This window comes from Prunus avium, chromosome 8 (genome assembly GCF_965620075.1).
Source record: "Prunus avium chromosome 8, drPruAviu1.hap1.1, whole genome shotgun sequence".
Taxonomy (NCBI): Eukaryota; Viridiplantae; Streptophyta; class Magnoliopsida; order Rosales; family Rosaceae; genus Prunus; species Prunus avium.
In genome coordinates, this window is record NC_142291.1 from 27,102,330 (window position 1) to 27,163,277 (window position 60,948).

Genomic DNA, 60,948 nt, shown 5'->3' on the forward strand with positions numbered 1-60,948 from the left:
TTACTTTTTGCTTGATCAAGGATATCCAGACTCGGGAGATCATTGGACGTGGTACTAAAAGAGTGGGATTATACTATGTTGATGACGTTGTGTCGGGTCAGGTTCATCAAGTTCGTGGAAACTCGTAGTAATTATGAGTAATATTATTATAAAAGTAAACTAGTATTAATTATGAGTACATTTAAGTAATTATGATTAAATTTAATATATTATAATTGCATTTAATTTATTATCACTGGCCCATTTGATAGGTCCATATAAGCTCGGCCCATTGGCTCGTTAATGAGCCCGAAAATTTTAGGCCCTTGAGTAGGATATTAGCTTAGCATATTTAACATAGGGCAAGCTGGGCCTTGCTCATTCAACCCTTATGGCCGAAAAAGCAAGTGATTGGGTAGGGTCTGGGCTAATGCCTTTTAGGTCATATCTAGCCCGACCTGACCCATTTTACATGCCTACCTACAACATCAATAGAAAAATATTATCCGCACAGGAACTTGAAAAATATTACAACATAAAAACTTGTAAAATAAAAGGATTTGAATATTATTTTGTACTTACGTGACAGATTTCTATACTAATCATATGGGCCTTTTATGGCTTTTCCATAAACCAAACTTGTAATATATTCTTCTAATTAAGAACCTACTCAAACTTTTTCTTTGCAACTCCAATCCTCCTCGTGAGCTAAAGAACCAATTAGCATGTAACCCACATGCATTATGGCCAAAGAAACTGCCCCATCTACTTGTCCATCCATAAAGCCCAACATGTTTTATAGTTGGGAAATTGTTAATCAAGCAAAGCCCACTATCACATGTGTAAGTGCCACTTTCATTGTACTGAGACCCCAACAAGAGTTGAGTCCAATTTTCCTGTTACCAAATTCCCTGTGCCCTCCTGTTGTTTCTTTAATTTTGTGACAAATGGCACACCACTTAATAGCATTTTAACTCTGTTAACTCTCTTTAGCCCATTTGTTTTTATTAAAATAATTAAAAACTATTAAAATACACGTTTGACACAAACACGATATTGCATCTTCATCTTTTGCTACCTATTATCATACTCAACCCCTTCATAATTTTTTTTCTCCTTTTTGGCAGCTAGTTTTCATGGAAATTTGCAATATGCAAGTTCTATTACAATCATCTTTTTCATTTTCTTTTCTAGAAGAAAAAAAAAAAAAAACCAAATGAGTTTGATTCACATGAATTGCATAATGGGTATATGATTGTCGCAAATTATTTGTTTAAGTGTTTCTCATATGATAGCTCCAAAATCAGAAGTCAAAAAAGGGGAGAAAAATTATGGAGTAGAACCTGGCTTACCTAACGAACCAGCATCCAACGAGCAAAAAAATTATCGAACCAAATGCAGGTGCTGAGTTTTGCAGGGCGAAGATGATGCAAGGGTTGAGTATGATGATACGAAGGGTAGAAGATGAAGAGGAGAGAGAACATGTTTGCGTCAAACGTGTATTTTAATTAATTTTTAAAAATAAAAATAAATGGGCTGAAGAGTTAACAGTGATGTTAAATGATGTACCACGTGTCACAATACCAAAGAGGAAATAGGGGGGCACAGGGAATTTGGTAATAGGAAAATTGGACTCACAAGAGCTTGTATGAGCAGTTACTGATTGAGATGTATTTGATCTAAGCAATGAAAGCACGAACATGTTGAACGTAGTAACCTCCAGGTCCAGCCAGTAGAAATGACAACATGAGAACTGATGCAAGTATTGAGTAGTAGAACAAGCAATGTGTGGAAAAAGTGTCCTGCTCTAGGCTTGACTCCTGCCATGCCATCCAATATGTTATGATGACAAATAGGTTGGAAGGTCAAGTTCCATGGGAGATCAACAACAATCCTTGAAATGAAATAGGAGGAGAGCTTGTATGTGCCTGAAGAGCTTTCCTTTTCTAGCATCTTGCGCTTTTCTAGTCCTGCCATCCATTATGCTTGTGGGTTACAGGTTAATTGGTTGTTTGGCTATCATTAGGATTGGAGTTACAAATAAAAAGTATGTGTAGGTTCTTAATTAGAAGAATATATTACAAGTTTGGTTTATGGGAAAGCCATAGATGTCCCATACGATTAGTATAGAAATTTGCTACGTACGTACAAACTCATATTATAATCCTCTGATTTTACAAGTTTTTAAGTTGTTATATTTTTCAAGTTATTGTGCGGATACTATTTTTCTTTTGGTGTTGTAGGTAGGCATGTGAAATGGGTCGGGTCAAGCTACCTCGGCCCTAAGAGGGATTAGCCCATACCTTACCCATTATCGGGCTTTTTCAGCCCTAATGATTGAATGATCAGAGTCTCGCTCGTCCTATTTTAAAGAGTGAGATTATATTATATATGTTGATGATGTTGTGCCGGGTCGGGTTCATCAGGTTTGTAGAAGCTGGTAGTAATTATAAGTAATATTATGATAAAAGTAAACTAGTATTAATTATGATTAAATTTAATATATTATAATCACAATTAATTTATTATCACTAGCCCATTTGATAGGTCGATATAGGCCCGGCTCATTGGCTCGCTCATGAATCTGAAAATTTTATGCCCTTGAGTAAGGTATTAGCTTACCATATTTAAAATATGACAGACTCGACCCTGCCCCTTTAACCCTTAGGGCTGAAAAAGCCCGTGATTGGGTAGGGTTTGGGCTAATCTTTTTTATGGCCAAACTGGCCCGACTCGACCCATTTTACATGCCTACCTTGTCACGTCCCGGACCCGGGGTAGGTGGAAACCCCGCGTCCTGTGCGTGAGAAAAAAAAAAAATATATATATATATATATATAAAAGAAGAAGCTGAAACATAAAATAAACTTTTCTTATAAAATATAGATCCCAAAATCTTACAACTTTACATGAAATAAATAAAGCTCTATAGCTCTCATCTAATTCATCCTCAACTGGTTTAGTCCTTGTCTTGCCCACTAATTCATCTGAAAAATTAAATAGGGTGAGGGGTAAGCAACCACCGCTCAGTGAGTAGATTACGTAATATGCCAATCAAGCAATGCTGTTTTACACACTCTAGAAAATATCATGAAAAGATACACCAATCTAGATCATATCACATCATCCCTTCATATATTGGTTATCCTTCATAGCATGTAACCAACCACGTGATCCCTATTGGCCTTATTGCCCTATGTCCCCGTGTGGTACATCTATCCCTCGGATACTCCAATATTGAAGTTCTCATGTTCCATGAATAATACATACTTCATATTCCAATCAATATATATATAGTGTGAAAGATTGCACTAAATTAGATATGCTTGACTTGAAATAGAGAGATATTTGTAAATTAAACAAATCCACGATAATTCATGGTTTTCATATTTTATCACAAAATAAGAACTTTTAAAATACATTACATAAACCACTCACCTTGATAATGAGAGCCCTTAAAATAAATTGGCAAGACAACCCATCTACCTATCTTCATATACTGTCACTCAAACCAAGCTCCAAGAGTTTCATCGCCACTCTCACTCCTTCTTTCTCTCTTACTTTCTCTCTCATTTCTCATGCAAGCTATGCATGTCTTTCTCTAGATGTAGTAAACCATTTGTAAATGTAGACTCCTATTTATATAGAGTAGAAGTAGGCAACAAGAAATCCCTCATTGGTTAATATTCTTGGCGGCAACAATATAGGATAACAATAACTTGATGTTATCTCCAATCTTTGCCACCTAGCAAGAATGGTGGCACCATCTCTAGCTACAATACTCTTGATCCAACACCTCATGCTAATACCAAAAATATCTTTTAAGCCATAACTCCTAAGTTTTCAATAAAATACAATATATATAAATTAAATGGAAAAAAGTTACATCTTCAAACTATATAATTTTATAAATACGGGGTTTCACATACCTATAACACCAATAGAAAAATACTACCCGCACAAGAACTTGAAAAATATTACAACATGAAGACTTGTAAAATTAAGGGCTGGTCTAATATAGGCCCCTACAATTTCAATTTCCTAGATATCAACCCATTAATTTTGAAATCTATGTATAAAATCCAAATTCAAACTAAAATATATAATAGGTCATAGTACTCCTACATATTTACATTGTTTGCCACCATACTTCAAATAAGTCAACCTGACAGTTTTCAAGCATGTCATTAAGTTCCTCATTTCTAATTAATACTTCCTCAGCATATCAATGACTCAGGTCTTTTTTTGGGCATTCCCTCTAATCCCTAAGGGCTCGTTTGGTACGACGGACTGACATGGACTGGATTAAATTTTGGGACTGTCTTGGATTGGCTTGGTCTGGCCTAAGTTGGATAACATTTGTACTGCGTTTGGTGTAAGTTTGATGGGACTAGGACTAATTTTTTTATTATTTAAAGGTAAGTTTTTGTTTTTGTTTTTTTTGTGAAAAATATGATTTTTATTTTTATTTTTTTGGGGGAATGTGAATTTTATTATTATTTTCATATAAAACTTTTCTTTTTTCTGAGTCTCTTTCTTTTTCTTTCTCCTGCGCACCGCCCTGCTACTGTGTGCTCTTCCTTCCTAGCATAGTGGTCGTCGTCGTCTCATTCTCCTCTTATTCTCAGTCTTTTTTTATCTGTGCCTTTTTTTGCTCGAAAATTTTCTCTCCTTTTCCTATTTTACGATATTATCTTCTTCTCCTCTTCTCCCTCTGCTCAAGAGGCCGTCGCCGTCTCCTGCAACCCCAAGCTATGAAGTCCTCGTTGTTTGCCATTGGTGCGTATCGAAATCATATGGCTGCAATTGTGGATTTTCTTATTATCTGAGTTTTGAATGGAAGTCAAACGTATGGTGCTCATCGAAACTGACTAGAACCGTGTGGCTGTGATGGTGGATTGGGGTTGCTACGTATGGCTGTGACGGTGGGGGTTTGGATCGGTTGCAAGGGGCGGACCCAATTAATGCAAACTATGGGCAGCTGCCCACACTTACCCAAAAACTTCACCCATATAATCCCATTTAAATTCATTATTTTTAATTATTTTTAGGTCCTTCTCAAGTAAAGCCCCCACATAGCCCATTGAATTTTTTTTAAGCCCCCAGATGAACGAAAGTCTGGATCCGCCACTTGCAAGTGCTTAGGTGATCGGTGGTTGGCTAGCGCTTGGGTGGTTGCAGGCGCTTTGGTTTTTGCAAGCGATTGGGTCGGGACTGTCTAGTCCGCCCTTTCTAATATATATATATAAAACAAGTAAATTATTATCAATAGAATATAATGTACCTACAAATTTACTTATTTATCTTGTATATATCCAATACGGGTAGATAAATTATTTTCATAATATACCTATAAATGTGTTGGCTTTAATATACCTGTAATATACCCATAATAGGTAAATTAAAAGTTATATGATTGCATAATAGGAAATTATTAGGTAAATTATATCCAAAATGTGTTTACAAAAGTTGGGTATATTATTTGAATAATAAGCAAATTCATACTAGGTATTTTTCGTAAAATAAGTAATTAGTAAGTTATTTTTTCAACATAAAATTGTATGTATGTTATTATATTTATAAAAATACAATATAATAGATAATTAATCACGTATACTTCATAAGTAAATAAAAAATATTTTTTTTATTAAATAAACCGATTAGGTATGTATGTGCCTGAAGATCTTTTCTTTTCTAGTATCTTGCGCTTTTCTAGTCCTGCCATAACGCTTTGTAGGTTACATGCTAATTGGTTGTTTGGCTCTCACGAGGATTGGAGTTACAACGAAAAAGTATGTGTAAGTTCTTAATTAGAAGAATATATTACAAGTTCGGTTTATGGGAAAGCGATAGATGGCCCTATCAATTGGTAATAAATTAAAGAGATATTTAGTCATATACCTATTCTTAACACTAAAACTATAAATAAATCATATACCATTTAATTTCTATAAACAAACCCAAAAAATACCCAAAAAATGACAGCTGGCCCTATTTAATTTAATTTCGATTATTAAATTACTTTGATGCCCTATTGAGTGTTTTGAGCCTTTTTTATGAGGTTTTAGGGTTGTGTTTGTTTTAAGAAATCAATGACAATTTTGTAATTTAAAAGAAGTTAAAAACCTTTTTGTTAGAGCAGTTCCAGCCATCAGCCTAGCCCAAGGCTGGGGGGAGAAAACCAAAAAAAGCAGTTTCCAGCGGTGAGCCCAAGCCCGGGCAAGGTGCGGGTCCCAGCAAGTCGGGCTGGACCGAAGGCCAGTTCAGCCCGAGGTCCAACTCGCGGTTTGGATGACGTCATGCGCGACGTCAGCGCTACAGTACGCGCGCGCTACAGTGCTGCGCGCTACAGTGCCACTAAAGTCCACGTGTCGTGCTCTGAGCTCTCCGATCAAATTTTTTTCTCCAATCCAACGGCAGCCAATTTTTGTGCAATAAAAAAAATGAAAAAAAATCGAATTTTTTAAAAAAAAAATACTGATTTTTTTTCTATAAATACCAAAATTTTATCCGATTGAGATATGAATTTTATAATAAATATTGACATGTACGAACCCAAAAATCTTATCCGAAAATATTATCCAAATTAATTATTGAGGTAAAAAAATTTGTGAAAAAAACAAAAAAATAAATAGTAATTGCCCTTAGCCATGGCAACGGGTGGAAACACAAAATATACTATTTGCAAGGGCAACCACTATTCACATGAATAGTGGCTGCCCTAGCCCCCCCCTTGCCATGGCAAGGGGCAAATGGGTGGAGTTGCTCTTATGTTTTAAAAATTCATTTCATATATGATTTTTGTTATAATTTGGGCGCCTATATTGGATATAATTGTGAATTTTCCTAAATTAAATGCAACTATAATGAGTTAAATGTAATCGTAATTAATTAAATGTACTCATAAGTTATAATAGAATTGTCTGATATTGCTCTTCCAAGAACAAAGGCATTTTGAGTGTCACTAATCACCATTAGCACTACTTGTTTAAATCGCTTGGCAATGACCAATTTTGTACACCACATTACACAAGCTTATCTGGCGGAGTTGAGTCTTGTCTTTAGGGTCCTTCACTTTAGGAATTAAAGCCACGTGCATGTGATTAAGCAGTCGCAACCGAACAACATAATTTAAGAAATGTAACACTCTCGCCACCACGTCTTCACCAACCACATCCCATAATTTTTTTATTTTTTATTTTTTTTATTTTTATAAAACAAAGGGGACATGGCATCTGGCCTTGACACCTTTGAAGGATGCATTTGAAACAAAGCAGCCTGTATCTCTTCTGCATTAAACTCTCTGAGCAACAACTAGTTCATGTCATCAATGACTTGCCCACTAACTAGATCACCAAAATCATAGAATTCTATAGTGAGCCCTATTTCTTAACTGTTGGATCAAATTTAGTTAGATGTTTGATCGAACGGTTAAGAGATAAGGCCTCATCAAAGGGTCTTAGGCCTTCACTACAAAATGACACCAAATCCGACAAATCAGCCCCAATGGACGTAAAAAGTTCTTGGTAATACGTGACAACCGTATCTTGAATTTCATGCTGAGAACAAAACAACAATATTAGAGCATCTCCAACCGATATGTCAAAAGTGCCACGTAGCCTTGACAAAAAAAAAAGACATTTAACGGCTAGAAATGATATCTCATATCACTCCAACCGAATTGTCAAAACTGATGTGGAATGAAGGCTGGAGGTTCAGCTGTTATTTTTGACATCCCAAAAGCAAGATGTCAAATAAATCTTTTATTATTTTTTAAAGACAACTGGCTGTTACTTTCATTTATTATTTTTTTTCTTCTTTATCTTGAATGATTTGAATGTTGAAATAATTATTTATTTGACATATCGAGTGGAGTGTAAAACTGTGTAAATGTCAAATTGCCACATCAGCCATCAAATTTAAATTTGATGTTTGGTATTTGACATCTCCCTTGGAGATGCTCTTAGTGCCCGTTTGGCATTGCTTATTTGAGGTGATAAGTGATTTTTAAAATTTTTTGGGAAGTCCAGCCCGTTTGGTAAACTGTGAGAAAATCACTTATTGTTAAAAATAACTGTTAGAGAAAGCTATAAGGGAAAGCAGCTAATGAGGTGCTTTCATTTTCTGATTATGCAGGAATCAATTTTGAAGAGGCGTTGGGTTTAATGATTATACCACAATCATTTTCTGATTATGAGGAAATCAATACCAACAACACTTTTAACAAAAAGTTTACCAAATGCCAAACTGCTTTCCTTCACAGCTGATTTCTCTCAAAGCAAATCTGATAGCGATTATTTTCACAGCACAGCAATGCCAAACTATTTGTGAGTAATCATGGATCAAATTTGAAATTCCCATTAGTATGGCACATTGTAATGTTGTAAATTGATTCATTGTAATAAAACACGTGGCAAGAGACTGCGATCCTTTCATTTAACGGGCCTCAAACCCATCCAAGCCCAGTCTTATAAACGAAGAAGAAAACCATCCAAAAGCCGAGCCAGGATTTCTGGCGGGAAAATCATAACCTCTTGGCGCCAAAACCTAACCCAACAGACAAAGCAAACACTCTCTGCTGCCCAAACCCTCCAAACCCCAACTCTCTCTCTAGCCATGGCTTCTGATTCTACGCCGGTCGACGTCAACAACGGTAAGTTTCCTTCTCTCTTGAGAATCGCTTGTTTTCATGTATTTGTAAATCTCAATTTCATTTCATTTTTTCACAGGACCTTCATCTCCCGATGACTCCTTCTCGAGTCCAATCGGCAACACACTCTCCTCCTCCCCTGCCGGCGCTTCCCGGCAGAGACGGCGGCGCCGATCCACTACGCCGTCTTCGGAATTCGCAACTCCAAGGGCCAACCGGTCCCGGTTCTCCGGCTCGGAAACAACCCCAACCCCATCGCGCACCCGCCGCGCCAATGGCCAAAACGGTGCCGCTCCAACCCCCTCCTCCACTGACGGTGACGTCCCGCCGTCTTCGGAAGGCGGCGACGGCTATGACATGGACGAGGACCGGCCCACGTTCGTTTGGGGCACGAACATCAGCGTGAACGACGTTAAGGTGGCGATCGTTAGGTTCCTGAAGAATTTTCGGGACGAGTCGCAGTGGAATACGGAGAGTGAGTACCTTACGGAAGGGAAGTACATTGAGGCCATCAAGAGAGTTATTGAAATGGAAGAAGGTTCGTTGGATGTTGATGCACGCAATGTGTTTGATTATGATTCGGACTTGTATGCGAAGATGGTCAGATACCCACTTGAGGTTCTTGCAATTTTCGATATTGTTTTGATGGAAATGCTGCCCGTCATAAACCCCTTGTTCGAAAAGCACATTCAAACTCGGATTTATAATCTGAAAACATCCACATCAATGAGAAATCTCAACCCATCTGGTTAGTTTTCTTTATCTTCTCGTATTTCAATCCAATTTTCCTTCTTTTGGTTTTGGGCTTTTTGTTTGTTGTTGATCAATGTAATGTGTATTTGGATATGCGGACTGATTTGAGTAAATGTATTACTAGACATTGAGAGGATGGTTTCATTGAAGGGAATGATTATTCGCTCTAGTTCAATAATACCCGAGATAAGGGAAGCAATATTTAGATGCCTTGTGTGTGGCTACTACTCTGACCCTCTTCCGGTAGAGAAAGGTAATCTCTTTGGGATCACATGTTTATTTGTTTCATGTTGATGTGGATGGATTCCTCTCTTATATGTTGAGTTTTGAGTGCTATCAGGGCGCATAACTGAGCCTACAATATGCTTGAAGGAAGAGTGTCAAGCCAGGAATTCTATGACACTTGTTCACAACAGATGCAGGTAATTCGTGGCATTAATTTGGAATTTTCAAGGTCGTAGCGTGGATTTATGTGTGAAATTATGTGTTGGTTTGGCTGTTAGACCATCATTTGGTCTTTTGTTTAATGGTTTCTAGAAGTATATTTGCACATAGAGAGAAAGAAGAGTTTTTTTAATCCTTCTTTAATATGCTTGTCCTATGCAATTTCACCTTTTCCATCTCTGCAGATCTCCTTTCTTTTTGCAATTTTGCTTAAACCACTGATGCATTTGAGATGCATATAAAATTTTACTTTTAACGGATCATGGACACCTGTGTATTTCTGAGCTTTTGAATGCTAATATTGAAAGATTGACACTAAAGTTAAATAAAACTTGCAGCGTCTGTAATTGTTTTTAAACTGAAGCAAAGTTCAAAAGATCTCATGGTTGTGGCTGAAGTGGCAAACATTCAAATCTAAACCCTTTGTCCTAAACGTCAATAGGTTCAGACTTCTGATCAAGACAGTTTATGAAATGGCACAATCTATTCTATGAAATACAACTGAAAGGCGAGATACTGAGTAACAAAACTTGTGAAATAAACTGATTCGGTTAACAACTGATTTGACAATGTGACTTTTACAGTTTGAAAATAGAGTTTTACGATGAATTACATCTAATGGGTACTACTTTTGAATCAGATTTACTGATAAACAGATCGTGAGGCTTCAGGAGACTCCTGATGAGATCCCTGAAGGAGGAACACCGCATACGGTGAGCTTGTTGATGCATGACAAACTGGTTGATGCTGGAAAACCCGGTGATAGAATTGAGGTAGGTCCATGTTGTAACCAGTTGCGTGACCCTAAGAAAGAAACAGATATTTTTTGTTATCTTTAATGTGTTCCTTTCCAATAGGTTACTGGGATATACAGGGCTATGACCGTTAGAGTTGGACCAACTCAGAGAACTGTAAAATCATTGTTCAAGGCATGTTTCTATATTTTTTGCTGGGAAATTTTAAGCTCCTTTTTCAATCTAGTGGCCTGGGTATAACAATCCTTTTCTTTGATTGCAGACATACATTGATTGTCTGCATATAAAAAAATCTGACAAGTCAAGAATGCTGGCTGAGGATCAAAATCCGGTGGAAGTTGACAATTCGGTGGCTGGACACTTAGATGAAATTGTTTTTGATGAAAAAAAGGTACATCAATTTATACTATCTTATTCATTTGCGGTTGCATCAGGCTTTGCTTGTATTGTCTGTATTGATCATATTGTTGCTGGAATTGCAGGTGGAACAATTGAAAGAGCTGGCAAAACAGCCTGATATATATGATCGATTAACCAGGTCTTTAGCACCAAACATCTGGGAGTTAGATGATGTCAAAAAAGGCCTTCTTTGCCAGGTGCTTTAAATATTTAACTTTTTGATTCCTTGAGTATTTTGTTGATTAACTAAGCAAATTAGTTTTTCTTTAATTATTTGCTGAACCGATTCTCATTGTTAATTGCCCTAAATGCAGATTTTTGGTGGGAATGCTTTGAAGTTGCCATCTGGTGCTCGCTTCCGTGGTGATATTAACATTCTTCTTGTTGGTGATCCTGGAACCAGCAAGTCCCAGCTGCTCCAGTACATACACAAGCTAGCTCCCCGTGGAATATACACTAGTGGAAGAGGGAGTTCAGCTGTTGGCTTGACTGCTTATGTTGCGAAAGATCCTGAAACAGGGGAAACAGTATGTTTTTGTTTAAAAAAAATTATTTTTCGAATATTTCGTACAAATATATGAAGTTGAGTGGAAATATGTTATGATTCTTCAGGTTTTAGAGAGTGGAGCATTAGTTTTGAGTGATAGAGGCATTTGTTGCATTGACGAATTTGACAAAATGTCTGACAGTGCGAGGAGCATGTTACATGAGGTTGGTTATTTCGTCACTTATTATATTTATGTGGGAGATTTGTGCATTTTTTTTCTTTCAAATGCTTATAAAATGATCTCATTTTATAAATTTGGAAATTTTATCTTCTGCATCTTGTTGAGTGGTATGTGAAAATCCAGAATATATGCTTTAATGTTTGACAATTTTAAGATCCAAGATTAAATGTTTTAAAGTTTGACAGTTTAATTTCCATTTTTGTTTCTGTTTTTGTGAAACCATTAATTTATTTTTCGCATATAAGAGATGTCCACTGGAACAGTATGTCAGTATGCTAGGTGTATTAAGTATACTACTTGGTAAATTTTCAGAAAATGCATTCTGGTATTCCTTTATGTGCAACTATTTAGCCATTGATTCTTTCTTTCTAAATACACTTATATTCCCCCATTCCCCCAGGTGATGGAACAGCAAACTGTCTCGATAGCAAAGGCAGGAATCATTGCTTCTCTTAATGCTAGGACTTCAGTCTTGGCTTGTGCAAATCCAAGTGGTTCACGCTATAATCCTCGCTTATCAGTAATTGACAATATACACCTCCCTCCTACCTTATTATCTAGGTAAGAAGATACCTATGCCATGCCACGAGCATATCAAAAGGGCCTAAACTATGATTTAACTATGGCTTTGCATATGTTTGTCTTATTTAATGACTTATTGGTGTAAAGAATGTCAAACTCGTCATCTTGCATAGTTTGTAAAAGTTCTTTATTCTTGAATGTTGTCATCGAAGCCCAATAGCACCTGAAAATTATGAAGCTGTTGACAACATCACTAGAGTTCTTTAACGATTTTGAGCTGCTCTCAGGCCGTTATATTTTTCTCAGGTTCGATCTGATCTACTTACTCCTTGACAAGGCTGATGAGCATACAGACAGGCGCCTTGCAAAGCATATTGTTGCATTACACTTTGAGAATCCTGAGGTCTGATCAATATGTGATTTCACTTATTGAAAAGACTAATTTTTAGCATATCCCTTGTTCATCTTTAAAATTCCATGTCTCCACTTGCAGACAATACAGCAGGATGTCTTAGACCTTGCTACGTTGACTGCATATGTGGGATATGCGCGAAAGCATATTCATCCACAATTATCTGATGAAGCTGCTGAAGAGTTGACTAGAGGTTATGTTGAATTAAGGAGGAGAGGAAATTTTCCAGGCAGTAGCAAAAAGGTAGCAGTTATACAAATTTTCCTACATGGTTCTCGTCATGTGTGCTCGTTTAGCAGAATAAATAAAAGAATGTTACCATCCTTTGTAACATTATAGTCACATGATATAATCCTTTTTCCCATCAATTGATGATTCCTTTTGTGGTTTTAATGTGATTTCTTTTCTTTCTTTCCTTTTTTTTTTTGCTTGCTTTATTTGCAAAATACATTGAATGTGGCCATTTTGAGGTGTTTTTTGATCTTAAAGATCTATTACCACATTCCTCAATTCTGTCATCAATCATGTTCGTTTAATTGATTACTTAACAGGTGATAACAGCAACACCCAGGCAGATTGAGAGTTTGATACGACTTAGTGAAGCTCTAGCTCGAATTCGTTTCTCAGAATGGGTTAGCAAAGATTGCATTGTGTCTTAACCATTTACAATTTGATTCATCAGGACTAAAATAAATAAAATTATGACTTGATGTATGCCAGGTTGAAAAGCATGATGTTGTGGAGGCATTCCGGCTTCTGGAAGTTGCAATGCAGCAATCAGCAACTGATCACTCCACCGGTATAGCATTTCAGAACTTGTGTCTGTTTTTTCTTCATTCTACTTTCCACAAAGACAAACAGTTTAACATCGTTTTTGACTCATACTTAGGAACAATCGACATGGATCTTATCACTACTGGAATTTCTGCAAGTGAAAGAATGAGACGGGAAAGTCTGGTATCAGCAGCCCGCAACATAATTATGGAAAAGTTGCAACTTGGGGGACCCTCAATGCGCTTGTTAGAGGTGTGCTTATTTACAAGATGTGCAAACTATAAATTTAATTCTGTCTAAAACTAACATCTTCATTTGTTTAATTTGCCCTCCAGTTGCTGGAGGAGCTGAAGGCGCAGAGCTCAGGCAATGAAGTCCATCTCAATGATGTTAGTCTCTCTCTCTCTCTCTCTCTCCCTCTCTCTGAATTTTCATGCTGATGGTTATGCTTTTATTGGTGTTTCAGCTGAGGACTGCAATCACAACACTTGCAAGTGAGGGATTTGTGGCTTTTGTTCATGGCGACAGTGTCAAAAGAATATGATAGGGAGAGGACAGCAAGAACAAATGAATTGGTTGACACTTGACATTGGTTTATCAATTGCCAAACTAAGTGGGACCTCAAAGCAACTCAAGATAGACTCACTGCTATATATCACCCTTCCATAGATGTTTTTGCAGCCGATTGTTGTGCCTGTAAATTATTTTGTAGTCTTTTCCATTGGTTGGTATGCCACCAATTACTTGAACCAGCTACCTATGGATATAACTAGTCCTTTTTAGTTTACAAGAAGTTGTTGATTGTTACAGAATTTTTATGCTTTATTTGGATAGCAATTAGAAAATTAAGGAAAATCAGAGATCAAAAGGGCAAGAATTTTATTTTTATACATGCGATAGTCCAAAGGGAATCGAACGAAAAAATAGAACAATTTTTGCAGGGTAGTTTGCATTTTAGATAAGTTCGTTAAGGCATGCTGATTCATAACCAAATACAACTAATGAACTAAATCCAGATGCAAGTATACAACTAGAATGTTGTTTTTATGATTTTTACTCATTGTCCCTGTTGCACAGAGAAAGAGGGCCAATATGCCATGCCTTCCTCCCCAAGACCTTTGTGTGATAGTTTGCATAAACAGGTTCGAGCTCATAGAAACTATTGACAACAATCCCAGATTCCTGAGCACGTTTCATTAATTGTGTCAAGTCATTATCAATATTCTCCTTCAGAAAATAAGGCACTTGGGCTCCTGTCATCTTGATCTCCCCTGGAAGATTGGGCATGACAAAGGGTTCTGAATCAGATGACATGTTCTTGAAAGGCTCATATCGCTTCACACAATCTGATGCAGCCAAAGCAAAGAAGCTAGTCCCATGAAAAACCAGCCTTGGAATGCCAAATTTTGCAGCAGCATCAGTTACCCAAGGGAAAAACATGTCAGCCACAAGGCAAGATGGTTGGTCTGCAAGTAGCAGCCATTCGAGCGGTTCTTGGAGCAAGCCCAATGCCTTGGAGAAATTATTGTCTTATTCTGGTGTTGGGAGTGAGTCCAGACTCTCACACCCTTCTGGCAGCCCAGCCTCTTACGGAGTTGGTCTCAGTGATTGTTGCATATGTGAATAGTTGCTATGATCCTTTGCTTCCTTCCAAAACTTACCAAGACTACCAGTTTCAAATATCAAGGCCAGTGCTTCACAAGCTGCTACACGGACTAACTTATCATCGTGCTCTTATCGGTTTGAGAAGTAGTAAACGGCTCTGTATCAGTTTGATTATTTTGAGTTAACATTTTACCCATTCCAAGAGTTGTGGCTGAGTCTCCATCCCTCCATGCTTGTAAGAAGAAACAGCCAAGAATATATCGCAGCAAAACCTCTGCCGAATGCGCCTTTGTGTTGACCTAACAGTTAAAAAAAACAACTTTAGCTCTTTATTCTAAAATTTGATACCATTTGTAACAATTTATAACCTAAATACTTGAGAAACTAAATAGGGACTGGTGAAGTGAAGTTAAAAAAGAAATTGTTAAGCTAGAGTTAAGCTAAAGGTGCACATACATCATTGACAGATTCAGGATGAATGAACTTCCAAATAATTTGCATGGCACTTTCGGTCTCCTCTCCAAGTTAGTTGAAGCAACAAAACCCACAATAGCCATACAATTCAACATCTGCATGAAAACATTTTTAGTCTGAGATTCATACATCTTGGAGAAGTCCTATTAATAAAAATTAGGTGCATATCAAGCATACTAAACTACCTTTTAATATCGCGGTTCCAGATTTAAGAGCCTTGGAACGCGCAGGAAGCAACTCTGTGTATACATCAGAGAGTTTATCTTGACAACAAATGATTATGGCCAGCAAACCTAAAATCATGATTAAATGAGACCCATAAGTATTACAAGACAAATGTGAAAACCACATAAATTTGCCACTTGACAGAGCTAGACAAACCTACCTATAAAATGGAGTGATAGCTGCTTCTCTTTAGAAAATTGTAAGAAAATTGCACCTTTTTCTTAGCCTACTCTACAATGTATTCAATGATCAAAACATCTATGTTTTAGGTCATCTTTGTAAGAAAAAAAAATCTATATTCGAAATTGGTTGGTCATCTAAGATGTGCACAAAAAATGCAGGTCATCCTTTAAGGGTTATGCTTGCAAGAGAATCATCCATATCAGAAGTTGTTTGGTCTTCTCAAATGTGCAAAATAAAATGCAGTTCACTAAATAAATATAAAACTAATATGTAGATAATCAGATGACTCAACAATTTTCTATTTATCTAATTGTTTGCATGGTAAATTGAACTAGTCTGATCATGAGATTACAATCAAACCCAAGAGTAGAATAATAGCTCTTTCTAGGTTCTGACAACCTTGATTTGAAACATTTTTGGTTTGAAATAATACAAGAATTGGTGCTCTTGTTAAGAAATCTATGACAGAAAAAAGAACATTCCTGTGACAGAAATTGCTCATTTCCTCAGGACACACATATTTCTACTTGCCACTTAACCCTTGAACAGATTGTAATTTAAAGAGACACAGACTAGTCAGCCTATCTTATTGAATAATTTCTAATCTGAACCAAAAAAAAAACTCACCCATCTTGATTTCAGCTCTGGTTTCGAATACGCCAAGAATATGCTGCTCTGTCCATGTCTCTGGCTTTGAACCAGTCCCCTGCAATAAAATTTTCAGCAGCTGTAGGGAGTTCAAGCATTGCCCTTGGTATGGAGACAGAGTACAAAATTGCTTCTAGCTGTTTCTCCAAGTGCAGTGCAGGCATTCACATGAAGAGTATCAATTCTGATGCTTCAATAATTCTGTAGGTCTTTCCATTTTGAACTAAAATGACATTAATAAAATAAATTCAATAATAAGTTCAAATTACAGTTCCGATAGTTAACAAATATAACAAGTTTTGTGGAGGCTAAAGTGCAGATTTGAGTTAATTACAGTCATTATGTCACCGCTTTAAGGGAAAAGTATGACACTAATATCCTGTTGTTGTGAAATTTTTTTAGGGCAAACAAAGGTGACTTGCTAACAGCAGTGGTAGGGTTCACTCAGAAACTGTCAACAAAGAGAAACACCTTGACTGTTGGAGGATCATATGTTGATAATCAAAAAGTAGTGAAAGCTAGACTTGACGATCACGGAAAGTTTAAGACTGTTCTAAGTACAATGTTAGACCCAAGTCATGACTGGCTATCTCTGGTGAATTCAACACCAAGGCACTTGACAAGATTCCTAAAATTGGGTTGGCACTTTCTCTTGTTCTTTAAATGATTTCTCAATTTTCATATACCACTGGGGCAATTTCTTTGTTCCCAACTGATGTTTTGTCGGTTGGCAATATGAAGTAGATCTGTATGATTTTGTTAAGTTGAGAAAATTGCTGATTCAACAGCTCTACTACTACTACTACTACTACTACTACTACTACTGTTTTAAAGGCAATCTGCATATAATATATTATGTTAACGAGTATTGTAAACTCTTTATATAATGAGGAAGTCAACCCCATTATAAAATCTCGTCAATAATGGGGATAAGTCACTTACGAATTCTCCTTAACATAAGTCACGCTTGTAAACTCTTAATGGGGATAAGTTTTAGGCATCAACCTCATATGATACTGCATATTCTTTATTGATTGCACATGAAATCAAGTCATTTTACTAGTCTCCAATCTAATCCTCCCTATCAAACATGGCCTCCCACAAAATAAAGGATACTTGGAAATTTAAGCAAATGAAAGGCTTCACCATTGATGTACAGAATGTTAATATTAAAGGTTGAACTATTGCTATAGCATCCAATAACATAATAAAACTACAAGTAACATGATAAGGAAGCAAAAGAAAGAACCTTGTGGTGGAAAATGTCAGAGTCATTGATGGCCAGACTCAGCTGTTTTGCAACCACAATCGTAGCTGTATCGAATGGCAACGGCTCCAATGAACAAGCCAATGCCAAAGATTGACTGCTCCATCCCCAGTGTCTCCCTCTGTAATCTGATTGATTCCAAGTGAAGGATTTTCCCACTCAGTCATAACCTTATCAGTCCCTCAGCCTTGCCAAGCTCTCTGAGTTTCCAAGCTTTTGGCTGTGATTCTGAAAAAGGGTCCTAGAGTTTGGAGCTGAAGGTCAAGGTTTTGGGTTCTTGATGAGGCCAATATCTCACACATGGTTGGCATTGTGGCTCCGGAGCTAGCCCCTGTGTTTTTCTTAATTAGGGAAGTGGGAAATTTTACGTACTGAAGAAGCAATCTGGTTTCTACATTCTTGGATTCTTGGATTCTTGAATTTGGAATTTGGAATCTGGTTTCTACTTCTGCTTTTTGTGCTTCCTTTGGCTTGCAATGTGATCCTTAGGGACATTTTTGACTGAGTTTCAAGCCAAATCAATCAGACAAAACAAATTACCTCAAGAGGAAAAAGAAAGGATATGAAGAGAGACAAGTTGAAAACTCAATAAAAATATAGTATAACTTTGCTTCAGTACACAAGTTCTGAAGTCAGTCCCAGATTCCTCTTTCTGAAGCTTCTCAGCAAGATGAAAATCAAAGTATTCTTGTTTTTCCTCAACAAAGTTTGGTGGCATTTCTATCCTGCATATCGAACACTTGTAGTCGTTCACCCACAAAAGGAACTATTTCTGACTGACTGAAGAACTTGCCACATGCCCAAGGGTGTTAGTTATGATATTCACTCAGTCTAGGTTACTGCCCTCAAACTGCTTAGGAAAAAAATAACCTGGTCCGAACAAGGGTGGCACTCCATCCTGTACATTGTCCTCATTCTGATTGTCACTGGCATTCATATGGGCATATAACATGAAAATCTAGTAAGTTATGTAACTTCTAGAAACTAATGTTTTCTCAATATCTATGGAGCTGAGTGATGACTTTTTCAGTATTTTGGAAAACAGTCAAGAATATTAACCATCAGTATGCCTTGACCACACATACCTTTTCTGCATTTGCATTGCTCATCGAATCATAAATTTCTTCCTTTTCTTCAAAATTCCCCAATGTAGACTACCGTCATCTAAATTTGATAAACGATTTTCATCAAGAGGATCACCATGTTCCCAAGAAGATGTTTGATGGCTGTCTTTAGATAAACAACTTTCTTCACCATGCATCATGCGGTGATCAATGGTATCCAAGTCCAAGGAGTTGGTCGCCCATATTTTTCCTTAAATCATCTCTTGATAGCGCATAGTCTCTTTTGTGTGGGATCAGAACGAGCACGTTTGATGATGTTTTGCGTTTTGGATTGCTCCTTTCAAAAGAGGAAGAGCATCAAATATATCTGTTTTCTGCACTGAAGAAAACAAATTCTTGTTTTGACCATGCTGATCTTTCCATTTCATGTCAAGTTGATGTATATTTTCTGTTTTGGATTGCTCCTATTATATTTCTATTATGTTTGATGTTTTGCCTTTTGGATTGCTCCTTTTAAAAGAGGAAGAGCATCAAATATTTCTGTTTTCTGCATTGCAAAGTTTCCCGTCAATACAATGCAGTTTGTGTTATTGCAATGCAATGAACCACAAACTGCATTTCAGTTTCCTATTTTCTGCTCAACTATTTATACTTCTTCCTTGTAGTTTATCTCAACTTGTCCTAATAGTGTTTTCATCCCTTCTTGTTTCAGATCACAAATGGCTTAAGAAATGTCACCACAAAAGAATGAAGCTCAAAACCAACGAAAGCCAAGAATCAAAATAATGGCTCAAAAGAGAAAATCAAAGCCAAATTATGATAAGAAAGCGAAGCACCCGGACTATGTCCAGTTTCGGTGCAACGTCATTGCTTTCAACAGCATCATTACAGACGTGAAAGACAAGTTCAATGAAAGGCAGAACAAGCCGCTCAAGAAAATCCCTTTCTAGAACTTGATTGAGCTGTTTTACCACCAAAGAATTGACATGAATAAGTCGAACCTCGACTTAGTACAGCTGCTTAAGAAGTTTGATCCAGATACAAAGTCCTTCAAATTCGGCACCAAATCTTTCCAGATCACAGCCAATGCAGTGACTGAGATTCTAGGACTGCCAAACAAAGGAAAATTTGTCAAAGATAGATACACTGCTACCTTCAGAACAATGCACTTTGGAAAAACGGCTAAACCATCAAAAGGCATGGTAGAAGAAGAATCACAAAAGACAATTGCCTTGGCAAACCAACCAAAGAAAGAAAAGGCCAAGGCAAAGCAAAAGAAGAAAAGCAAAGAAAGAAACTGAAGAAGAAGAAGAAGGGGGGAAGTCAAAGAGGAAAATGAGGTTGTTGACTACGACAAGGATGTGGTCAGCCTAGTCTTGATTCTGCTCCACATGACATTCCTCTTTGCCAACTCTTCATCCACTTTGCACTGGAAAATAGTTGAGCACTATGTGAATCTAGACACACTTTCAAGCTATTCGTGGGCAAGAGCTGTTAAAACCTATATAAACGACTCCTTGATCACAAAGACAACCAAGGAAGAAAGGAGAAGCCTCTATAGGAGTTGTTTCTGGTTGCACTATCCTAATATTGGTAAGTAAACTCAAAATGCATTGCATAAGCCACTGTTCACTTACCAATATTAGGATAGTGCAACCAGAAACAACTCCAATAGAGGCTTCTCATTCCTTCCTTGATTGTCTTTATGATCAAGGAGTCGTTTATATAAGTTGAAACAGCTCTTGCCCACGAATGGCTTGAAAGTGTGTCTAGATTCACACAGTCCTCAACGATTTTCCAGTACAAAGTGAATGAAGAGTTGGCAAAGAGGAATGTCATGTGGAGCAGAATCAAGACTAGGCTGACCACATCCTTGTCGTAGTTAACAACCTCATTTTCCTCTTTGTCTTCCCCCTCATTCTTCTTCTTCTTCAGCTTCTTTCTTTGCTTTTCTTCTTTTGCTTTGCCTTGGCCTTTTCTTTCTTCGATTGGTTTGCCAAGGCAATTGTCTTTTGTAATTCTTCTTCTACCATGCTTTTTGATGGGTTTGCCTTTTTTCCAAAGTGCATTGTTCTGAAGGTAGCAATGTATCTATCATTGCCAAGTTTGACAAATTTTCCTTCGTTTGGCAGTCCTAGAATCTCAGTCACTGCATTGGCTGTGATCTGGAAAGATTTGGTGCCGAATTTGAAGGACTTTGTATCTAGATCAAACTTCTTGAGCAGCTGTACTAAGTCGAGGTCCGACTTATTCATGTCAATTCTTTGGTGATAAAACAGCTCAATCAAGTTCTAAAGAGGGGTTTTCTTGAGCGGCTTGTTCTGCCTTTCATTGAACTTGTTTTTAATGTCTGTAATGATGCTGTTGAAAGCAATGATGTTGCACCGAAACTGGACATAGTCCGGGTGCTTTGCTTTCCGATCATAGTTTGGCTTTGATTTTCTCTTTTGAGCCATTATTTTGATTCTTGGCTTTCGTTGATTTTGAGCTTCATTCTTTTGTGGTGACATTTCTTGAGCCATTTGTGATCTGAAACAAGAAGGGATGAAAACACAATTAGGACAAGTTGAGATAAACTACAAGGAAGAAGTATAAATAGTTGAGCAGAAAATAGGAAACTGCAATGCAGTTTGTAGTTCATTGCATTGCAATAACACAAACTGCATTGTATTGACGGGAAACTTTGCAATGCAGAAAACAGAAATATTTGATGCTCTTCCTCTTTTAAAAGGAGCAAATCCAAAAGGCAAAACATCAAACATAATAGAAATATAATAGGAGCAATCCAAAACAGAAAATATACATCAACTTGACATGAAATGGAAAGATCAGCATAGTCAAAACAAGAATCCGTTTTCTTCAGTGCAGAAAACAGATATATTTGATGCTCTTCCTCTTTTAAAAGGAGCAATCCAAAACGCAAAACATCATCAAACATAATAGAAATATAATAGGAGCAACCCAAAACACAAAACATAACAGAAACTAGACATCAACTTGATATAAAATGGAAAGATCAACAAAGTCAAAACAAGAACTACAAACTAAACCGAAAACTGCAGTGATATATGCTCTCTTCTCTCATTGCGAATGATGCCAAAAAGAGTTCTGCTCGCAAGCTTCGTCTCATTGGCCGTGAATAAGAAGCTACCATGTTCTTTTGATGCTATTCATCTTTTAAAAGGAGCAATCCAAAACGAAAAACATCGAACATAATAGAAATATAGTAGGAGAAATCCACAACACAAATATAACAGAAAACATACATCAACTTGACATGAAATGGAAAGATCAGGGATGTCAATACAAGAACTACAAACTAGCAATGTTTTCTGCGATGCAGAAAACATATATATTTGATGCTCTTTCTCTCTCTTTGGTGATTTTTTGGTTTTTAGAGGTTTTGAAATGAAAATTAAACCCAAAACCTAACCTACATTGCAGAATGAAGAATGAACAGTAGGTATTAGAGTGTTGATTTTCTTACGGTTTTTTGTTGAAAGAAAGAATGAAGAATTGGCTTCGATCGTTTGGTGGTCGTTGCCGTTGATGCGAACAATCGTCTCTAAGATTTTGGGGAATAGTGTGGAACTGTGGAAGACGGTTTCTCGAGGTGAAGATGAAAGGTCGCACGAAGGGGTTAACGATCAATTTGAGTAAATGTTGTTTTGGGTTAAGGTTTTGGTGTTTTGATGTCGTTTTGCTGATCCATATACAGCTGTAAGTTTTGGTTTAAAACTAAATATTGAAATTTAACACCGTATTTTTGGTGTTAGGAAGAGCTGCTCACCGTGTTTCTAGAAGCTTCGCGAAACAGTGGCGCCGGCATCACTGGTGTTGGTGTAGGTCGCCGTTGGGTGTTCCGTACAGTCAATGTGAATGGGACGTACGTCGTCGAGGGAAGAGTAAGAGAACTCCAGCGGCTTAGAAAAATTGAGAGATGAATACTTTTTCCTTGGGTGGTGTGTTTATGATATAGGGATCTGGTCTGGAGGTGAGATGAGATGTTGGAAAAATATTTGGAGAGAAAATGAGAGATCTGTCCATGTGTGAGAAAAAGGAGAGTAACATTAACTATGCGTGAGAAAATGAGAGATCTGTCTATGTGTGATAACAGAGGGTAAATCACGTAATTTTCTAAAAAAACAAAATGAGGCCAATATAAGCATATTTAAATATTCATTAGCCTCTTCGTAAGCGCTTCCGCAATTGCGAGAGGCTTTTTTTAAAAAAAATTTAAAAAAATTTTAGAATTAAAAAAGATAATGGGTAGTTGTGTTCCATAAAAAGATAATCTATTATCTGATTTTTCTTTTAATTTTAAATTGTTTTAATATGAAAAAGGTGTGAATTTACCATATTATCCTTATTTAATTAATAATTTCAATTCTTAATGTTTGCATTAACCAATGGCATTTTCTGATATTTTGAATGTTTTATCATTCTCTGCCTTTTGCTTTATATATATAGATTAAAGACCTTCGTATGCTTCCATTCACCACCGCAGGCCCTTCAGTTGATTTAACCGAACACTTAAATTATTAAAAACATTTAAATACATGTATGTTTTAAGGTATTTTTCTTTCAATCTTCTACGTCTTCTTTTTGTTTTTTGTTTTTCCAGATTTTCTCTTATCAACCCCTCTTCATTTTTTTTCCTAATTTCCTAACCCATATTATACATGTATATATATATTTCCAAAATACTTAGTTTTTCGTACACGTCTTAAAGACTAGATAAAATACATATTAAAAAAAATTAAACATACAATACATGTATTATACCCATATGTATGTATTCTACATATTTAATACATGTATTTTTCACATATTATTGAATAAAAATAGTATATATTAAAAATTGATAAATAAATTGTATTAAAATATTATAAAATGACCTAACTTTTCATTTATATTTTGTAAAATTTTTACTGTTTTATTCGTACTTTTTCTTGTTCCGTATTTTACTAACCATTTGCCCATAAGATCAAGCTAGATGAGGTGTGCGTGATGGACAAAATGAAAATGGAGGCAGATGGAAAATAAGGAAAAAATTGAAAAACCAAACTAACAATTTAAAACCAGGGACGGACCTATGCACATGCTAACCGGGGTTATAGCCCAGGTGATTTGATTTTTTTATAGCCCAACATTAATATCCAGCCCACCAAGCGCACCCCACACACCCCCACTCACCCCCACTCAGGAGCTGCTTCATTCTCCTCAGCGCAGCTGCTATATCTATTCTGCTCATCAGTGCCCATGCACTCAACCAACCTTTGCTCATCCAACAGTTGATTTTTAAAGAGTAATACTCACACTCATTGAAGCTGCTCCAACTACTCAAGCATGATTCAATACTATTAGTGCAATTAATACCAACTTCAATTTTCTTTCTTTTTCTAAAGTTTTTGTACTATTCAATTTTCCCTATAAAACTCATCAATTTCTTCAAAATTTTCACACCACCAAAATCATTTACCACTCTTTAATTTTGCTTAATCTTTTACTCAAAATATTATTTATTAATTGCTTTTTTAAAATTAATCTCTCAACATCATTATGAATATATTATTTATTAGTATATGTGTGAGAAACCTCCTCCCCCTTTAGACTATCACTTATATTAAAAAAACTTGCGGCTTTTTTCTTTTAGTTTAATGTTGTTTTTATTTAAGGTTGTACTAGATGAATTTTGAGGGGCTCATTATGTCCCCTTGTACATTTTGTTATTAATGAAATTCACTCGTGCCGTCGAGTAATCTATCCTTTTAGTAAGTTTGTATGTAAGGTAAATTTAGCTCACCTCATTTTGAAATTCTGGATCTATCCCTGTTTAAAACCCATAGAAATCTCGTTGAAAACGATGCAACAATTAGTTGTTCAGATCTAATTAATGTGATGGAGGGGTGGGCCAAATAACATGCATTTTTCATATATATGGGCCAAGTTCAAAAATTTTATGGCACTGTGCCTATTGCCACTAGTTTCCAGCAGTGATTCTTATCTGCTGCTAGTTTTAATCCAACAATGTGGTTAAAGATAGGGCAGGTTGTGTCAACCGAGGCTAGAGCCATGACAATGTTGGTTGAGGCAGGTTGACATATTGGAGCCCAAATGTTTAATGTGTTCCATGACCCTAGATGGAGCCGTGGGCAAGAAACACCCGGGAGGACCCGTTGGTGGTGTCAACTTATGGAGTGAATTATGTCAGGGGTCTGCAAGAAGTGAGTGAAGGCAAAGGGGCTGGTGGTAATAGGCTAAAGGTCTCCAGTTGTTGCAAGCATTACACTGCTTATGATGTGGATAATTGGAAAGCCGTTGATCGAAATCACTTTGATGCACAGGCAGTGGCAGACCTATTAAGGTGCAAGGAAGTACCCATTTACTTAAGTTTACAATGTAAATAAGGAAGTACCCCCCATTTGGATTCAAATAAAAATACTAGAAAATCAAATTCCCACCAAATCAAAATATGAAAAATCGGTTTTAGTGCAAAATACGATTTAGGCTAAAAATGATGGCTCATTAAGTCAATATATACTTCATACTAAAATCCCATAAAATCAAGTTTTCTTATTTGATGTGTAAGGAATAAAAGCCGCCAAAAATTATCTTGAGAAAATAATTATTCCGAAAAATCATTTTTCATACTTAGTCAATATTGCACCTTCGCTAAAAAAAATTTGGTTCCGCCAGTGTGCACAGGTATTTAGATCCTGCTAGCTAGTCTCTTCTTTTTTGATAGATTAATTTGGTCTTACAGTGACATCTTGGTTCAATATTGGGAAACGTTTGAAGGAACTTTAGTATATAAGGGATTCTTGTTCTTCTGTGGCTTCATATTCCCACGAAAAAAAAGAAAGAAAAACAAGATGGGGTTAATCATATTGCATGAGATTATTTAATTATTGAATTTCAAGAAGCATAAATGATATTTATATTCACAAGGGGATCCATCGCTTTTGAGATGCAAGGAGTAGTCAACGCAGATGAAAAAGCATTAATCATACTTCTTAAGACACAAGAAATTTAGGGTGCAAAATGATCATATGCTTGCTGCTGGAGTCAATGGCAGGTGACAAAGCAAGACCTGGAGGATACATCAGCCACCATTCAAAAGTTGTGTAGAGGAAGGCCATGTCAGCAGTGTCATGTGTTCATACACCGACCCGAACCTCCTCCAAGGGGTAATCAGAGGTCAATGGGGTCTTGATGGCTGACAAAGCGGGCTTTAGAGGTGTAATGTAATCTTAACTTATGCAAATGTGACCCTAGAGTTTCAATTTCATCAGCAATAACTGGTTTTTTGCCCCTAAACCTCGTGCACAAAAAGAAACCATAATGATCTTCGAGTGATAACAAATATCTAAATGTGGCTATGATCCTTGTACTGAGACTGTCCTTTTTGCTTTCAGATTGCGATTTGATTGAAATTTATTACAATGCTATCCATTACACTGCAACACCAGAGGATGCAGCAGCCCTTGCCTTGAAAGTAGGTACTGGAATTGCAGCCAAACAGTTGTGAGAATTTTGAGAGAAATAAAAATTACCTCAACCAGGGTTTTATAATTGATCTTACATTATGTGTTACAATGTGATCATGCAGGTCTAAACCTGAATTGTGGAAAATTTCTAGGACAGTACACAGTGAATACCGTTAACTTGAAAAAATTGGATGTACCTGTGGTAGATCAATCCTTGATACACAAATACATAGTACTGATGAGGCTTGGATTCTTTGGTGGTGACCCTAAATTGCTCCAGTTCCGAAAACTTGGTCCCTCTGATGTGTGGAGCAACGATCACAAGAATTTGGCACTTGATGCTGCTAATTATAGCATAGTTTTGCTAGACAGCGAAGGGAGCTCTTCCTTTGTCCTCCAAAAAAATCAAGAACTTGGCTATTGTTGGACCTAATGCAAATGCCACTGAAGTTATGATAAGCAACTATCATGGCATACCATGTAGCTATACAAGCCCTTTACAAGGGCTACAGAAGTATGTCTCCACTGTGAAATATGAGCCTGGGTGTAACGGTGTGAAACGTGATGATGAGAGCCTTATTGGGGCAGCGGCTAGGGCATTGTTTTCTAGCAGCGGCGAGGGCTAGACAGCGTGACCTTGACATTACCATGGTTTTAAGAAAAGCTTGTAAACCAAGTTGTTAATGCAGAAAAAGGAACAGTCATTTTGGCTATTATGTCAGAAGGTCCAATTGATGTTTCTTTTGCCAAAAATGCGAGAAAAATAGGAGGGATAATTTGGGTAGGATATCCAGGTCAAGCTGGAGGAGATGCCATAGCTCAAGTCATATTTGGAGGCCACAATCCAGGTTAATTTTTACCCTCGTTAACCTCTTAATTGTTTCAATATGAGATTAGGCTTCACAAAATGGTAAAAATTTGTCTCAGGGTTGTCAATTACTTCAACTGATCATAAGTGATAATTTCTTTTTTATCACCATGTGTAGCTGGAAGAACACCTTTAGATGGTACCCTAAGGAGTACGCATAGCAAGTGCAAATGACAGATAAGAGAGGCAACACAAGCAGAAACTTCCCTGGAAGAACATACAGATTCTAAACTGGCAAAACCATCTATGATTTTGGTCATGGCCTAAGCTATTCAACATTCACCAAGTTCTTAAATCAGCACCTTCCACTGCTCTCATCCACTCAACTTCAATTTCCAGCCCACATGCTAACCTTCTTGTTTCCAACTCCACCACTCAACCGGTTTCGGATCCTGCTTCTAGAGGCCTTTTTATTGACATATCAAGAGTGCAGTGCCAGAAACTAAACTTTGATCTAGTTGTTGGGGTGAAGAACAACAGGCCAAGGGACGGAGGCCACGTGGTGCTAGTGTTCTGGAAACCGACAAGCTCAGGAAGGTTGGTTGGAGCACCAAACTTGCAGCTGTTAGATTTTCAAATGGTGGAGGTGAAGAACAGGCAGACAAAGCTTGTAACAATGAGGCCGTGCAAGAGACCGAGCGTTGTTTGTGCATAGGGAAGGAAACAGGAAGTTGGCCACTGGGAAGCACACAATTCTGGTTGGTTCTCCTAGTGAGGCCCAAGTAAAGCACATTCTCAATGTTAGGTTGGCACGTAAAGCAGAAGTGAGGGAGGTTTTTTAACTTTATAATTAAGCAACAACTGATTAGCTATTTTCTTGCAGCTAGTAAATAAGCAAATAACTATGCACCAGTAAGAATTATATGATGGAGATTTATTATTTAAAGGGTGTAATGTTATTTTATTGTAAAAGGATCTATAAAGTGAGGATAGAAAAAAAAAAAAGTAAATAAAAGGATTGGTATTTTCATCTCAAGACTTGAATTCTTCTGGAACATGTATAACAAAATTGACAGACAATCGTAGATGAACGTGGATCTCGCACAGTAAGTCTCGCACTCATGAACAATGTGCGTGTGTGAATGATTGATGTTAGCTAAATTCTTTATAGTTGTACATATCATGTTTGTCACTAAATAATAGATCAACATATTTGAAAGTTGGATATGCACTCAAAAAAATCCTGATTGTTTTGTTTTAAGTTTCAACAACCCTTCAACCAGCTCACATTTTTGTCAAGCTTCTTGTTTGGGACCAATTCAGGATAATTCAATTCACATTAAGTGCTAGATAGTTGTGTATATTCAATCAAATTAAGCTACCTTTTAGATGAGTTCATTAAATCCAAATACAACTAATGAACAAAATCCAAGTGCAACTAATGAACTAGCATGTTGTTTTTAGTAAGCTCATGTGATTACTGTTTTGGACAGCCAGATATTACTTTTTTTTTTTTGCTATCCTTAGTTAAGATTATTTTAAACTAAAAGATAACAAAACACTGGAGCCAATAACAGTTTTTTGTTTTGTTTTTGTTTTTGGATAAGCAGCCAATAACAGTTGTAAATAGTTAAAGGACCAGAAAGTATCATGGACAAGTCTGTTGTTTCGCCCTCTCGAAGTAAATCTCTAATTAGTGATAAAAACTCAATTTCTTTTAACTCCATTGAGAAAACTACATCTTATTGTTTCTTAAGTAAATATGTTTTGAACATTGCTTGGATAGTACGTTACAACACTTATTGCTCGTTTGGTATTTTTGCTTATTTGGGACCATAAGTGATTTTTTGAAATTTTTTGAAGTCCAAACCCTTTTGTTAAAACGATTAAAAATCACTGTTGTTAAAGAATTGCTGTGAGCCAAAGTCATTAGGAAACCCAATTGGTTTTGGACCATGCCGACCATGTTGACTAATATTTAAAGAATTTTTAATTGTAATGATACTTTCACTAATATCCAAATTTCATTTTGATTATTAAACTTGTTTTTGAGTCAATTGGTCCTCCAACTCTTGTACGTGTCCTAGTTCAGTTATTTTGTCAATTTTTCTGTCCATTTAGAAAGGAAAACTGCCAATTTGAATACAATTATTCTCTAAATACATATGAGAATTTGAGAACTAAAGTGACTCAAAAACGAATTACATAACCAAAATATAACTTGGGTATAAATTCAGGACCAGGTAAATCCCATTGAATACTAACTTTATCTTATCCATTAACTTACCCAATAAACAAAAAATAAAATAAAATCGGAAAATATATAAATATCCTGACGGGAACACAATAATCACGTCGCACCAAAAAACAATATTAATTTAATTGGGAATGACTGTCGAATCCGATTAGGAAAATAAATAAAAAATTGGAAAAGGGACAAAAGATCCAGAGGCCTTGAGAAATTTCCCACAAAACCTTCCCCAACAAACAAAAATTAAAGAGAGAGGGGAGAGGGTACCAGGTGACGTGGATGATCCGTGTGGCCCAGCGCTAAGGAGAAGCAGAGCAAAGCAAAGCAAAATTGCAGTGGAGATCAGTTCATTATTTGATCTCTCATCTCTCTCTTGTGTGCGTGTGGTTTTTGACACACTGTTTCACACAACAATTACACAGACACACAACCACAGACTCTGAGATTGAGAGAGAGAGAATGGGAGAGTGCTGTCCTCCGATGGATCTGTTCAGGTCGGAGCCTATGCAGCTCGTCCAGATCATCATCCCCATCGAGTCTGCTCACCTCACTGTCTCTTATCTCGGCGACCTCGGCCTCCTCCAGTTCAAAGACGTACGTCCTCATTTCTCTCTCTCTTTTCTGATTCTCAATTTTCTGTTTCAATTATAGTGAATTCTACGTTTTGGATTGGTTTCTGTGCGGAGAACAAGAAAAAACCCTAGCTTGACACTGTTTGTGATTGGAATTCGCAATTGGATTTGATTTGTGGAAGTGTTTTTGTTTTATGAGATTTAGGGTTTCAGTTTTAGGTAATACGACGATTGAATTGTTTGATCAGTAAGTGGTTTTGGATTCTTTAGCTTCTAATGGACTCAATTTCGGATTTTTGTGCAAAATGAAGAGTTTGATCAGTTGATTCGTTACCATTTATGTGCATATGGATCAAGCTTTCTCTGCTGCTGTTGCCGAGATTATCACATACTTTAGAGTGTCACGAAAAAAGAAACTTGATTATCAAAGTATTTAGCTTTATGAGCACCTAATACATAATTATGGCATTCTCAGATTTTAGGTCTCTTGGAAATTTATATAAGTACCGGGACAACCTGTATAGTTGTGACAGAACTAACAAACCAAAAGCAGTTTAGATCTCTTTCATCTGAGCTATAGACAAAGTATGTGTATAAAAGAAAAAACAATTGTTTTGCTAATTCCTATACCAGAATGTACAATATTCTATAAGTTTAAAGAACTGATGGTTAAGTGTAGAAAGTCCTGGTTTAGGTGGAGGAGTAAGAAGATGATGAGATACATAGCATCCTCAAATGAGGAAAATATTTAGGGGTAAGCGGATAAGAAATATGAGGATTGCACAAGGGTTTCACCTATTTTATAATCAAGAGAGGCTTTAATACTTTTTACTTGGTTTATGCATACAATTTTGTGAAGAACTAATATCTGAAATTCATCAATGTGAATTTCTAGGTGTTGCACAGCTTGCTCTTATCATGAAGCACTATGCTAGCTTTGTTATTTGTCTTTCTTAATCTAATAAATTGTTATGTTGCTTTCAGGATTTGTTTTTAAAGTTTTATCTGGAAACTAATGTTTTTGATGTCTCATTCTTTCAGCTCAATGCAGAGAAGAGCCCGTTTCAGAGGACTTATGCTGCTCAGGTGTGTTTATGTTCCTTAGCTTACTGATAAACCACATTTTTATTTTGCATTGTGTTTACCTTCAGTTGTGTTGTCGGGGATATGATACTTCTCATTAAAAGGAAAAAAACTGCTCATCAAAATCGAGTAGTAAGAATTAGCAGGAAAAGGAGGGAAAATCTAAACTTTAAATTTCTTTCCAATAGTTTATGTTGTCTTAGAGCTTTTCAAAATAATCTTTGGAGCTGTACTTTATGATTAATTTTAATGTAAAAGGCCTTCTTAGATTGCCAACATAAATAAATATTTGGTCCTTTCTAATAACGTGTGTAGAACTGTACTGTTGTTACCTCCTCCTTTGGGATGATTGACATTCAAGACATTGAACGCTCTATTGTATCCACTACGCTGGCCATTTGAAGATTAATTTCTGACCCATAGCATATCTTTAGAAGTTTATGGTGATTTTGAAACAGTCGCAAATATATTTTATAATATTGAGTCAGGAACGTGCCACTTTAACTGAAAATATTGACTACATATTAAGAAAGGGAAGCACTCGGCCCAGTCAGCTATTAGTGGATGCAATCCTCAATGTAACCTATTTTACCTAAAGTTAGCTTTATAAAATGAACATAGAGTTCAGGTACATTTTTGGCTGTTCCCTCACCCCTTGGTGCATGCGAAGAGATCCTTTTGCATGCTTAGGAACTTGTAAAGGTTTTTCAACTATGCTCGTTCTAATTGAATGGTCTTGTTGATAATCTTCTTTTGATATACACTTAATATTGAAGTGTGGTCAAGTTAGTTGTTCAAACAGTTAACCTCTCATATTGCCTATTTCTTTATATTCTTTAACATTTTTTGGCAACTTAGCTAGTTTTGCTTGTGAAATATTTTAGATTGTTGCGAACCTAAAAAGAGTCTTGTAACCTGCACTGCATATCCTATTTATAAGGTGGATACAGAAATTATGTCTCCAATGACTTATTGATTGGTCATTTATTCATTTCCCTATGTAGATTAAAAGATGTGCAGAGATGGCTCGCAAATTACGTTTCTTCAAGGACCAAATGTTAAAGGCAAATTTGCCTTCTTCAAAGTCTAAAAGACTAGTTGACGTCAATGTGGACGACCTGGAGGTATAATAAGGTGTTTGGTGCCTAGCTAAAGATGCTTAATATTGCATGTTCTAACGCTAATTTTGTGTGTATGCTAGGTAAAACTTGGTGAATTTGAGGCAGAGCTGATTGAAATGAATTCGAACAGTGACAAGTTGCAGCGTTCATATAATGAACTGATAGAATATAAGCTTGTTCTGGAAAAGGTGACAGCCCTTTTTGCTTGTTTGGCCAAAAAAATATCATTGCAACTCTATTACCATGCATCGTGCATTATTAAGATATCAGAACATACTCTATCAACTAATGGTGTGCTAAGTTCGGTGTTTATCTAATTTCATTAAGCTCTCAAGTGACTAAAAAATATATCTTCCTTTCAGGCGGGTGAGTTTTTTCACTCAGCTCAAAGCAGTGCCGCGTTGCAGCAAAGAGAAAATGAATCCCGTCATATTGGTGATGAATCCCTGGACACGCCTTTATTACTGGAGCAAGTATAGACTTCAATTTTGGTTTTATAGTAATAAGGTTAACCACAGTCTTCTGCTTTTACTTAGTTCAATTCTTTTCATTTGGCTGTTGTGAAGGAAGCATCAACTGATCCATCAAAGCAAGTTAAGTTGGGGTTTCTCACTGGGCTTGTTCCTAGGGGAAAGTCTTTGGCATTTGAGAGGATTCTTTTTCGAGCTACTAGGGGTAATGTCTTTCTGAGGCAGGCTGTGGTTGAAAATCCTGTCACCGATCCTGTTTCAGGAGAGAAGGTATGGACACATTGTTTCCTGCATTTTTATATTCTTGGTACGATGAAAGGAAGTTTTTATTGTTCTTTTGGTACCCTTTATTATTTATAATATAAGGACAAGAAGCCATTAAATCTGACTGACTAGCTTAGTGTAACAAAGTATACTATACAATCAACTCAACACTCCTACCCAATCAAGTTCACTTACAGTAAACGGCATATCCTCAATATGTTTAAACAAAGAAGTCGACTAGAGAGCTTAGGTATCTAAAAACCTCTACCTCTTCCCCTCTGTCATAAAAACCTTCTTCCTTTTCTTTTCAACCAAACAGTCCAAAGGATCTTGGGCTGGAGGAGTTGTGGGAGAGAGTTAGATTTTGGTCCCCATTATGGGCATCTGTTTCAAATGAGTTTGAGGGGGTGTCTTTTTACTATTTTAGTAGATAGGAAGGCTGCTGTGAATTGCCAAGCCATAAGATTATTCTTGTCAAATGTGTTGTAACTGTCTTATTCTGTATCTCTGAGTGGACAACTTGTCTACGTCATTGGATTGTTTCAAATTAATAAAAGGTTTCTTTCTCCTCCCAAAAAAATTCAAAATGAAGCAAGAATTTCACACCACCAAGGAGTAGTCATTTTCTTGGAAAATAGCAAAGGGTAGGCTTTCACTATTACCATTAAAACTGAATATATTCATTTTATGCATTTGCTGTTACCTTCTGCATCTTTGCATAAGTCTTAGAGAGAGCTGTAGGTGGTGCTGACTTCTGCCAGTTCTGAGATGGGCCCTCTGATATTTGAATGGGATTAAATTTTTTTTGCTCGGTGATGACAATTTATTATCCTTGTTGCATTTCAGGCCATTCTAAATTTCTTATATTCCATATAATGGTCTCATCAACAAATATCTTCCTTGTAGTGGGAGTATGTCGATGTACATATACATAGTAAAAATCATTATTTAGCAATGAAAATTGATAAAATGCAAACCTTTATGCATGAATACTGGATATATGGTTAGTTTATTATATAATATGGCACTGTTATTTATCTTTGAATGTGAATTATGATCTGCAGGTTGAGAAAAATGTTTTTGTGGTATTCTACTCTGGAGAAAGAGCAAAGAACAAAATTCTTAAAATATGTGAAGCTTTTGGAGCCAATCGTTACTCTTTTCCTGAGGACCTAGGTAGACAAGCTCAAATGATTACTGAGGTATGTACTATTGTTTCTCTTTGGATTATTTGGCCATGCTGATGCTTCCTTCATTCATATTACATTTCTGTTGTTTTCATGTGTGCTCTCATTTTTTTCTTTGCTCTTTTTTCTTTTTTTCCAGCATGAAGTATGCCAACATTTTATTGTTTATACTTCAACTAATTAGTGATATAGTTAGTTTGTTAACTTCTATGACAACCATGCTTAGAAATCCAAGTTAGCCTTTTTGCAGTTGTTACCTGATCGATTAACACATGAAGAAGTTGCCTTCTGGGCCTCGATCAGCATAGGCGATTTAGCAATGTTTTTTACTTCCAATTTTTATCCTACTCCTGACAATGATAATTATTTTAGGGTTTAAAATCATCGTTTTGAGCTTAGATTTTAAGGTTTAAACTCTCTGGTTTTGAGCTACCTGAAAACCAGGGAGTTAAGACCTTCATAGCTTCATTTGACAACCATATGTTTCAAATTCAGGTTTCAGGAAGAAGTTCAGAGCTAAAGACTACTATAGATATCGGACTGTTGCACCAGGGAAGTTTGTTACAGACTATTGGGGAGCATTTTGAGCATTGGAACCTTTTGGTAGGTTTGAATTATTTTACTGAATGAAATTTATTCATTATTTGTGCGGAGAATGTTTGCTATATTGCAAAATGTCAAGCTATTGACAATGTTTCTTTGTACTTGTGAAGGTGAGGAAGGAGAAATCCATATACCATCATCTTAACATGCTTAGCCTTGATGTAACAAAAAAGTGTCTTGTGGCTGAGGGGTGGAGTCCTATTTTTGCATCAAAACAGGTATCCTTTACTTACAAAAAAATTCTCTGCAGTATGATGAGTCCTCTTTCACCCAGTTTGAATTAAAAGGTTTGAACTATGACATACAAGCCAAATATGTTATTGAGGTTTCTTTGTTTGAATTGATTTGTGCAGATCCAGGATGCATTGCAGCGGGCAGCATTTGACTCCAACTCACAAGTTGGCGCTATTTTCCAGGTTTTGCACACACAGGAGGCACCACCTACCTATTTCCGCACAAACAAATTCACTTCTTCTTTTCAAGAAATTGTTGAGGCATATGGGTGAGTTCCGCTGCAATATCTTGCTATTCGGTGCTTCTTTATTGATAATTGCAAAAGTTAAGATTCTAATTTTTTTTTCCCAAGGAGGTTAAATATAAGAAATTTAATGAGTTTATTTATTAACCACTGTCATTCTGGACTTTCCCTAGTAAGGTGTGGGGGTATATACTGAAATTATTTATCCACTTTGTGTAGTTATTGTGATTGATTTACTCTGCCATCTCTAGTACTTCCTTACCATTATCATGTGAGCTAGATAATAGCTTGTTTTGCCAGGTAATATGGGGTAACAATCAAAGATTATAGTGTCCCTGAATCATCTCCTGCTTTAATTCTTAATGTTCCATCTAATGTAGCAATTAATGAAGGCGTTTGAAGTGCAACATTAGTGACTTTAGTAAGAAAGCAACCCCTACATTGCACTGATACGAATTTTAGAATTTGAAAGCACAAATTGCAATGTTATTTTATTGTTTCTGACAGAAATATACACAAGATTCCAAAATGTTTTGTTTCAATTCCATTGCAGGGTAGCTAAGTATCAAGAAGCAAATCCTGCTGTATATACTATCGTGACATTCCCATTTCTTTTTGCTGTCATGTTTGGTGATTGGGGACATGGAATATGTTTGTTACTTGCGACACTATATTTAATAGGCAGGGAAAGGAAACTTTCTAGTCAGGTATTATTTACATATGATTTGTAATCACTTATTTTGACATGTCCAATCTCAACAATTATATTGTTTCATTATAGTCCATTGTGTAGGATCAAAGATTGATGTATTCCCTACTGTCTTCTATGCTAGTCAGCTGTTCCATTTTCTTTAATTTAATAAAATGCCAGTGAATTTTCTCCTATATTTTTAGATATTATTTAGATAATATTCTCATATCAAGAAAGATGTGAACCATTAGCCATTGTGACACTGACTGTATGTTGCTTATTGCCCCAAGTAGTAACCAGTATCTGAAGGTCTCTTATGTGCATAATTTTGATTCTTAGCCCATTAGGTGGTAGTGACTTTGTTCACTTTATCCCATCTTGTTATGCTCTTCAATGCTTTTCTGATTGTTACCGACTCAAAACCTGTTGGGTAATTATAGCTTGTGTGCAATAAGCTTAATGAATGAGTTAGAAAACTTGAACCTTGGAAGATCCCAGTTTGCCTTTTTCCCCCGCCTCCTTCCCCATCCCGTTCGGGTATTGTGATTGTTTAATAAGTTGCACTACTGTGATAGAATGTGTCTTTTACCTCTATGATGTGAGGAGCAAGGCGGTGTTCTTGGTTATACAAGATTTAGTTTGTCGGCATTTGAACATCTGATATTGGCATACATGTGCTTTATGAATGAGTTTAAAAACTTGTGTGCAATAAGTTTAATGAATGAGTTAAAAAACTTGGACCTTATAAAAATTGGAAGATCCCAGTTTGTCTTTTTCTTCCCCCTCCCCTTCCCCATCCCGTCAGGGTATTGTGATTGTTTAATAAGTTGCACTACTGTGATAGAATGTGTCTTTTACCTCTATGATGTGAGGAGTAAGGTGGTGTTCTTGGTTATACAAGATTTTGTTTGTCAACATTTGAACATCTGATATTGTCTAATACACGTGCTTTAAAGAAAGTTTCAATTTCATTAAGCCTGCAAATTCTGTTGTTTTGCTTCTTCATGAGCATGTTTGCTCGGTGTAATTCTCTTTTGATTTCATTTATTGTGATTACTTTCCTTTTTTCACTTTGTTACTTGAAATGCAAAGGACACGAGGAACATTTTCTTTTGGTATGTAGGTTCTTAGCATTTTTCCTTTCACATGCTAGTTATATCTAGGAAGCAATTTTTTTATTTTTTATTTTTCATGTTGTCTAGATGTAAGAATCTAATTACATATATTTATGGTTTTACAGAAGCTTGGAGACATCATGGAGATGGCCTTTGGTGGCCGTTATGTTATTTTGTTGATGGCAATTTTCTCAATCTACACAGGTTTAATCTATAATGAGTTCTTCTCTGTCCCATTTGAACTGTTTGGCAGCTCAGCATATGCTTGCCGTGATCTTTCTTGCAGGTATATGCTAAAACTTTGGATATGCCTCTGCTGCCTTCATGTTTTGAATTGTTTGTAATAGTCAACTGAAATTCTTTGTATGCAGAGACGCTACTACAGCTGGCTTGATTAAGGTGCGTCCCACTTACCCATTTGGCCTGGATCCTGTATGGCATGGATCCCGCAGTGAGCTTCCATTTCTAAACTCATTGAAGATGAAAATGTCAATTCTTATTGGGGTGGTCCAAATGAACCTTGGAATTATAATAAGTTATTTCAACGCCAGGTTCTTTCGAAGTGGAGTTAACGTTTGGTAAGCTGTGCTATTCTTTGTTTTCTAATCGTTTTAATAGAACTTTCATTTTGACCACTAGAGGCAGCAGGTGCATACACTGTAAATGTGAATAATTTTCATATTTACTGTGATTACTTACCTCTAGAGTCACATCATTAGTTTCTTCTATAGCCTGCTTCTGACCTTGTGTATAACTGGTATTGATTCATATGTTGCATTGCCCAGGTTCCAGTTTATACCCCAGATTATATTTTTAAACAGTCTATTTGGCTACCTGTCCGTTCTCATTGTTATGAAGTGGTGGACTGGTTCAAAAGCTGATCTATACCATGTAATGATATACATGTTCCTAAGTCCTACAGACGAGCTAGGTGAAAACCAGCTTTTCAGTGGTCAGAGAACAGTTCAGGTAGCCCCTCTATCAGTTCTTTTTAATCTTATTTTTATTTCTCTTGTAAACGTGAAAACATGTGAGTATTTCTTATATTTCGTTTGTTCTTTTACCAGCTTGTGCTATTACTATTGGCTTTTGTTTCTGTACCATGGATGCTCTTTCCAAAGCCCTTTATATTGAAGAAGCAACATCAAGATGTATGTTTGTAGACATCCTTTCACTAAGTCCCTCTGTCATTTTGGTCATCACTTTTTCCCCTTATTTATATTCATCCGCTGCTTCTGATGGTTGTGTTATTTCAGCGGCACCAAGGCCAATCCTACGCCCTACTTGAGAACACAGAAGAGAGCTTGCAAGTGAATTCAAACCATGATGCCCATGGTCATGGGGAGTTTGAATTTAGTGAAGTTTTCGTACATCAAATGATACACACAATAGAATTTGTACTTGGAGCAGTCTCAAATACAGCTTCATACCTTCGTCTATGGGCTCTAAGGTAGTTTCCAGGAACTTTAACTGCCATTCTTGGCTATTTTGATGAACATTTTGATGTTCGCCCATATTCAGCCATCGGTGCACATGCATGTACATGTATGTATTTGTTTTTGGGTCTGCATATGCGAGAGTCTGCATTTGTTATGTAGGTATGTGTGCTTGATACTGATTGATTTCGATGTGTGTTGGCATCCTATGTTGAGAAGTGTTGAAATAAAAAACAACTTTTTGGCATCAATAAGTTTAAAATTGAAGCAATAACAAAATTTTCTTAAGTTGTAAATTGTTAACTTTGCATGTTTGCTCTACAGTTCGTTTTGATGTGCTGCCAAATTGTTGAACTATGTATGCATGTATTTGTTTTTTATTTATTTAAGAAAAGTCATCAACTATGGGTGTCAACTGGGGCATTCATCTCCCACTTGGTGACATGACATTGGCTAGATCCCTCATTATATTAATTGGTCAATTTGTTACTTGGTTTCTACAAAAAGTAGTACATTCTTCTTTTTGCTGTTACAGATTAGGACATGGTCATGCAGAATATATATATATATATATATATTTTTTTTAATTTTATATATTTGGGCAATAAAAGCTAATATTGTGTATTTGTCTTTTCTTTGAACTTTGTTCAGTCTTGCTCATTCAGAGTTGTCCAGTGTGTTCTATGACAAGGTTCTCCTGCTGGCTTGGGGGTACGTTTAATTCATTTATGATGCTGCTTTTGTTTAATTAGTCAGTCTTACTGGATATTTACGAAGGAAATTATAATGAACATATTGTTTTGTACATTGCACAGGTTCAACAACGTGATCATACTCATAGTGGGTATTATCGTCTTCATTTGCGCAACTGTTGGTGTTTTACTGCTGATGGAAACTCTCAGTGCTTTCCTTCATGCTTTGCGACTTCACTGGGTGGAATTCCAGAACAAGTTTTACGAGGGAGATGGTTACAAGTTCTATCCGTTCTCATTCGCATTGCTTGACGACGAAGATGAGTGATGCCCTAAAATGAAGTCCTAGGCGCTGTTTAAGCCGTGGAGTTGAGTGTGAATAGGTAAGAACCCAAGTTGATTCTTTCATTTGGACAAGTACAAGAAGGCAATTGTGTTGCACCTTGTATGGGGAGGGGGAGTTATCGGTTGGTTTTCGAATTGAGCGTCGCCCCCTTTAGCATGTTTATTTATTATTTGTTATTGGGAGGAATAAGCGAGTTTTTAGGGCCAGCATCATCTTAATATGTAGTGGCAATTGTGGCCGTGTGTAATAATGACGATATCTAATCATCTTTCTATTTATACAGTACTAAGGAAAACCAAAACTTCTAAAATTTACTACTCTCTGGCACAGTGCCGTTGCCAACTGAGCTTAAACATGCTATTTGGTAACCTAGTTCTTGACTAATATTAGATGTATTGTAGCTTCATTCAGAAAAAAGAAGTGTACACTTATAAGTGGAAGATGCGCCAAAAGGGATTTGCTGGAGGTGATGAAAGTTAAATTTTTTGTGGGTCAGCTTGTACTGAGTTCAAAACTTCAAATTCCAAATTAGTTAACAGACTCCCTATGAGGCCGCTTGGAAAAAATAAAAACTTAACATGTAATAGGGATATCACTGTTATGCAATCTCGTGGAAAAGCTGTCCTATGTTTTCTTGCGTTATTGGCCGAGGATAGTAAAAAGTGTTATTCCTTGTACAGGAGAAAAACATAACACAATGATATGTGGAAAAGCTATCCTATGTGTCATTGCGTTATTGGCCGGGATAGTAAAAAGTGTTATTCCTTTATTGGCCGGGATAGTAAAAAGTGTTATTCCTTATGCATTGAGAGTTTTTCTCCTGGAAATGAATACCAATTTTTACTATTTCTGATGCACGACTTTGCAATGCTTATTTTATTATTATTATTATTATTATAATTTTTCTATTTATTATTCTGAGTTGAAAACTTGTAGTGGCTAAAAACAAACTTGTTTTTCCATGAAATAAATAATAATTCCAGTTTAAGTGACTAGTACGGCTAAAGTAATTTCAGCAAACTCTGATGTTTTTTTTTTTCTTTGGGTTGAGAAAAGCATTGAAGCTTGAGACAACAGTTGAACACCAGAGACACAAACGACGAACTTGAAGACTTGTAACATCAAATGACAAAAGCTTTTTCTGGGATTGAACTCCAGAAGTTGGGAATAAGGAGCTGTGGATGACACCTAACAAATTACGACCATTGACCCTCACATGCAACTTTTAAAATGAAGAATAATCCGGAATTTTGAGTTCAAATGCCGGAAATAAGATATTGGAGGAAACTAAACAAATTAGAAATTTCCCATTAATAAGTGGTTGATTTATTTGTTTAGTTCCCTCCAATTCTAACATACGGCTTTTAAAAGAGCAATGGATATCTTTGGAGAGATAAAGAAAATGTGGTACAAAAGATTCTGAAGGCAGCGGAGCCATGGAGGTGAAAGGTTTTGGCCTTTGAAAGTTGTTGAAGAGTAAGCATGTATTTTAAAAGGAGGTGCTCACATCTCAATAAGAGAAGAAGAAAAAAGTTTCAATCATGCACTTGTGTCTGAAAGCAAACTCTGCGTGCCCACATGATCGACACAATTAGAATCTCGTGATAAAAGACCAAAATAAATAAATAAAGACTTTATTTGTTACATTTGATGAAAGAAAAAACATCAAATTATGACTAAGGTCTCTGTGGGCGAAGATGCATTTTCATCCATGTAGCTTCAATTGTCGTGATTTAATTCAGATAATTTATTAGTCGTTGCAATTCGAAGAAAATAACTTAATTTCATAAATTTTTTCAACATAATTAGCGTGGGTACTTTCCAATTTTTAGAGGTGTAAAAACACCAGGCACATGCCAATTTTATAGGTGTAACCTAAAACATGTTCTGATTGAAGCTCTAAAGCATGTTATTTTGAATCAGTGCAGGCTTTGTGGAAGGTGTTGAAGGGTAACCATGTATTCATAACTTGTTAATTTTGCAAAAGCATTGTTGAACTTGAAGGAAGGACCCTGTGCCAAAGTAATCAAAATCAAAAGCAATCTTGCCCAAGTTAAAACTTTTTTTTTTTGGTAACTGGATATTTCATAAAACAAAGCCAAAAGGCAGAGCCAAAACAGAACAGGACGAGACTACAAAGATAAAACAACTACAAAACAGAGAGCACAAAAAAAAATAAAATAGCCCCAGAACAGGAAGCAAAACCAGCCAAAAGCAGCCTCAGGACTGGGTGGACGAAGGCGGAGGGCAGGGCAGGCCATCGCGAGACAAGATGAAGACCAGGGCAGTTGGAGGTCTATTGACCCACGCCTCAGCGCACAACCCCCTCTTAACTTGCGAAGCTACCCAATCAGCTGCTTGGTTCGCTTCCCTAGGGACCCAAGACCACCGGAGTGAATCGAAGGAGGCCCTCAGATCGTTTATGGCATGGAAAATTGGAAACAACTGCCACTTGACACAAGGCAGAGCATCCTTTGCCGCAGAAAAACAGACCTTTGAGTTCGTCTCCATAACTATCTTGCGAATACCGTAATTCTTGGCCAACCTTAGGCCGTTCAGCAAAGCTTGACCCTCAGCTTGGTCAGCTGACAGCGCCTGGAACGAATTAGCCATACCACCAATCACCTCCCCATTATGGTTTCTAAGAACGACACCCGAAGAAGCAGCCTTTGACGTATGATCCCACGAGCCATCACAATTTGCTTTGATGAAGCCTACTGGGGGGGGCATCCAATTACGAGCAGAAGGTCTTGGCACAAGCCCCTCAGTACTTGGGGTGGTGCCACCATCCATTTTCGTGCAAATTGCAAGAAAATCATTGGCATCCCGACTCGCCGCTTTGGCCACCACATCAGGAAGGGGGAGGCCATCTTTATGATGGTCGTAAATAAAGGAGCACCGAGCCTTCCAGATGCTCCAGCACACAAAGGAGGCATGAGATAAGATCCACTGCTTCTCCAGGCTCGAGAAATCAGAGCTGCAGGAAATGGCCAAAATCCATCTATCCAAGGAAGAGAAGGCTTGCTCATCAGGCCTGAAGGATAGATTACTAGCATACCAAACTTTTCGAGCCCATGGGCATAAGAAGATGACATGTTCCACTGATTCAGGAAAGTCCGAGCAGAGAGGGCAGAGGGGGGAGGGGCTTAACTTCTTTTTGTACAGACTGGCAAATGAAGGAAGGATGCCATGGACAGCACGCCACATGAATAATTTGATCTTTGGGAGAGTTTTGCAATCCCAGATGCACTTCCAGACTTGCGTATCCACCTGGTGAGAGGATTCAATCCTATTAGGCTGAGCACGCTTGATATTCCCAGTGATCCAGTGGTAGCCCGACTTGACTGAATACGAGCCATTCTTCGAGTGAGGCCAAATCAAGCGATCAGGGGTATCTTTACCTCCAATTGGAAGGGAAAAGATCTCATTGGCCTCATCCACCGAGATCAGATTCTCAATGTCCACCAAATTCCAGGTCTTATGCTCCCAATCAATTATATCTGCCACCATCTTGGGGCCAGGGGAGGGCACAGGAGCGAGAGCGCGGAGGTACCCATGATTAGATTGGGGAAGCCAAGAGTCTTCCCACAGCCTGACAAAATTGCCTCCCATAATTTGCCATCTAGAGCCGCTCAAAATAACATCTCTTCCTTCAAGTAAACTATTCCACGCCCAAGAGGCTTTTCCACCCTTCCCAGCCTCAAGGAGACCACAATTCGGAAAATACAGGCTTTTGAGAATCCTAACCCAAAGAGCCTGAGGGTTATTAAGGATTCTCCAGCATTGTTTTGCCAATAAAGCCTTGTTAAACGAAACCAAATCTCGAAACCCAAGTCCACCACAGTTTTTTGCCTCTCCCAAGCTTGCCCACTTCTTCCAGTGAACCTTTCTCTCGGAATCATTATCTCCCCACCAAAAGGAAGCCATAATCATATTGATCTCATTGCAAAGAGTAATGGGGAATTTGAAACAGGTCATTGGGTAGGCCGGGATGGCTGTGGCTACAGCCTTAATTAACACTTCCTTTCCAGCGTGAGAGAGTTCCTTGTTGTTCCACCCGTGAATGAGCTTCAGAATGCGCTCTTTAATATAACCAAGGGCCTCTTTTTTTGAGCTGCCCCATACCGACGACAAACCCAAATACCTCCCAGGATTGTCCGCCTCCTTAATATTTAACACTGAGCACACACTTCTTTTGATATGACTTGGGGTATTTGGACTGAAGAACATATTGGATTTGTCCAAATTAACGAGTTGACCAGAAGCTGCACAGTAGGCATCCAGAATGTGGGACATTCTGCTGCAATTCTCAAGGGAGGCTTTGATAAATAGAAGGGAATCATCTGCGAAAAACAGATGGGAAAGAGTGGGGCTGTCGTTGCATAGCCTAATGCCATTAAGTCTTCCACTAGTACACTCAGATGATATGAAGTGAGAGAGAGCATCATTAACTAAGATGAACAGGTAAGCCGATAATGGGTCTCCCTGGCGAAGACCTCTGGAAGGCTTGAAGAAGCGGCCATTCTTCCCGTTCAAAACCACTGAGAAGCTTACGGAGGACAGGCACCCCATAATTAAGGAGGTCCATTTTCTGCAGAACCCCATTTTCAACATAACCCCTTCTAAGAAATCCCACTCAATGCGATCGTACGCCTTGTTCATGTCCAATTTAATTCCCAACTGGTGGTTTTTCCCCTTCTTCTTCAGTCTTAATCTGTGAAAGGCTTCATGGGCGATTAAAATGTTGTCTTGGATCTGTCTGTTTGCTACGAAGGCGTTCTGGAAAGGCGTCACAACCTCCGGCAAGATAAGCTTCAAGCGATTGGCTAGAACTTTTGAGAGGATTTTTGTCTATTGAAACCCTAAAACCCTAAACCATTTGTCAACTATTCAGAGGAGGCAAAAGAACAAAATTGTAAAGCTCAGAGTGGACGAGTTTCAATGGCTAGATCAGGAGCACCAAATCAGGAGTGAGTTTGAAAACCACTTTGAGAACTTGTTTAAATCCAGCGGCTCAAGGGACTGGTCCGAAGTAATGAGCTGTGTGCCCAGCCTTATTTCCCCAGAGATGAATGAGCAGTTAGTTCGCCCCTTATCGATGGAGGAGGTAAAGGATGCAGCTTTCCAATTGGGCTCTTCTAAGGCCCCTGGGCCAGATGGGTTTTCTGGCATGTTTTATCAGAATTTTTGGCCCATCATCAATGAGGTAATTTTTGCTGCTGCGACTGAGTTCCATGGCCGCGATAAAATGCTTAGCCAGCTAAACAAAACTCATATTGTACTCATACCAAAAGTCCCGAACCCTGAATCTGTAGGCCAATTCAGACCGATCAGCCTGTGTAACTTTGCTTACAAAATCCTCTCAAAAGTTCTAGCCAATCGCTTGAAGCTTATCTTGCCGGAGGTTGTGACGCCTTTCCAGAACGCCTTCGTAGCAAACAGACAGATCCAAGACAACATTTTAATCGCCCATGAAGCCTTGAAACCCTAAATCCTAAACCCTAAACCCTTGCTTCAAGCTTAAACCATTGAAACCCTAAACCCTTGCCCAAGTTAAAACTTAAAAGTCAGTACTGTGAGGTGCAACATTTCCTACTGGAATAGCAGATTTACAATTGCTTATTAGTTCAAAACCTAATACACCAAGTATCTTAGAAAAAAATCCCTATTGTTTATACAATTCATTAAGGTTTGCATTTCAACCTTTTATTATTGTCAATCTAACAAAACTTTTTAACTTACTACTGTAATGAACAATTATTTTCAATATCAATGGGGCGTTAGTTGGATTGACTCAAGCTTTTGGTGTGCTTCCAAATGGTCATGAGTAGACCTATAAAATGGGTCGAGTCGAGCTAGCCCGATCCTAAGAGGGGTTGGCCCAAGCCTTACCCATTAGTGGGCTTTTTTTTGGCCCTAAGAGTTAAATGGGTCGGCCTACGCTAGCCCTATCTTTAATAAACTAAGATCATGCCCTACCTATAAGTCAACTATTTTAAAGCTTATGGGTGAGCCAATAAATCAGGCCTATATGGCCCTATCAAATTGGCCATTTTCTTGACATTTTTGGTTCATATTTTTAACATAAAATTAAATTTACCTCTCATGATTATTAACTTTATCATGAAAATTTATTTTCAATTATATTAAATTATATTTGTTTTCAATTATAAGATTAAAAACAACATATATATATATATATATATATATATATATATATATATGAGCTTCTCCATTGCGAAGTCAAATAATGTGGAGTGACTACGAATTTCTATTTTTGACTGTGGGATGATTTGATTGCTTTAGATTGGATATCTATTTTTTTCTTCTTCTTTCTTCCTCTCCTTGAGTTCAGTCTTCTCTCTCTCCTCTTTCTTTTTTTATTTCCTTTCCTTCTCTCTCTTTCTTTTTTCTTCTTCTTCTCTCCGCCAGATATCTATTCTTCTTCCTTCTTAGATTATAGTAGTCTTCTTCTCCTTTTCCTTGCCCTTGCCTTTGGTTTTAGGCTTAGGTTTGGTAGAGGAAGAAGAGCCTTTCTTGAAGGCAGCCATAGTTCCACTCCCACTTTCCCTTTTGAAAGTCTTTTCAGCTATGACCAGCACGTGCAGCAACTTCGCAAGAGTTTTGTCTATTTTTCCCATGTTGTAGTTCATAACAAACTGGGAGAACTGGCTTGAGAGGAATGCAAGGATAAAGTCTTGGACCAATTCCCCATCCAGTGGAGTTCCTAAGTTCTCTGTTGCGTAGATTTAGCTCCACCAAAATGGATTAAGCTGCATCCTCAACTTGTGATACTCGCAAGTGCACGAACCGTTGGTAGTATAGCATATGTAAGTGCGAGGTCGATTCCACATGGATTGGTGATTGAATGATCCAATTTAGTTTCCCTACACAAAATAGAAACAAAAACAAAGAACATAAAACAAGGAAGAAAGAAATAAGTAACTCAAGCAAATAAGTTCCCAAGTTCAATTTAGATTAATGGATTGATTCTAGCTAAAGTATGATTAAGCCATGGTGTGTGGTCATAACCTTGTGTTCCTAATTCCCTAATTTGATCATTTGTTGTCTAACCTAAAATTAAGCATTAGGAACCCATTAAGCATAGAAGAACATTTTAAACAACCAAGTATGTATCTAATCCCTGTTGTCGAATGTCCATACATACTCTTCCTATTCATAGTTCAATTCGAATTAAAGCATGGTGTATACTCTTAATTCAAACCAAGATAGCTAACATGCAAGCCTAAATGGTGATCAATCATTCAAACTAGCATATTAACTTATAAGCATAATGAATAAGAACAAAAACCATAATTGAAACTTGGAAACTAATTCAACTTGAAAACTTAAGAAAAGAATTTACATAACAAAGAAAAATAAATTACAACTAAGAAAACATTAAGGAAACTAAGAGAACTTTGAGGAAGAAAGGAAGTGTTTGAGAACTTTGAGGAGGGAGAAGAAAGTGTTTGGGAACTTTAGAGAATTTTGGAAGAACATGTGTTTGAGAGCTTTGAGGATTTTGGAAGGGAATGTGTTTAAGACATGGGGAATTTGGAAGAGAGTGTTTGAGAACTTGGAGGATTTGGAGAAGAAAGTAGAGAGGTGTTTTGAGAGCTTTGTGGATTTTGGAAGAGAGTGGTTGAGAACTTGGAGGATGTTTGTGAACTTGGAGAATTTGAGAACTTAGGGAAGGAAGAGAAATGTGTTTGTGAAGTGTTTGAGACATGGAGACTTTTGGAAGAGAAGGGAAGTAGAGAGATGTTTGAGAACTTTGAGGATTTTGGAAGAACATGTGATTGAAAGCTTTAGAGAATTAGAAGAAGAGAAAGGAAAAGTGTTTGATATTTAGTACAAAGAAAATTTAATAGAATGATCTTATTACAACAATTGAGAACTACAAAGGGAAACTAAGAGAATTTGAGGGAGAGAAGGGAAGGGAGCTCTAGAGAAGTGTTTGAGAGCTCCCCCCCCTTGGGGTGTTATTACAAGCTTAGAGAACTTCCCTATTTATAGGCCTAGGGGAAGTGAAAATCAGAATTCAATAAGACTAATGCATACAACACTTGAATTATAAAATCTGAAATGGTTGATGCACTTGTATTAGAAAATCTGAAATGGGTGATGCACTTGTATTAGAAAATCTTGAATTGGTTGATGCACTTCACCACTAAATCCCACCAGCAGCCCTAGCTCATCTTCATGTCACCATGACCAAGCTTCCAACCAGAAATGATAGCTCATACCTAGCTCACCATGACCAAGCATCCAACCAGCACATGCTGAGGTCAGCATGACCAGAAACTTCAAGGGCTTACAACTTGGGCTTCTCTTAATCAAATTAGGACTTTAAGCACTCTAAATTGAAGTTCAGAATGTCCTCTTTCCAGCCATATGTTATTTGGGCCAATCCAAGGTCGGAGGAAGAAGTTAAGGCCGAAACAAATTGCTAACTCATTTTCCGCGCTGATAAGATCCATCCTGAGCATGGTTCTGTGTTTGCTAGGTAACGGACTCCAGATTTATCCAATGGGGCTGAATTTTGGATATGTTATAGTACACACCAATTGGAGCAACTTTCATGAAGAATGTGGCCTCATCCGAGCTATGTAGGTTGCTGAAACAAAGCTTTCAATATGACCTACGGAACTGGACTGGCAGGGGGCTGTAGCCATAATGAATTTGTCTTTAAGCTCTTCATCAATTCATCCAAATTAGGCCTTAACATGCTTGAATTGCATGAATTATGTTCTCCAAAGCCATCATTGTTACCTAAAGCTCAATTAACTGAAAGATAAACACAAAAAGGATTAAAAGCACAAGTTTAACTCAAAAACATAACCAAATCATAAGCTAGAAGGGTAAGAAATAATATACAATTATGAACCGATCATTCTCCAACTACTCGATGAGTCCAATCATCTTCAGCCCATGTTGGTGGATTGGTGCTTTCTTGACTATCTTGGTCTTCGCAAGCTCACAAACAACACTGAATCGTCTGTTACGTGTACCCTCACCATACAACTCTTGTAGATGAAGGATCATATCGGTTGGAACATCCATGTGCTCATGTTGCTTCTAAAGCTCAAAGTTCATTGAAGCAAGGATGTAGCATTTAGTTTGTTTGTCGTCTTGTATGTGCTTAACATATTGAGCACGTTCCTTCTTAGTGACATTATTACCAGGAAGTTGACAAGGGAACGGCTTATCAAGCACGTATGCAATTTTCTCACTGATCAAAACAATCTTGAGATTGTGAGACCATTCAGGGAAATTTTGCCCCTCAAGGCAGTGTTTGTCAAGGATTTTGGCGAGCGCGGTTCCAGACATATCTACATAACATACAGAAATTTAAATTAGATTGCTTTTAGAAAGCCAATGATTCGGGTCTTTTAAATCAAATGACACCTCCCACTATTTTTGGCAAATTTCATATCCCTAAAATGGAATATGAGAGTTTTAGTTTCAACTCTTAGTGGGGATGGGAGGCTCACCACCATCAAGCTTGCCAAATCATAATAGAATATTGGTTTGCTTGAATGGTGAAGAGAGAGTACTCTTACCCATTCACATCATGATGTGATTACCCATCACTTTGGCCTCTAGCAAATATGCACCCCCAAATGTTATCGTGAGGTACCATTTGTTTTAGTTAAGTCATGCCCACCATTCTTGTGAGTGTAGGGGTTCAAGCAAGACCTCATCATAATAGAATATTGGCATTATTCGTTGCCCTTTTTGGGTTTGGGAGCGAACTTCATCATCAATGAGGCCAGTTTGTTGGTGAAGAGAATCAATAGCTTTAAACCTAACGACAGCATGATAAAGTGGGAGGAGATGCAAAATCGGCAAACTCATCCCTATCATGAGAGCAAGAACCCCAAGAACGATTATTAGGGCTACCCTGATTACCCGAACCATCCAGTGAAAAAGTACCATTGCCTCTGAAAGAAGGGGGAAAAGTTGAGGAACGGCGAGCTAGAGAGCCAATTGGTTTACCCCATAAATTAGTAATACCTTCCAAATCAGCAAAAATAGATGTCAATTAATCAAGGAAACACGGAGTGAGAGGCCCATTGAGGGTTTCATATTTTTTAAGACACACCTGAGTGGAGTAACCAAGCCGCCCACAAGCAAAGCAATAATCAAGAAGATACTCATATTTGAATTCCACCATTTTCTCTCCAACCTCTGGAAAAGTGATCGGTGTTTGACGGATTAGAGATAAGGTAAGATTAAAAACAACTCTTTTATAGATAAGAATTTTTTTTAAAAAAGCTCTTATTTCTATAAATATTATTTATTAATAAACTGAATTAAATATCGGATCGGGGGTTTAAAATCATGGCCCAGGCCCTACCCTTTGCAAATTGGGCCGAGGCAATCCTGCCCATAGCCCAAAAAATAGGCCTAGTTCAAGTTCCCATTGTATCAAGGTGTGAGTTTTCCCCCTCCCCATTCCTATTCTTAACTTTTGGCAAAAAAAAAAAATATTTTATTTTCAATGATTATATAGGGTATTGGAAATTAATCTCACTTTACAAATAAATCTTTGATAAGCAGACATGGACTTAGCCAAGTTTGCTAGAGCTGATATGCTCCCCACTCTGCACCTGAGTTCCAACCCCCCTCCTCATAGTTTATATTAGACTAAAGTAGAATATCGCTTATATAAAAAATAAAAATACAAAATATTTGATAAATTTCTATGAGAATATATATAATGGAGATATTAAATATAAACTATCAAAATGGTTGATGTGTTTATTTGAATTAAAATTTCAATTCCTATGGTATTCTATTATATAGTATGAGGCATGTGTGCTGCAACACTAATAAGAAAATAATCTAAAATATCTCTTCGTTATTTTTTTTAATCAAATAAAATATCTCTTCTTAATTTCATTTTGGGTTAAATGTCAAATCCATATATAATTGAGCCAATGCCTATATGGAAGATACCAATCTCGTTCTCCTGGAATCTGTGGTCCAAGGGACTTGTAGTTATCCACCTTTGAATTCTGTGGTTCAAGGGAACGGGACTGTGGAATATACATATATAATTAAAAAGGCTTAATATCACAAAACGTCTCTAAGGTTTATAAAACTATCAGATTGCATCCTTAATGTTTTTTTGTGTCATTCGTGGTCCTCAAGGTTAGTATGTGCGATCACAAATGGTCCCTGCCGTTAGGTTCCGTCAAAAACTCCGCTAGTTTACTGACATGACATATATATCATAAAACATCCCTAAGGTTCACGCACCTATCACAAATGGTCCCTGTGAAATTTTAAAATTTTTACATTTAAAATTCATAAAATTTTGGTTTTCTTTTTTAAATTATTTAAATATATATATTGTATTTTAAATACATGTGACTATATTTTTGAAGATGTGGGCTCCACATCTATGCCACATCAACAAACTAATGAAATTTTTTAAAAATAATTTAAAATTCATAAAATTTAAAAATTTAAAAACCATTTATAGAAGGATTTTAACCTTGAGGTTCATTTATGAACCCGAAACCCTTGGTTTTTTTCATTTTTAAATTTTATGAATTTTAAATTATTTTTTAAAAACCAAAATTTTATATTTTAAATTTAAAAAATTAAAAAATTTCTCAGGGACCATTTGTAATAGGTGCGTGAACCTTAGGGATGTTTTGTGATATATATATGCAATGTCAGCAAACTAACGGAATTTTTTACGGAACTTAACGGCAGGAACCATTTGTGATCACACATACTAACCTTGAGGACCACGAATAACACAAAAAATCATTAAGGATGCAATCTGATAGTTTTGTAAACTTTAGGGACGTTTTGTGATATTAAGCCTAATTAAAAATTAACTAGTGCAACAAGATTAACAAGAAGAAGAACGAACAACCTCTATGAATTTCATTCCATTATCTTCTTTTCTTAGATTAGACATCACATATCATTTGCACAAGTAGATTGTAAATATAATCAATAGGACGAGAGATTGGTGAAATGTACAAAACATATTCTTTCAGCTCTAATTAGTCAAAAGAGTAAGCACCAGGCCTTATAGAGGCAATTGTAAACCCCCTGCTTATTTTTTTTGGTACTGAACATACAGTATTATAGTAGAATTTTATGTACTTTTCCCCTCTATGATTTTTTTCACTTCTCCAAATAGAAGGAAAGTCCAACCTTTCCTACATTCAAACTCAATCTTTCATACTACAATCTTCATTTGACATTCAAATAGCCTTTACATTATTTTTTGATGTGTGCCATCCACGCTTATATCAACTCTTTGCTTTATTATATCTCGTTTTTCAGTTTGCTCAATTTTCAGCTTTCTTTTTGTGGTAAGATCTCTAATGCAATAAATCTTGGGCTTCGGTTCGAGTCCTAGGAAAGGTTTGGACCAATTGCTCCTCCAGAAAAGGTCTAGAGCAAATGTTTCTCTAGGAAAAGGTCTTAGGTTCGAGTCCTAACATCCGTATAGTGTGTATGAGTTTAGTATATTATCATCCTTCTCGATAGAAAAAAGAAAAAGAAAAAGAGTTCTGGGCACAAAGTGGAAACTACAATTATACAATATGAGGGATGTGCAATGGGTTCATCAATTGCCTTTTTTTTTTCCCTGTCATTAGAGACATAGTTAGCAAGCAGAAAAATATTAACACATCATTGAATTATTGTGATTGTTGAGATTAAACTAAATGCGAGTAAATTCACGAAACCTTTTAATATTTATAACTTAACTTCTAAACAATAGTGTTTCAATGTTTCATTCATTCAATGACTGCTTTTTTAGGAGCAAAATATGCGTGGCACGGTGGCACTCTGAGCAGTTACGAAAGTGCAGGCAAAATCAACATGTAGCCAAGTCATGCCCAATGTGTACCAAAATGCATGACCCCGCACAACCTGCCCCGCATTATAGCCTCGCGGGACGCAAAAGACCCAGTACCAGAAAGAACCAAAACTAGAAGCAATCTTGCTTTCAAGGTGCAACATTTCCTTGTGGTATTTTCCCACAAAAGACGGAGAAAAAATAATAGAAGAAAACATTTGCTTTTGGAATAGCAGCTTTACAATTTGAATAATTTAAAAGCATAACACACCAAGTATCTTACAAGAAAATCCCAATTGATTGGTCATATAATTCATTCAGGTTATATATCTGCAATTTTTATTCTAATTTTTTTCAAAAAATATAAAGAAGAGTAAAACTACCTGGGTTGGATTGATCCTTGAATAAATCCATCTTTCATTTAGCTGCACTATAGTTATAATTTGGCTAAGCTAAAAAAACACCCAGATATAAAGTTGGAAGAACTTGCATATTAACACATAAAAAAGGACATTTAAGCTGTTCTGGCAAACCCCAAGAATTATAAAATACATTGGTGGTGCTATGTTTAGTTTTATGTTTTGCAAGGCTGACTGCTGACACTGTCAACAACAATTGGAGTTGCACAAATAAATGTCTCCGAACTTGTATATACATTACACATAGATATTCCAACTGCAATTATAAGTTGGGGTTGAAGCCTACTGTGGGTTGGTCTCAACAGATGCTGCAGCAACAGTTGAGACCATGGAGTCTACACCGCAGATATTCCGGCCGTTGCAGATTTTGTAGAATCCCTTCTCTCCCCAGTTCTCTCCCCATGAGTTCTTTATGATCCAGTATGGCTTCTCCTTCATTCTGATGGGAGAATAGCCAGCTGCACCATAACCCACGAGCAACACCCCATGATCCAATCTCTTTGAGCAAATGTAGGGGCATGACACTCCACCAACATATGTTTGCATGAACACTGCGTTGATAGCCACTGCATTCGAACAATGTACTAGTTAATAATAGGCTTTAACCACTGCTGGAACTCATACCAGTACTCTATAATGCTCTTAAATCATAAAGAGAAGATGAGCAGAAAAAATAAAATATCTTTACAAACAGAACAAGGCAAAGAACAGAAATCACAAAATTAAATGCGAGTTACCTGCAAGAGGGCCATTTTTCACAAGGTTTGCAGCAATTTGTTCTTCATCAAGGGAGACAACACTGAAATTGGCAACCTTTGCTGCAATTTTGCTCTTGTCAAATTTGCAGGTTCCACGATCAGTACCAGTGTATGGATATTCTTCTTCCTTCATTAGTCCACCAGCTTTGAGTGTGTACTCAAAGGCACTGTTCATGAGCCCACCATTGCATCCAGAGTCGCATGAACCTGCCTCCTCTGGATCACACTGCAATTTTTTCAGAAAGAACGCATAAGATATAGAAATTTAAGGAACTAACCTTTTTCTAGGGCATCACTGAATGAATGAAACAGTCAAACAAAATAATGGCAATCTGTTAATGGTGCTACTGTTAAAACACAAGCACCATTCATTATGTATTTCTATTAAGGATAAAGACACAAGCACCAATCAGACTGCACTGCTTCTGCATTATCAAGATAAACAATAGCAATAAAAAAATTTCAGCAGCAAGAACACATTCTATTAAAAATCCTTCAACGCAGCAAGCAGATATATGACCATTTAACTTTTTACATCCAAATATAACTTCTTGCTACATCTCGTAATAATAGCTAAAACAAAAACCAACTTTATTTGTCATTTACTAAATAAAACCAAAATAAAAATCTCACAGTTAATGTATTATCATGTCACCCCTGAACACCAATAAGGCAATAAGGCAAACATAGCTAAAACAAAATCCAACTTTATTTGTCATTTACTAATTAAAACAAAAAATACGCAGTTAAAGTATTATCATGACACCCCTGAACACCAATAAGGCAATAACCAAAACATATATAACATACAGCAGACACAACAATTACAATATACAGACATATTTCCTGCAAATTAGAAAACCCAACTCCGTGAACAATTACATCTCTACAATTTCTAACCTTTTCCAACATGTGTTGAGACTTAGGAACATGTAAAGACACCTTGACGCAAAAAATGAACTTGAAAACACAGACACCGTCTCAGGTTTTGGTTTAAATGCAATCAAAAAGTTGCAGTTTGTGACTTTCAGTACTGACAGAGTCAGCTCGAGACAAAGACAAGCAGAAAGAAGCAGCTAACTATTCATCGTCATCCAGATTCCATGTGGGTCTCACATGGAGACCACAATCACAGATAATTTGAACAAGACAATTGTAAGAAATATTCTGACTACAAAAATACCCTAAAAAGGGACAATCGTAATTACTAATTATCGTGTATTCGCAAATTAAAATCAAACAATCAACCATTAGAAATCCCAATTTTCTTCATAAACAGAAGCACCAAATAATAATTCTTTTCAAAAAAATTTTTAAAAAAGTCAAACCTCGTGATCACAATCCACAAGCTGCTGCTCACTGAGGCTCACAAGCTCTCCAGTCGCCAGAAAGTGGGCACCTTCCAAAGCTCCTGTAGTACTGAAACTCCAGCACGACCCGCACGAGCCCTAATTTCACAAAAACCCAAATAACCCAATAAATAAACAAACTAATTAAAAATAAATAAAATAATTTTTTACAACAAAAACAAAAAAAGACCTGATTTTTAACGGCGGTGACAGCTCCACGATCCCTCCAATCAAAATCCTCAGGCAGATTCTCGGTCGGGAGAATCGGAGCCTTGGTGGCATCAGCAGGGAGCTTCAGCCCTCTGAGTCCGAGTTGACTCTTTCGGAACTCAGCCGGGGTCATATCGGAGAACTGAGTCACGCCGTGTTGAGCCGACGGGTCGAGCCTCTGGTGTCGCGCGGCTCGGCGCAGGTTCGCCTTGAACACTTCGAACCTGTAGTCGTGCTCCTCCTGGCTCGCGTACGACTTGCCGAATTGGTGCTTGAAGAGCGAGAAGTGGTGTTCGGCTCCGAGACGATGGTCGTGCTGGTGATCATCGCCCCCGTCAACCACTTGCCTGATCAGCGGATCTGCGCCGTCCGATTGCGCACGCGAGACGATCAAGAGAGAGAATGCGAGAAGAAGAGAGAGGTACCGATCCATGTTTACAGAGACCGATTGGTAGCTTTGGTTCTGCAGAGTCTGGTTTGCTTTATAAAGTCGACGAGGACCTTGGAGGTGTATAATCCTCTGCGGTCGGGTTTAAATACTGCGTATATCTGCACGGTTCACAGAGAGTCCCACCAATGATCCGGTATGATGGACGGTTTAGATTTTCTGAGATGAGATATATTTTAAGGGTGTCGTGTAGGCGATAGTTTTGGGGTATTTGCTTACGGGAGTGGGTAATGGGCGGGCGAATGGAAACGGGACACGTGGCGGTGTTGGAGTGTTGGTGTTGAATGGTAGTTGGATAGCGCCTTGCATTGCTTGTTGGTTTTGAATTGTAATTGGGTTGGATATTGTTTTGTTTCTGTTTTTTTGGTTTTTTATTATTGGCTTGAAGATGATTGTTTTGTTGTTTTGTTGGAGAAAATAATAAGAAACAGAGAGGAAACAGGGTGGTCAATGAAATATTGCGGAGAAATTTGTGATGGAAGAGGTTTGTTTTCGATATCAACCGTTCGATAGATGATGAAATAGGTTAATTTTGCGATTCGTTCACTTCTAAGATCAATGAGACTAATTTATATGAGAATTACAATAAAATTTATAGATATAAACGATTGATAAGGATTGACTAAATTACAATATCTATCCTCATAGTTTGGCCTGATTTCTTATAGTTTAGAAAGTTGCTATCTCACATAATTTGGTTTAGTTTCTAATTTAGTGCTGGAAACTTCAATTTCAAACCAAACCGCTTTAGAGGGGTACGATAGCAATTTTTTAAAACTCTATATACTTAAGAGTAAATTAGGCCAAGCTACGGAAACCAGAATTGTAATTTTGACCATAATATTCTACACGCGTACATGAGCGATTGATGAAAATATAATTTAGAATGATAGTTGGATTGGGTTTTCTACATTTGTCATGCTATGTTTTAACTGGACTTGTTAAATTATGAGGTCATAAACAGTTAGGCTGATGTGTTTGTTTGAGTTGTGGTGGGCTATCAAGAATGGCAAAACAATCTGTGTCAATTGCTTGCAAACTAACAGGTTTTTAGCGTGGAAGTTATCAATTTATTATACAACAAACATTGCTAGTTTGTTGTGCTACATTTTAGGATTTGGTTTTAAGTTTGGAAGGCTTCAAGGGATGTTTGGCTGGTTGAGATAATGATTTGATGACACTAATTTGCTATCCTAGAATATAACAAATTGCTAGATAGGGGGTGAACTTTTTTAAGAAAACTAGATTTTTTGGAATCTTAGCTTTGTTTTAACCCTTTTTGTGGTCATCACAAGTCATAATGATTTTGTTACTTTTCATTCTATCTTGAATTGGATAAAGACTTACCAAATCCAATCACACGTGGTCATGCATTTTAACTTTCTCACATAACAATATTTGATTGGTTTGTGATGCCGCCAGAGTGGCATATACCTATTACCATCGTGCATATTTTGGCCGTTGGTTTGGTTACATACTTCTAATTTTGGCCGTTGGTTTGCATTCATTAAATATGTTGGTAATCTCTTAAATGCAATCCAACGCCCGAGATTAGAAGTATGTTGTCAATCCTTAACTTAAATACTTATTGAATAATCTCCCTTCAAGTTACAACTTTTTTCTACAAAACAGAAAAGGATTAGAGCGTTAAGATTCCTTCCAATAACCAAATATAATGATTAGAAAGGATTACAACTTTTTTTGGTTTTTTTTTTGTTTAATCAAATCTCAATCCAAACACCTCTCCTATGCCCACCAATACTTCTAATTACTTATTCTTCTTCCCTTTAATTAGGCAATTTATTACTTCTTTATTTATGAAATATGACAATGCAAATTTTTTTTATTTCACATATTAATATATATATTACAGCCATTGTTATATTTTGATTGCTCAAATCCAAGAATAGATACGTTTCATTCACACATAACTCCCAAGTCCAACTGTATACAACCACTATTTCCGATCCCAAAAGAAACACAACTCAACTAAAATTCCCAGAAGAATAAGTACTCATGTTAAAAATAAATAGAAAACCATGCAAATCCAAATCCCTTTAGCCTTAGAAATGCGCATATTCCTATACAGCTCTGAATAATATTCCCCATATTTCCTGATAAACTTTAGATTCTCTTTATTTAAATTAAATTAATTTTTATGTGTCTATAAAAGGAGCATGATTTTGCTGAGCGCAATGGAATTTGTGTAGGGTTTGAGGGTGCCTTGAGTAATAATATGACCAAGATGGGTGTGGTGAGCTTAGCGTCTGCTTCTACTTCTTCAAGGGTAGCTAGTTTTGTAGTTTTGGGTTTGGTTTTGAACTTGGCTGTGGTTTGCAATGGAGGTATAACAAGCCCTTTTGTGAGGAAAGCTGAGAAGACTGTTGATATGCCTTATGAAAGCGATGCCTTTCAAGTCCCTCATGGCTATAATGCACCTCAACAAGTATATATCTCCCCTATCTCTCTATCTCTAGTCAGTTGTAGCTTAATGATGTGACTTATTTGTACCACATTATCTGATGATATCACTGAGTCTCGCCTATACGAGTACGAGACATGTGATCAATAATTGTCATATAGAGATATATTTTTCTTTTTTGTGGGCAACCCTTTTTACTGTGGAAACACACAGGAACTTTTATTTACTTGAACCTTCATATTTTTATGTGGTCTTGTTTTTCAAGATTTATGGCTTGCTTCACACTTTTGCTTTTCTTCTTGATGATTTTGTTAGCTTAACTTTGTTTAATTGTATGATATGCGTGTGTTCTTGATCTAAGGTTCATATAACACAAGGAGACCACAAGGGAAAGGCCATGATTGTGTCATGGGTCACTGTGGATGAAAAAGGCTCCAGCAAAGTGCTTTTCTGGAGTGCAGATCAAAAGAAAAGGATGGCTGAAGGCAAAGCTAAAACCTATACATACCATGATTACACTTCTGGTTACATTCACCACTGTACCATCAGAAACTTAGAGGTAAATTTCAATCCGCCTTTCTGTTTTTCCTCTTTTTCTTTGTTCTTTTTGTTCTATAAATAATTTGCTGACTGAAATTATGAACTAATAATATATAATTTTGGGCAGTACAATACCAAATATTACTACGTGGTTGGAATTGGGCACACTGAGAGGCTATTCTGGTTTGTAACTCCTCCTGAAGTTGGGCCAGATGTTCCTTACACATTTGGTCTCATGGGTAAGTATTTAGGTAATTTTTTTTAATAACCAAAACAGAATAGTAACTTTTAGCATTGTGATCCAAAAGTAATTTCACGCTTTTGATTAATTTACAAGGCAAATTTGGCTATTTGATTACTTGTAAATTTGACTTACCATTTGGCTCTCATTTGCAGGGGATTTGGGCCAAACCTTTGATTCAAACTTGACACTTACTCACTATGAAGAAAACCCACTTAAAGGACAAACAGTTTTGAACCTTGGAGACCTCTCTTATGCAGATAATCATCCCAATCATGACAATGTTAAGTGGGATACATTTGGAAGATTCATTGAGAGAAGTGCTGCTTATCAACCTTGGATTTGGACTGCAGGGAACCATGAGATTGATTATGCTCCAGAAATTGTAAGCATTTCATAGCTAATCTTAAGCTCTCATTTTCCATATCTAGAGAGGTGAATTCTAGTTCCAAAATGTCATTGGAAAAGTGTTTTCTAAGAGAAGATTGGTACTTTTTGTTGCAGGGTGAATACAAACCTTTCAAGCCGTACACTCACCGGTATAATGTCCCACACAAAGCATCAGGGAGCCCTGCCCCTTTTTTTTACTCAATCAAGAGAGCTTCAGCATACATCATAGTCTTGTCTTCATATACAGCTTATGGTACATTTTTTTTCCCTATTGTATTTACATGACTGGCTCTCAAGCACCTACACATATATGCAGTATACGATATGAAAATTCTAGGAATGTGAAACATGTTCTTTTCTGACTGTCTAATATGTTAACTTGGCATCTGCAAATTTGTTAAAATCGCCGTTTTTGAAGTAATTTGGCGATGACATAACTAAATACTTAGTTGTTGCTTTCTTGGCATGTGAGAGATTGTTATACTGTAAATCAAACTTTGTTCATCTCTGCATATTACATCATAAAAATTACTTTCACATCATATGGAAATGATATCCTCGTCATATTTTCTAATGACTTTGTTTTAAATGATTGGAGGCTTTTTGCTTCCAAATTATCCTGAAAACTAGGCTGAAACTTCTTCTGTCCATGTAACATCCAATCAATTCTAACTTGTTAGTGAAATCTTCTGTACATTAATGTCTTTGTTAAATTGGCTGCTGCAACTGTCTCATTTAACATATCATTTCCTTCTTCTCAAGGTAAATACACTCCTCAGTACCAATGGCTTGAGCAGGAGCTACCAAAAGTTAACAGGAGTGAGACACCATGGTTGGTTGTCTTACTGCATTCCCCATGGTACAACAGCTACAACTATCATTACATGGAAGGAGAGAGCATGAGAGTCATGTTTGAGTCTTGGTTTGTGCAGCACAAGGTTGACGTAGTCTTTGCTGGTCATGTCCATGCCTACGAACGATCTGTAAGTGCTCAAAATAAACTTGTTGAAACAGATCAATCCCTTTTATGGAACGCTTTAATGTTTGGCAAATTAGTACATGAAACCCTTTTGAGGAGAAGTGTTTGACTGAAATGCTGATATCAAGAAAACTGTAGACATCTTCCTTTTTCTGATAAGAAATTTGTGTGTATCACAGGAACGTGTATCGAATATTGCCTATAACATTGAAAATGGAAAGTGCTCTCCGGTGGTGAAAGATCAATCTGCGCCGGTGTACATTACCATTGGAGATGGAGGAAATATTGAAGGCTTGGCAACCAAGTAAGTACATGATCTTTTAGGGTTCAATGCTTTCCTATTTGTTAGCATTGCATTCTTTAATCTATGAATGTTTTTTGTTTCTGGTGCAGTATGAGGGAGCCACAGCCAGATTACTCAGCTTATAGAGAGGCCAGTTTTGGTCATGCCATTTTTGACATCAAGAACCGAACTCATGCCTTCTACAGTTGGCACCGGAACGACGATGGAGTTGCAGTGAAAGCCGATTCTATGTGGTTTTTCAACAGATACCATCATCCTGTTGATGATTCTACAAGTTCCCAATCATGATCATGGGAAAAGAAAAATTTTATTGCTCTTGTTTTCTAGAATAAATTCATATGTATAACTTATTAAGTTAGTCAATATTTTCTGTGGATGTTGGTAGGCTAAAGGTTGATTCATATATATAAATGCTTATGTTTTGTTGGTCTCCCTATATTTCTATCATTTGGTCACCTAGCAAACTAATATGGGAGCATCATATAATAGGTCTATGCAACGTCTTTTTCACAATAATCGTCGGTCACCATACATTAGAAGTTTATCGAAACATTTGTATGTGAA

General features: G+C 37.0%; 5 protein-coding genes and 6 pseudogenes across 6 annotated transcripts; 5 read left to right on the plus strand and 6 right to left on the minus strand.

Moving 5' to 3' along the window:
* The first annotated feature begins 8,473 nt into the window (after positions 1–8,473).
* On the plus strand, positions 8,474–14,228 carry MCM4 (Minichromosome maintenance (MCM2/3/5) family protein). The gene is made up of 18 exons (XM_021972293.2): positions 8,474–8,632; positions 8,709–9,377; positions 9,507–9,635; positions 9,723–9,804; positions 10,467–10,599; positions 10,684–10,755; positions 10,844–10,972; positions 11,064–11,177; positions 11,295–11,507; positions 11,593–11,691; positions 12,109–12,269; positions 12,537–12,633; positions 12,724–12,885; positions 13,194–13,274; positions 13,363–13,441; positions 13,532–13,668; positions 13,752–13,805; positions 13,883–14,228. Exons 1-18 carry the CDS (start codon positions 8,596–8,598, stop codon positions 13,958–13,960), a joined length of 2,526 nt encoding a protein of 841 aa, XP_021827985.2. The 5' UTR covers positions 8,474–8,595; the 3' UTR covers positions 13,961–14,228.
* A 112-nt stretch (positions 14,229–14,340) lies between these two features.
* Positions 14,341–16,765, minus strand: LOC110768537 (uncharacterized; annotated as a pseudogene). The gene is made up of 5 exons (XR_015826325.1): positions 16,531–16,765; positions 15,673–15,788; positions 15,478–15,590; positions 15,215–15,320; positions 14,341–15,178 (listed from the first exon to the last, which is right to left on the minus strand). The product of XR_015826325.1 is annotated as an uncharacterized LOC110768537 (transcript).
* On the minus strand, positions 14,470–14,856 carry LOC110768514 (putative UDP-glucosyl transferase 73B6). Its single transcript, XM_088245821.1, has one exon. It carries the CDS (start codon positions 14,854–14,856, stop codon positions 14,470–14,472), a length of 387 nt encoding a protein of 128 aa, XP_088101947.1.
* LOC148292433 (uncharacterized) lies at positions 16,542–19,153 on the minus strand (annotated as a pseudogene).
* A 514-nt stretch (positions 19,154–19,667) lies between these two features.
* Positions 19,668–20,469, plus strand: LOC148292434 (uncharacterized; annotated as a pseudogene).
* A 56-nt stretch (positions 20,470–20,525) lies between these two features.
* On the minus strand, positions 20,526–21,338 carry LOC148292435 (uncharacterized; annotated as a pseudogene).
* Positions 21,339–24,822: 3,484 nt separating this feature from the next.
* Positions 24,823–28,084, plus strand: LOC110768513 (putative beta-D-xylosidase 5; annotated as a pseudogene).
* Positions 28,085–29,654: 1,570 nt separating this feature from the next.
* On the plus strand, positions 29,655–39,799 carry LOC110768499 (V-type proton ATPase subunit a3). Its single transcript, XM_021972250.2, has 18 exons — positions 29,655–30,025; positions 31,045–31,089; positions 32,091–32,210; positions 32,288–32,395; positions 32,570–32,680; positions 32,774–32,947; positions 34,006–34,143; positions 34,624–34,731; positions 34,842–34,949; positions 35,085–35,233; positions 35,763–35,916; positions 37,141–37,301; positions 37,387–37,593; positions 37,801–37,984; positions 38,083–38,166; positions 38,272–38,465; positions 39,103–39,162; positions 39,267–39,799. Exons 1-18 carry the CDS (start codon positions 29,891–29,893, stop codon positions 39,469–39,471), a joined length of 2,445 nt encoding a protein of 814 aa, XP_021827942.2. The 5' UTR covers positions 29,655–29,890; the 3' UTR covers positions 39,472–39,799.
* A 6,142-nt stretch (positions 39,800–45,941) lies between these two features.
* Positions 45,942–48,588, minus strand: LOC148292436 (uncharacterized; annotated as a pseudogene).
* Positions 48,589–52,795: 4,207 nt separating this feature from the next.
* LOC110768529 (cysteine protease RD19A) lies at positions 52,796–55,528 on the minus strand. Its single transcript, XM_021972284.2, has 4 exons — positions 55,041–55,528; positions 54,830–54,949; positions 53,481–53,727; positions 52,796–53,309 (listed from the first exon to the last, which is right to left on the minus strand). The coding sequence occupies exons 1-4, from the start codon at positions 55,491–55,493 to the stop codon at positions 53,026–53,028; spliced, it is 1,104 nt and encodes a 367-aa protein (XP_021827976.1). The 5' UTR covers positions 55,494–55,528; the 3' UTR covers positions 52,796–53,025.
* Positions 55,529–57,691: 2,163 nt separating this feature from the next.
* On the plus strand, positions 57,692–60,689 carry LOC110768533 (purple acid phosphatase 2-like). The gene is made up of 8 exons (XM_021972286.2): positions 57,692–57,954; positions 58,292–58,489; positions 58,598–58,709; positions 58,867–59,096; positions 59,216–59,354; positions 59,864–60,084; positions 60,260–60,384; positions 60,474–60,689. The coding sequence occupies exons 1-8, from the start codon at positions 57,745–57,747 to the stop codon at positions 60,670–60,672; spliced, it is 1,434 nt and encodes a 477-aa protein (XP_021827978.1). The 5' UTR covers positions 57,692–57,744; the 3' UTR covers positions 60,673–60,689.
* Positions 60,690–60,948: the final 259 nt, after the last annotated feature.

What these genes read in the sequence shown, in the direction of transcription:
- MCM4 (XM_021972293.2), top strand. Translation starts at nt 8,596, where the DNA reads ATGGCTTCTGATTCTACGCCGGTCGACGTCAACAACG. An exon ending in AACCCGGTGATAGAATTGAG is followed by an intron (nt 10,600 to 10,683) that starts GTAGGTCCATGT and finishes CCTTTCCAATAG; the next exon opens with GTTACTGGGATATACAGGGC. An exon ending in AAAAAGGCCTTCTTTGCCAG is followed by an intron (nt 11,178 to 11,294) that starts GTGCTTTAAATA and finishes CCCTAAATGCAG; the next exon opens with ATTTTTGGTGGGAATGCTTT.
- LOC110768514 (XM_088245821.1), bottom strand. Translation starts at nt 14,856, where the DNA reads ATGTTTTTCCCTTGGGTAACTGATGCTGCTGCAAAATTTGGCATTCCA.
- LOC110768499 (XM_021972250.2), top strand. Translation starts at nt 29,891, where the DNA reads ATGGGAGAGTGCTGTCCTCCGATGGATCTGTTCAGGTCGGAGCCTATG. An exon ending in ATCCTGTTTCAGGAGAGAAG is followed by an intron (nt 32,948 to 34,005) that starts GTATGGACACAT and finishes TATGATCTGCAG; the next exon opens with GTTGAGAAAAATGTTTTTGT. An exon ending in GTTCTCCTGCTGGCTTGGGG is followed by an intron (nt 39,163 to 39,266) that starts GTACGTTTAATT and finishes TACATTGCACAG; the next exon opens with GTTCAACAACGTGATCATAC.
- LOC110768529 (XM_021972284.2), bottom strand. Translation starts at nt 55,493, where the DNA reads ATGGATCGGTACCTCTCTCTTCTTCTCGCATTCTCTCTCTTGATCGTC. An exon ending in TTGTGGATTGTGATCACGAG is followed by an intron (nt 53,728 to 54,829) that starts GTTTGACTTTTT and finishes AAAAAATTGCAG; the next exon opens with TGTGATCCAGAGGAGGCAGG. An exon ending in GAAAAATGGCCCTCTTGCAG is followed by an intron (nt 53,310 to 53,480) that starts GTAACTCGCATT and finishes GTTCGAATGCAG; the next exon opens with TGGCTATCAACGCAGTGTTC.
- LOC110768533 (XM_021972286.2), top strand. Translation starts at nt 57,745, where the DNA reads ATGACCAAGATGGGTGTGGTGAGCTTAGCGTCTGCTTCTACTTCTTCA. An exon ending in GCTATAATGCACCTCAACAA is followed by an intron (nt 57,955 to 58,291) that starts GTATATATCTCC and finishes TCTTGATCTAAG; the next exon opens with GTTCATATAACACAAGGAGA. An exon ending in GTACCATCAGAAACTTAGAG is followed by an intron (nt 58,490 to 58,597) that starts GTAAATTTCAAT and finishes AATTTTGGGCAG; the next exon opens with TACAATACCAAATATTACTA.